The 71,354-nt window shown below is 43.6% G+C and overlaps 2 protein-coding genes across 2 annotated transcripts; both read left to right on the top strand.

The window, feature by feature from the left end:
• The first annotated feature begins 50,501 nt into the window (after positions 1-50,501).
• On the top strand, positions 50,502-53,676 carry RPL34 (ribosomal protein L34). Its single transcript, XM_084285765.1, has 5 exons — positions 50,502-50,539; positions 50,838-50,912; positions 51,014-51,113; positions 51,867-51,970; positions 53,550-53,676. Exons 2-5 carry the CDS (start codon positions 50,848-50,850, stop codon positions 53,632-53,634), a joined length of 354 nt encoding a protein of 117 aa, XP_084141891.1. The 5' UTR covers positions 50,502-50,539; positions 50,838-50,847; the 3' UTR covers positions 53,635-53,676.
• A 959-nt stretch (positions 53,677-54,635) lies between these two features.
• On the top strand, positions 54,636-58,834 carry OSTC (oligosaccharyltransferase complex non-catalytic subunit). Its single transcript, XM_084286385.1, has 4 exons — positions 54,636-54,777; positions 55,187-55,280; positions 56,636-56,833; positions 57,836-58,834. The coding sequence occupies exons 1-4, from the start codon at positions 54,639-54,641 to the stop codon at positions 57,852-57,854; spliced, it is 450 nt and encodes a 149-aa protein (XP_084142511.1). The 5' UTR covers positions 54,636-54,638; the 3' UTR covers positions 57,855-58,834.
• The last annotated feature ends 12,520 nt before the right edge of the window (positions 58,835-71,354 follow it).

Raw genomic sequence — 71,354 nt, 5'->3', positions numbered from 1 at the left:
GTATCCAAAAATCTGTTAAGTTTCAGAGTTGAGAAAGAGCAGAAGCAGTTACACTAGCTGTTAGTGAGGAGAGCAAAATCACCTCAAGCCTTGCCTAGATAAATCTTTAAAGCAATTTCCCATAAATGAATCAGTGAAGTCGGAATAGGATTTAGATCAGGGTTTCCTGGACACTTTATTAATATATATATATACATATATATTGGAGCTTTTGGTTATGCCAAGGAGCTTGGCAAGCTGTGAACTCCTTTAGAACTTTCTCATCTGATGTCAGTTCTGGGCCATCAGATATAATATCATACCTGCACTTCCACGCATGTTTCTTGGATAAGATGTATTAGGATAGCAAAAGTGTCAACAAGTTCTTTTGAGAATAACAGGATGGCGTCCTCATGCCATATGAGTAGGCGGCTCATTTTGTCATGTTAAACATGGATTGAACTTCTTGGACGATTTCTTCGCTGGTTATCTTCCTCTGTCTTCATTTGGAATCTCAGGGCAGCGTTGACTCGTCGATCTGCCTTGCTACCCAGTCAGTGTGAATGGACAAATGTAGGAAATATTCCAGCAGCAAAGGTAGCAATGAGGATGAAGTAGCACAGTCTGGACTCACATCTACAGTGGCAATTTGCTCAGTACTGGATGTTTTTACTGGCTTGCAGAAATGATAAGATTTAGTAAAATATTTCACTTCTGCATTCATATGGATATAACAAGGCGCATTATAAGATAGTCACAGAAGTGACTTGTGCCTATGCAAATCTCACGTGGACAACACGAGAGCTTATTAATGACATAAAATTACTGTGGGATTTGAGGAAAGGTTCATTTACAAACCAAAAGTTGATTAAGGGTTAGCAAAAAAAAGGAGTCACTTATTGGCTACTTCTTATGATGGAAAAAAGTTGTCAGTAGCCTCTGTTTTGGTTCAGTACTTGGACCAGTTTGATTCCAAATCTTCATCAGTGACAGAGCAAGGACTGAAATCTCTTAATTTTGGAATAAGATGTTCTGGGAAATCAGATGCTACACCAATAGCAAGCAGCATCCAAAGAACCTGGTAAAACTGAATGAACAAAAAGGTGGCAGATGAGCTTCAGCTTAGGTAAATGTGAGGTAATGTGTCTAGGAAAATGGGGTCTTAACCAGCACTACTGTGTGCTGAACTCTGAAATGGAAGTTATCACTCAAAAAGGAAATCCTGAGCTCATCACTAGTGATTCCTTGAAATTCTTTGTTCATGTGCTGAAGAAGACAAAAAGCCAACAAAATGGTGGACATCAGCCCACCATCAGCCCACCATGACTGAAGATGTTGTGTTGTCCATATGTAAAACTGGTGCATCCTCAACCTGACAGCTAGGCACAGCTCTGGTCTCTGCATCTGAAGAAACATACAGCAGAGTTAGAGAATGCCCAGAAGAGGGTAAATAAAATGATCAGGGCAAGAGAGCTGTTGTAATACAAGGAGAGATTAAAAATGCTGAGACTCTTCAGTTTGGAAACAAAAAGACTAAAAGGGAACATAAATGCAGTATGTATCACATGAAGGTGATAAATAAACTGAATAATGAACTGGTATTCAGCAAAAGCTGTAATTCTAGAACTAGGAGGCGCCTTCTATAAGCAGTAGGAGATCATTTAAAACACATAACATAATCCTTGATAAGGCAAGTAATTACCTTTTGGCCTTTCTGACCCAGAATGTTTTGGAGGCAGACAGTGTCAGCAGGTTCAAAAAGTGATTAGACAAATTCACAGACAAGAGGTTTGTAAACAGATATTAAAAGGAACAGGCAAGGACAGCACTAAGACAACTGCAGTTCCTGGAGGGGTAAGAAGGAAAGGGACCCCAGAAAGTGGTTAGCGTTACCTGTTCTCCCTAAATAACATCACCTATGTCCTTATCAATGATCAGCCATTTGTATGATTGGGTAAGGTCTAATTTCATGAGAAGTTTTCCTTCAGCAGTAACACTGCACTGCATGGTTGATTTTCAGCAAGTACTGATATGAGGTATGCTCAGGATTGGTACCAGTGCACTTATGATCACCACATGTTGCATGACACCATTTGGCTTTTATCCTGGTACGACTGATGGAGCATGTTTGTTGTGAGGCCTGCTCTGGGGCTTCTTTGCCAGTGAGATTCTTGAGTTCTTTGACAATGTTTGGCTGAAGGGGAAGAGATGTTATTTATTGACTAGCTCAGACAAGATATCCCAGTGGAACAATGCTAGTCCTCCTTGCTAAAGTCCCCATTTTCAGAAAGTGCTTCAGGGATTTGATGGTCTTTCTCAGGAGGCTCTTGCTGGAGGAATTTGCCTTTGAACAGAGCAATAGTGAAAGCTTTTTCATTGTATGTCACTGCTGTGGACATCCCTCCTCATCTTCTTGTTGAAGAAAATTGGAATGATTGCTGCCCTTGACTCAGCAGACTTCTGTGTTTCCCTAGGTTCTTTTTCTTTCCAGAAATGATTCTCACTGTCCTGGAATGAGTGTCTTGCTAAATAAAGACTATCACAGATGTCCTTCCCAGCCTGAGCAGAGAGTTGGGTGATCGGTCTTGGCTGATGATACGGATGTGGCTGTGTTCCCAAAGTTCCGGCAAGATCCTCAGTGACAACCATCATGACAAAGTATGCTCATGGAGGTTTCCAAAATATGAATTTCCTTTATATGCGTTTGCCCTCATTCAGTGCAAAAGACCTTTCCTTGGGTGACTCCAAAGTGAGTTCTCCTCAGGAAGGAGATGCACAAAAGGGTCACCTTTCCATCTCCAGAGGAGGCAAATTCTCAGCAAGCTGCTGAAGTTGCATTGTTCAGATATGTGGTGCAGTCCAACAGTCAACACAGGTGACAACAACCTTGTTAGCTTGCTCAATTTGCTTGTAAAATTAAATTTTGTGGACAATGACTAATGGTGTAGTAGACAAGAAATGTGCCTTAAGCAAGCCTACAATTTCACTATTTCTGAATGTGAGGCAAATAGGAAATATGATCCATGCTATGATGACAAATTTCTTAGTCCCACAGAAATACAAAGGGCATAGTCTGCTTCTGATTGGGACAGTCTATCTAGTTGGCTTCAAGATAATCTAAAAGTTATGCATAATCCCACGATAAGGCTTGAATTCCTCAGCCAGTCCCAGAGTTGTCATCTCATCATGCAGGAGGCTATGTTCCTTTGTATCCTGCAGCAGCAGAGGTTTTATTGCAAGTGTTTGCTGGTTGAACACTCTCCTCACCTCTCAGTGGCTCGAGAAGTCTTGCTGCTTTTCTGTATTTGCCAGCAGGATCCAGTGCTGATTAGCAGAAACTTGATGGCACATTGTGGAAAAGATTGCACGGACTTGAAGCAGCAAGCAAATATAAGTTCTCTGTTGTCATTACAATGAATGACAACAGTGGTCAAATGGCTCTCCTGCATTGCACTGGCTGGTTGGAGAAAGAGGGGAAGGAACAGGAAACAATATGATTTTTTTTTTTTTCCTTTGGAATAAACAAGAAAAATGGCAACTCAGACAGATAGGGATTAATGCCACACAAAGCTTAGGTGCTCTTATGATGCATACAAAGCATATATCTTCACCTGAGGGGACTGTGCACCAAAGAATTGATCATTGTTTCTTTGAAACTAGAGCAATTCAAGTGTGAGCCTGCTTGAAATGCCTGTTGGAAACCTCTTTCTGAGTAGAAACATTTAGAGATAATTTGTCACATCGATCTTTGCCAACAAGAGCCAAAGGCTAGGAGGATAGATTTTAACCTCTCACCTTCCGAAGGGAGACCTGAAGGAGAGGAGAGACCTTCCATGTTCAGCATTTCCATGAACGAATAATGGACCTACTGTGGACTTCTCTCACTTTCTTTCAGCCACAAAACTGGGATGGAGTAAAAGCAGGAAAACCTCTGTATGGAAATGTGAGATGAAGTGGATCGGTCCTTGCCTGGCACAGGACGACTCTCCAGCAAACTTGTGACCACCAATCTAGTTAACAGTGAAAGAAGATCCATTAACAGAAGAAAAAGCTAGTGTGAAAACACAGCTGGAGTGCAGCATCTCCTGGGTATATATTTCTTCAGGAAAAACATAGGACTGACTTGCTGTCTAGACTGTCTAACCATCTCTCCATATTGATAAGTAGAAAAAAAAAATAGTGTGGGCAATGACAGAGGAAATAGGAGCAGAAAAATCACACATTATTTATGCAGAAAGAATAGGCCCTCAAAGCTAGCAAACAGGCTAATTGTTTAATGTAATGGAAAATTGTGGGAGAAAATACTTATTGAGGTAAATTGCCACTGGGAGAAAAAAATTAGAAGTTTCTTTACTTAAGTGCCTTGCAAATCTGGCTGATGCTGACACACTGCTTCGGAGTTGAATTTGAAGATATCAATTTATCTTGACCTGAAAGAGGAGTCACCAGACAATACCTAAAGCACCTGAAGAGAAGTCTTGGGGAAGCTTGCCCACATTAGTTTTGGGTAGTGCGGTTTTACTTCTTTTTACAACAGGATGTGAAAGCCCGTTCTAGCCTGCAACTGACGGCTGTCAGGTGCTCTCCTCCCAAATACCCACAAAGCCGTTTCTTAAGTTTTTGTCCCTGATGCATTTCCCAAGCGGTAGGATGAAGCTGTGATTAGGTGGGGTAAAAGTTTCTGTTTCCCACACTCCTATGAGTTCTTTTTTTTAAAGGAAAACATGTCATAAAAGTTCTCAGCAGCTCACTATAATGATTTTTAGCCAGCGTCTAGTGGTGTTTGTTTATTCTAAGTGGTATTATTTTCATCGGCTTAAAGGATGTAGTAACACCCCTTGAAATTATTAGGGGATCTCAGCATCTACCTTGATTAGCTCTTGGCAGGTAGGACTACCCATTGTCACCCCCCTCAACCATACTCCTCATAAGCAGCACAATATTTAATCATTAAAGCCACAAGAAATATCTCACATTACTCAAATAAGACGGTACTTTCCATTTTAGTTTACCTCAGGCAAATTAAATAGGCCCCCTTGAAACGGTGACAAGAAGAGTTATAGGAGCTTAGCACCAGACACCAATTACGATTTGAGAACTAAATGCCATAATTAACAAGACATATACTTTAATCTAAAGCAACTCAAATATGTGGCTGGATAAAGAAAAAAGGTAAGGGTAAACTCTGTAATTATAATAAATCGGTGTGCTGAGGAAGCGTGTACCTTTGAGGGATATTCTTTTATTTTGCAATTAACTTTCAAGTGTTTTGCTAAATACCACCCCACTCCACACACAAACATGCAAAATCTTCCTTGTACTTTCATTTTTCCCCAGCCCTCTGAATAAACATTTCCACGGACACTTTCCCTTCCGTGTGTGGATGGTAGGTGTGCCAAGAGATGCGCATAACTGTTATCTCACCACCTGTGGACTGTTCACAAATACTCCAAAATGGCCCAATTCTGCCTTCAGGAAAGGCAGCGGTGACAGTATATGGAGCAGAGCCAGAGTAGCAGTGCTGTACTTTTGAAAATCTCATCGCAAACTTCTATAACGTAAAGAAAGCTTCAAAAAATAACATTTCTCAAAAATATATAAACGATGTGTTTGCATACTTGGCTTTACATTGCAATTTAACAATAAAACCACACTCCTGTTTTTGCATGAATATATTTCAGCGACAACCTAATGCATTCTTTCAAGAGCCTTATTTATACAAACTTATCTTTTTACCGTATTTTTTGCCATCTTCAATAGACTTTTAGGATGCATTAATAATAAACCATCTTGATTTTCTCTGTGTTCTGGCTAACAAAGATAAGTCAGAATTCCTTTTCTTTTTAAGGGAGAGCACTACCCTCTTCTAATTTAGAAAATTATGTGCCAGAACCAGACAAATGAAAAGGAAAGGAGAAGGGACTGTTAAAAGTGGATCTTTGTGAGTGTAAGTATATAATGTGTCAAGGTTAAAGTATTCCTCTAATCCCAGAGTCAGGAAGGAAAGCTGCAGCTAATAAAGTCCATCCATGCAGTTTTATTCACTTGCATGCACTTTACTAGAGGAAGAGGTACAGTCTGGAGACCAATTACAAATCACTCGTCTGATTCTTTTAATCCCTTTACTTCCATATCTGATCAGAAATAAAGATTTATTTATGCCTATGTCTAAGGAAAAAAAAATAATCCTAAATTTATGTGCAATGCATTGCTTTCTGTTATTGATAGGCAACCTTGTATTTTATTTTGGAGCTTTTCCGTTCCTCTGGCTACCAGCTTCTTGTGGATACGCATGGGTCTAGACTGGTGTTTGGTTCCCAGAACTGCAGGCAGGCTGCAAATGTTAACTCAGGAGTGCATTATCTTATCTTAGGTTTAGCGTTGTTTTTCAGTGGTTTGTTACGCTTTTGAAAAATCACGGCCACAAAGCTCAGTCTTATTAGAGAGCCCTTGGGTTAGGTTGCCCCTTGGCAATCCCCTCTGCAACCAGTGCCTGGAAACTGAAAGAGAAGCATATGTATAGCAGCAGGTAGGCCTGGTCCCTTAGTGTTGTCTGCTTATTCAAATATGTTTCTGTTTTTAAATTACTGTAGTATTTCTAAAAATGTGTTTCTAACAATGTTTTCTAAAAATGTGTGAGGTGTTGTACAACTGCACCCACAGTTTCAGTGACAGGCAATCAGAGACAGCACAAAGGATTTGCATTAAGGTATTACTTTGGTTTTTATTACTTTTCTTACTCTAAAATAAAAATACTTCAGAGTAGTAGTGGGAAGGAATGCGGGATTTCTACCACCTTATGTAGGATTTTTCCACCTTAGATGGGCCAGGTGCCTAGAGATGGTATGTGGCAATGGTGTGGGGGCAAGACAAGGGGGCTCCCTCTGCTCATCTATGGGCAGCTCAGCTATTGCTGGCCATCAGCGAGCAGTGAATGCTTCAGAAGCCCAAAGTAATCCCTGTTCATTTTCTCAACACCATGCCAAAGGACAAAGAAGGTTAAGAACAGAATAACCACAACCACAGGGAGTTTGAGTGCCAAAACCTGCAAAAGCCTCAGTGTACACGTTTGTGTTTGGACATAGATACAGACTTGGTAGAGAAGCTCCTGTCTTAATTTTAAAAAGATGGAGCTTTTAACTGATCCTCTCACAGTATCGATAAGGGTATAGAATAACACTCTTCGTTTCATAAATTTGCTCTCTGCCTTTCGTTGATGCTTTGTGTGATCTCTCCAAACACGTTTTGTCCTTCCCGAACCTAATTAATAGCCCGTATCATCTTCTCAGTAGCGCAGCGTGAGTGAACATGACAGTTACTCCTGGCATTCAGTGTGGTAGGACATGTACTTCGTGCTCTTAATCATTACACTCCAGATGCAAGAAATGCTCCACATCAATGAAGTGAGCTTTGGCTTAAGTCTGCTGTGCAGGTGCTAACTCGGCAAGCTCTTTCTGCTCCTTATCGCTCGTTCCCTCCCTGTTGTTCTTTCACTCGAAGGCTGTGTGTCTAATGCTGCTACCCAGCCATGAGAATAAAGTGGGTGCCTGCGAGACAAGCGCTGCAGTCTGACTGTTGCGCTACGGGTGATAAGATAGAAGCTAAGATTGCATAACTCTGCCAGCAAAGAAGTCTAGCTGTGAGTGCGATACCCTGAGCAAAGCTCACAGGGTTTGATCCTGTCCTCAGATAGGCAGAGCCCCAGCGATGGGGAGTACCTTATCAGATCAACCACCTGATTTTACAAGATGTGCAGAATGCTGTGCCCTTAAGCTAAGGCAGATGCTGAGTGCTGGATACGCAGTGCACTTTCATTCAATCGTAGAGTAATTTCTCAATACCCTGCACTGTCACTTAGATACACGGCCTCGTCCTACAGTGACTCACCGTAGTGCTACACCAGTCTCCATCACTGGCTGGGCTCTGCTGAGAACCCTCCCCCAAGAATTACCCAAAATATTGTGAATTACTACCAAAAAGGCAGGGTGGTTCTCTTTGGATGGCCAAGAAGAAACCCAGAGTGCAAGGAGGCTCCTACCCACTTGTAGTCCTGCCTAGTGGTCAGCTTTCTGCTCTGGCCTCATGTATTTAGCATGACATGCTTCACGTGGCCAGGAACAGAGAATAAATGAGTATTTAATTGATTTATGTATGGAAATAATGAGATGCACTGAATGCCTCTTAAAGCTCTTGCAGCATGGTTTGCCCAAATGTCTAGAGAATCACCTTCTGCTGCTATTTATCTGCTTTTATTTATTATTATTATTTTTTCCATTTCTCTCTGCATTATCATATTAACCATTCTCGGTCCACTTCTTGAAGCGTTTACAGAAGGTGGTAGAGTTGGACCTCCTGGTCACTCCTTCAGCTCTAGGCCATCTGTTGACAAAAGTTTCCAGGAACCCAAGCCACTTCTGAAGGTGGGGTGAGGATCTAAAGCTATTTAGATGCCTTTACTCCCTGTCAAGTAACCAGGCAACCAGGTCTGAGCTGTCCAGACCAGTTTGAACCTGGGGCAGTGATTCTCTGCAAATTTTTATGTGTAACTGCATCCTCGCTGTTTCTGCCTTTGCTCTTAAGCATCTGGGTTTCTTCTCCATGCTGGACCATGTCAAGGTCCTTTCCTCCCCCCTCTGATCCCTTATGGGAGACCTTGGGAAAGGGCATTAGGTGTGCTCATGTGATTTTTGTCTGCATTGCAGAGGTTGGGATTTTAAAGCAGTGAAACTAAAAGAGTCTCCAAGTTGCAGTTTTTGGAACATGGTTTAGCTGTATAAATCATTATCTACACTTAATTTTTATTTATTTTTCGGTCTTGTCAGTATTTCCAGCATGTTTTTGAGTTTGGCATCATTTCTTTCCTTTGCATGCATGAAATACTTGCCCATATCTCTTCATGTATCTGTATTTATACACATGCTACAAATAAAGGCAGATTTGAGGGCAAACACTGTAAAATATTGCCTGAGGATTTAAGCTGAGTTTGTAATATGTTGCTTGAAGGCTCTGGACAATATTGCTTGAACAAAGGAGCCCTTTTAATCCACAAAGGTTTGTTTACTGTAACGACTCTCAAACCCAATCAATATTTGTTTTATTAACCTGTTGGGTGGATTCAGTTTAAAGTCTTGCTGTAGTTTGTTTGAAGTGGTTTGTACTTGGAAGCTCTGTGAGAGGTAAACAATGCTGAGAGTCACAGCAACAGTGGCCTATTGTATTGAGCTATTCCCTTTTGTGCACAGACTGTTGACCACTTGTGTTGTTTTGGAGGCTATCAGCATATGCTTCTTTCCTGACACAACCTCAAGCGTTCAAAAATCCCAAAGGTTAGTAAATATTTATCAAGAGACGCTTTAAAAATATTTTTCTCGCAAGTGTTTGCTGGCTCTGCTGAGCGGTTTTCTTCCCTTTTAATACTGCAGTACAGATGCCCAAGGAGGTGAACAATATCATTGTTAAAGAACTTCAAGAGCAATGCAGCTGTGACTAATTATATTAAATCATATGATGACGTACCATTTCTGACATACGCAGCTTCTCTTTATTGTAAATTAATCACCCTAAGAATCTATTTTCATTAGCTAGAACATTAGTGTTTTGTCTCTTTATGTTTTGCATTATTTAGAATCATCATGGGTTGAGTTGTTTATTTACGTAATTAGCTCCATATGCCTTAACTGCATTCAGCATATGTTTGCAAGTACGAGGGACTCGTGTCCCTTTAAGGAGCTGTGCCGGCCCTGAAGGCAAGCCTGGGAGATCTTCTGTGGGCATTTCCATGAGCCTACAGTATTCACCACCTTTACGGGCGATGTGGCAGCCACTTGGGACTTAAAACACGCCCTTCCTCTTTAATCGGGAGGAAAAGAGAAAATATCTGGGCCAGAGATGGCCAGGGATAGCAATGCTCCCCAGTGGAAGGGTACGTGGGGAGCACCCGACTGTTCTGCATAACCCTGGTATTGTCTCAGTTGAAAGAGAGCAGCCTTCTCAAAAGCTGAATGTGGCCTCAATTCGTTATGATTTTGAGGCATCTGTAGTCCTGCCAGACTTTCATCCTCAAAAATTTTGAGCTACCCTCCAACATAATGTGAGCTTGATGGCAAGATCATGAGATTTAAAAAAATAAAAAATAAATCAGTTCTGGATTCTTTTATTTGCCCTTTGATGTTCAAGCCCTTGGTAGTTCCCATTTCCAAGCTTTTGTCTGAGAATAAGAACACTAGAAACTTCGCTTTAGACGGGAGCGGAGAGTAATCCAGAATTACACGATCCCCGGGACCTATGGCTTTGACCTTCCCCTGCATCCCAGCTTTGAATATCGCAGCATTTGAAATCCCAGTTTGCGGCCACCCTTTGCTCGGCTCCGTCAGGGCTGCTGTGGGTATGGCTCGTAAAGCAGCCGTCCCGCTCCTCTGATCCTCCATCTGCTCCTCAGCTGATCGGCGAGGGGATGGAGCCGACGTGCTCCGAGCCGGGGCAGGGACGCGCGGAGCGGGGGAATAAAGCAGCAGCGGGTTTGCAGCTCAGCAGGAAGGCAAACTGCAGACCTGCACGCAGAGAACGTGTGAAGGGGACATATTGGGAAGGAGGCAGACAAAGCTCGCAGAGAGGGAACAGGCAACCCACATGCAGTTAGGTGAAAAAGGGACCCGCTGTCTGTATTAACTTTCTTTCTGGAAGTGCCGCTAAAGCAGCTTTGCTCTGGTACTGGCATTTTCTACATCTTTATCAGAGTTGCCACGTGTGCCTGCGGAGTGAATGATAGTACCCGAGCGCTAGCAGCGCCTGAGCTATCAGAGGGAGTTTAGGCACTAAATGTAATTTGGGAGCACAGCTCCCCAGTGGATGCTTCACAACAGCGAGTGATGCTTAAAGGTGTGTGAGTCGGGGGGCATAAAAATTCCCCTGTAGATGCTGCTTCCCTCTGATTTTATATTCTGTTTTATGAAAATACTGACTGTGAGTGCCCCAGATCTGCACGATTCATGTCTGGTTGTCAGAAAAGCAGCTTGGTGCAGCCAGGAGAGCTGTGCTGGCGATATTGCTGGGCATCCCAACAGAGCGCTGCTCTGTTATTTACCAGTTTTACTCCCCAAGCCCTTAGGGATTAGGGCAGAACTACCACCCCTTTCCAAAGGATACCCAGGCTCAAGCAGATTAAAGACCTCGCTTCAGGTCGCATGCGGAGCCTGTACTTAACCTGACAAATGAGCGTAAACCTCCTGGGTCCTAATCCAGGCCCCTTTCCCCTAGGGCAAAGAAATCTCAACTGAGCTCCTGAACTGTGTGAGCGCTTTGGGCAGGGCTGGCACGCCCAGGCTGCAGCACTTGGCCCCTGGTGGCACGATGCTGGTCACAGCAGCTTGCCAGCTGCAGGCTGAGCTGAGCTCGCTGAGCAGCTGCCTTCTCATCTCACCTCGCAGTGAGAGCTGAGCGTCGTGCCCGCAGACGGGAGTTTTGCCACATGGCTCTAAAGAAGTTTTTCCACCCTGAACTTAGCTAACACAGGCACACCAGGCAGATTTACCCCATCTGTGGCTACCGCTGAAGATAGAAAGGTGTACATACATATCTTCTGCTCCACCTTCTACAACTCGTGCTTCATCCTTGAGCTCCCTTACCTGTTTTTCCTCTGCTCCCCAGGGTTTGCCTGCTCCCCAGCTGCAGTGGCTTTACAGGCTTGCCTGATACCCTGCTCCAACACCGGCAGAGAAGCACTCTGTGTATGAGATACGGTTCACATTGCGCAAGCAGGCCCACTCTAACAGCCTTAAGCAGTTTCTAATTGCCCTCAGCCTCTGCCCGTCCCAATATTTGCCACCCCAGTGGCTGCAATCAGGCATACCAAGGATGATCTATGGTACACACTGGCCAGAAGATGTCCTGGGCTGAGTATTGCTGTCAGTTGTGGGCCGTCCCACATCCACTCAGAGAGAGAACACCACGGTGGACTGTGGCATTAAATCCTCTCTGCAATTACACTGAATGCCATTCATTTTGGACAATGCGCAAGAGCAGTTTTTGTTATTCATTACCGAGTCCTCTGAGGGTTTGCCTTTTTTTTCCCCCTCTTTCTTCTGGTGATTGTTCTAAAACCCTTGAATCTTTAATTAGAATGAAAATTTGCTTTATTGCTCAAGAGTCTCAACAATATAGCAGTTTGGAAGAAATGCTCAGAGCCCAGACACAGCTCAGCGTGCTCCCTTCTGCACTCTCCTCATCCCACCACTCTCCCATGTGCTATGCATACGTGTCCCCTTTTCTTGCCCCCTGTAAATAAATTCAGTCCCAAGATTTCCACACAGAGAGATGCCATATAAAGCCCATTGAATGCCCGTCTACTTTCCTCATCTCTAGCTTGCTCCTTTTTCTTCTTAATTGCTCCATGTAGTCTCCCTGTCTCTCTTCCTACCCCTTCTCTCTCTGATGTCTCCCGCAGTGATGTCCTGACACTAAGGTCCTGACACTGTGGCTACCACTGAGGAAAAATCGCATAGCGCTTATTTCACAACATCTGGGTTGTTGGTTTGTTGGTGAATTCTTATTTATTTATTTTTCTTGCTGGAGCAGTAAGAAAAGCATCCCTTGAACGCTGACTTCTTTGGACTGTCAGAAGGAAACATGCTTCCAATGGCTTTGAGCTTCGTATCCTGAACCTCTGTGAAGCTCTACATAAATTAGTGATTTAACAAAATAATGATATTTCCTGAAAGCATATAAAATGCTTATAAAATGCTCTTTTTTTTCACAAACTTAATTCAGTAGTATCACTTCATCATCCAGACTTTAGAAGAGCTCTAAATCAGAGAGTGGCCCCGGAGCCTGTAGATCACTTAGCTGTTCTCCTGTGACACAAAAGGATTGCTCATTCATTAAATACTTTTATTCCCCTCTAGTAAAAAGGGACAGGAAAGGTTGAAACAAAGATGACTTTATTCCTGTTTTCTGATTTCTCAATATTATTTTTTTGTCCAGAGCTTAAATGGGAATAGCATTCCAAAAAAAAAAAAAAAGTGTGATTGAGTATAAACTCCTGTTTAAACAAGATACACTTCAGGCTGCCAAGAGGATTTTTACAGACCTAAATATAAGAATCTTAATTGAAAAGGAAAATTGATTAAATACCTTGATGCAGCCTTTTTTATGACTTATTTTTACAAGGGACTCTTCATGTGCGTGCATGATTTCCCAGTGTTACATAAATGACATGCTGTTTTGCACCTATAAATATTCGGGTTAGCTCACGCAGGGCATTGATTATGTGGGTGGCGCCTGGTCGAACAGTTGTTGTAAAAGGGCGAGTCGGATGCCTGGTTCATATATATATATGTATTAATGTGTAATCCATGTGTTTCAAAAGCTTCTTTATTGTTCAGCAGCCTGTATTTCATGCAACCGGGCTTTTGCCATCTCGGCATCCAGCGAAAAGATGGGCTGGCTCACGGTGTTTGCCCACCTTGGCTCGTGTTTGCCTCCTATATGAAAGGGATGCTGTTATCATCAGGCAGACATTCCTGAGGAAACACTTTCAGAGGCTCAGCCAGAGGAGGGGAATAGCGAGGGGAGAGGGAAAGGCATCGTCTCCGGGATGTCTCCATTTGCTCAGCCCCATCTAGCGGGGGATGCAGCCAGGGCTGGGGCACAGGGCCAGGGGGACCTGGAGTTTTCTTACCAAAAACACACGCATGATCCTCGTCGATCACGTTGCTTCCAGTGTGTGTAGGGACCTGCCCTACTGATCAAAGAAAGCTAGATAGCAGAGCTCATGGACACTTCATCTCTACTGTTACTGCTGTCCGGCATGAGCTGGGAAAACCACTTGGCTTATTTTCGCTTTGGCTTTCCCATCTGTGTAACACGTGCCATGGTTTAGCAAGGCTAATAGAAGGCATAAATAATCTCTAAATAAGGGCAAATGACCAAGAGATCCTGAACTCAGATTCTCTGATAAAGCTTTGCTACTTAACGTCTGAATTGCTCGCAGCTTTCGGTGCGGCTCTGCCGGGCTGCCCCAGCACAGCAAGCTGCAGGCGTGCGCGCATCCCAGGGCTGCCGGGCTGCCTGCTCCCTGGCCAGAGACTTTGTCTGGAGTTAAAAAATAACATTTGGTGGCTGGGAAGGGGCGATGAGGGGAGCAGATTGGGGCAGGATGCTGCTGTAGCAGAGCAGATAGGTCGTTTAAAGACGGGAGGGAGCTGCTCGGCTGGCTTGTGACAAGACAGGACAGAGGTGCTAGGAATATGCCCAGGGCTATGACTCCAGAAGCAGAGGTGCTTCAAAGCAGCAACTATCTCAAAGCTGAAGTAGGATTTCCCCCTACAGTAACTGAAGGGCAGTAATACCTGAAATTCTTTGTAGAATAAAACCTAGCTGACAGATTTACACTGGAGCTGCTTTAGCGTTTCTTGTGCTGGGCAGGAGCCCAAACTGCCCTGTAGACTCCAGAGGGGCTTGAGCACGGCTTTGTGCCCAGCATCCCCATGCAGGGGTGCATGAAATTGTCACACCAACGTGAAGGTGCTGCTTTCAGAGGAAAATCCTAGTCACGCACAGTGTGTTTATGTAAGTGAGAGCTCAGAGACCTTCTGGTGAGCAGCAGTAGAAAAGTCTTCTAAATGCAAGCAACGTTTGCTAATCAACTAGGGTGCTGAATTTCTACTTGTAGCAGAAAAACCTTCCCAGCGAACCACGTCAGTCAGTTAATAACATGATGTCTTCTAATAGCCAGGTAATCACTGGGTCCTGGGTTAAGTATAGGCCCTCAGGATACGACTATAGCCTTGTAAAAATGCACCGCCTTAAGCTGCAATTCTGTTTTTCCAGTCCTGCATCTCCTAAGAAAGAAACAATTCAGCATTTTCTTCCAAGTCTCATAAAACTAATTTTTTTTTCAGCTTCTATTATTATTCACACACGCACACACACACACACACACAAAAAAAAAAATAAAGAAAGAAAAGACAGGCTTGTGCTAGCATCAGGTAGTACCCTGTGAGATGCACACCTGAGTTGATATTTTGGAGGGCACCAGACAGACGTGAGAATTTAATACTGTTTGATCTTAGTTTCATCTCTGGATTGGATTTGAAATAGTTCTCAAATTTGTGCACTGGTTTAACAGGGTACTCCAGCAGGCAATACCTTCTTGAGCAGAGTCTTGTGTTTGCTTACAGAGTCAGGTAAACAACACTAATATTTCAATAGATGATGGAGGCAACAATCCCTCTGATTTCATTGAGGTTTCTGATATGTTTAGGGACCTTGCCCGATTCAGGCCCCCAGCCGTTATCCGTTACAACGTGATCTGTTATTTCTTTGTAAATTCAGCAGTAGTTCTGGGAGCTGTAAGTTGTCATCCAGAATTTCTACCAAATCACATCTATCCTGGATTACTGATCTGTGTTTTTGCAGATCTGGCTGAGGGTGAAATTTGAATCTGAGCAGCTGCCAAACAGGGCATCTGTCAAGAAATTTACATACTGTTATATTTCTGTAGTTCTGCACTCTATGTAAATAATATTTGCCTCCTGGCATCTTCCGCACAGAACTGATTTCCTCCCTGTGGTTTCTTGCCAGAATCTTGGCCATTTCAATAATTGAGACTCACACTGAGACCTCAGAAATGTTAATATCCACAAGCGCTGAAATCACAGAATACAGCATGATTTTGACTATTCTTAAAAATGTACGAAGAATCAAGCGTGCCATATCTAGAGAAACATCATGCTTCCTTGCCCCACTGCTGCACCCCTTTGTAGGGCAACAGATGGAAATGGGAATCTGTCCAGGTCGTGTGGCTGGTGTCTGTGCTCTGGGGACAGGTGGAGCTCCTCGGCCAGTACAACTCTTCCAGCTCCCTTTCACCCAGCACCAAAACGAGGGGATCAGGGGATGCCTCACAGCGGTGACAAGGTAGGCTCATCACCAGTTTCACCAATCCATACACAATGCTAAATATCCTATAACCCACAGCCAGCTAGTATAACGCTCCCCTAGCTTCGTTCAGGAAATAGCAGCAACCTGAGAGTCAGGAATTTATAACCAGCTCCCTAAGGGTCTCTTTAATCTCGATCCAGGAGAGAATGCGTCTCCAGCCTTTATCAGCAGAATCTTCCCAGGCAGAGTCTGATCCTTGTCTCTGTGAATGCTGTATCAACGAAATCATATGTACATCTAGCCTGCTAAGTAAAACAGGGCCAGGGAGCAAGCTGGACCACAGATTGTCTTTACAGCCTAATTATTAGCACACTCCTGACACGAGCCAAGGAAAAGTGTACACGAGGACTGTTCCCAACTGTAAGTATGGGGAACACTGCACCATTTGGTTCCTTCCAGCTTCTGCGGTTTGCTTACCTCCATGCACACGACCGTCCTCCCAGGCTTTGCACCCTCAGGGGGCCCCCTCATGCCTACCCCAGGGCATGCAACACATAACCTCAGCATCTTGCTATGAAATCTGGTAAGCTGCAACACATTACTGCACACACTTTGAACTGAAATAAACACATGAAAAATAGTAATTATGTATTAGACTGCAGGGCATCTGTGGAGCCTACGAAAGACCCAGGCAAGTGCTACGCAGAGTGGTTAGGCTGTAAAAAGGTTCCTGGCCCTGTTTTATTAGCTTTATAGGCAAAGATGCTGGCATTAAAAATGGTGTTACTATGTTTAGCGTGCTACAGACTAAGTCGAAATTCAATGAACTGTGTAATCCGTAAAAAAAATCAACCCATCACCATGCCCCAAACCAAGAAGGGGTTGTGCAGTATCTGTTGCTCTCTTTAGCACACTACTTCATATTCTTTCCCATGTTGGCTACCCTGGTTAGGGCACATTCTCTTTTAAAAGGAGGAAATTTTATGGCTTAAATGCATATATTAAACACATTTTATCTCTCTATCTTGATGAACTATGTTTTCTAATGAACACATGGCATGTCCCCATTAATTGACACTCATTGAAGGGGAATCCAGTCCTCATATTTCTGAAGCTGAACTGAAAGGCATTCATAATTCATTCTCATTATCAATTTAGCTTTGCAGGGGAAAAAAAATGTAAGAGATAGGAACTTTGTTTTTTTTCATGCCTCTTGGGGAAAGTCACTGTTTATATGTGATATGCAACGAGATACAGTGAGTAAGTGTTTAGACAGTGAAGATATACTGAATACCTAGATGGACTTGAACTGGGTTTAATTGTAGCACTACAAAACCAAACCTATCCCCCTGGCTCTTAGTGAGGCTGCTTTAGTTTTACAGGGGGACTATTTTTTATTTTTAGTTTTAGTTTTAGTTAATATTTTTTTTCAGGGCTGTTAAAGCACAGACTGTAGGGTGATGAAACCCACCTTCCCTATGTCCTGTCATGTCTTAGCAACATCTCTCTGAAAGGGACGATTCACTCACTTAAAATACTCTTCTAAAAATGAAGTCGTGGGTAGCCTTTTTGAATGAGGGGCTGAAGGAATAAACACTTTGAGGTCTGTGATTTTCAAGGCACGATTTGCAGCCAGCAGAGGGAAGAGCCCTGTGCCCAGGTCCTGGGGAAGTCCCACCGGAGCAGGAACATCGTGGGCCACGGCTCCTTTCTGTGCGTCGAGCCTCCACAGGGTCAGTCAGCAGCTGACCTGCGCAGGATCTGCGTCATTTGCAGAGCGTCTACAGGGGACTGACAGCAGAAAGATTTTTATGGTGGCCTCCTTCCCTCCCACTTGGAAACCATCCGGAGCTGCTGAGCTCTGGGGGGTGGCAGATGCTGTGGCTCTTTGCGTGACTTCCAAGAGAGCGTGAGTCTCGCTGGGGTTCCCTGGATGAGGGCTGAGAAGCGTGCTCTCCTGCCAGTTACACGGCTATATAATATATTTTTTCTTTTTTTCCAGCGGTTGTTTGTGGTAGGTTCACATAAAGCAGCGAACAACTGGCCCTCGTTATTTTTGTACAAAATCTCTGCTTGATCAGATCACGCCAGCAGAATTGCTCCAGTCTTCTCTTCCTGTTAATTGGTCTATTGCTTCATAAGGGAGTTTATTTTCCTCCACAGTTCCACTGTATTTTCTATGTATCTTTTAGAGCAAAAAGAAATCAATTCTTTGAACAAGTTGCTTCTTTCAAGAGCTCTTTCCTTGTTTAAGTGGGCTCCAGTGTATTAAGAACTGAGCTGGATGCAGCTAAGTTAACAACATTTCCAAACATATTCCTTGGGTATTTCTCCACATTAGCTGGGTTTAGGGAGTTGCCATGGAGGTGTATTTGCCTCCAGATGAGTCAGAATTATTTAAAGACGTCTGTCTGGATCAGAAGGTTTTATTCCAAATTATAAAAGGTGTGCAAGCCTTCATCTTTAAGCAGCCCCTGCCCCTGCAGCTCCCTTCCCGTGGCCCTGCTGCCACTTTGTTCTCAGAGCACTTTTCCCTTTCAGGTCTTCTGCTCTGCTGTCTTTGTAGGGCTGTCTTCTCTATTTCCTGCCACTGCAAGGCAAAGAGACTTTTGACAAAAGACCTAACACCAACCTTTGGAATCAAGGCAAATCTTCCCTTCCCTTGGCTCTGCTAGGTATTTTATCGCCCGCTCCCTGCCGGCTGCCCTCCAGGGGAGTTAAAAGTACGTCTCCAGGTTTCTCCCTTCCAACTCATCAGAAAATACGAATGACTGGGACTTCTCCCCTCTGCGCTTTTGGCCTGGCCAAGGTCTATACGGCCTAATTCTCCAGGCCTGGATGGAATAAAGAAATATTAAGGGAAGAGCGAGGGAAAAGGGACGTGCTGAGAGGCCTCTTTCGTCTCCCTGCTTCCTGAGGGCCATGAACTGGAACGCCTTGGAAATTTTTCAGTAGCTTGTTGACAGCAGAAGGCAGTGCTCAGGCCTGACGCCGATGGAGCCCCGTGCTGCCGTGGGCCTGCAGCTGCAGCAGCCCTCATTTGTCTGAGGTGGGCCTCCCCCAGCCTACATGAATATTACATCTCCCTGGGCATCAAGCTGTTTAGTGCACGATCGTTTACCTAATTTCTTTTGATTTTTTTCCCCCCCCTCAGCCTCTGCACTCATGCTATCAGAAAAGATCCTCTCGGTTACCCCTTTAAGCACACCCACATTTGTTCATCTCTGGGCCATGTAGCATAATTGCTAATGTCTGCAGAGATGCACATACAGGTATGAAGACCAAAATAGTAAACAGACGTCAAGCATAATTATGATATACATGTCCTCATCTGTACAGAAAAAAATAGAACTTCAAAAATATTTTGGTTGTGGTCTTAATCCAAATTCACTTCACCAGCCTCAGGTTTTTGCAGAGCCACTTATCTCTAATTCTGCATTACCTCAAAACAGGGATTTCCCATGTTACTTTTAGAATGCCAGGAGCACTCGTCAAATGGAAATAGGTCTGATACAGCCTTATGGAGCAGCATGGCCTGGAATTGCTTGCTTTTGGCTGTGGGCAACCTTGCTTTGCCTTTGTGAGAAAGTCTAAAGGAAGGCAAAATTGCTGAGAGTGTTAGTCTGTAGGTACAGCAAGGTGAATCCTGTGGTACTGAAGGCACAGGGGGAGCAGACTCTCAGCCGATGTAACTATTCCTGAGGTTTTTCAGCAAGTATTTGTTAAATGATTCTCATTTCCTGAATGCACAGTGTTTCAGATTGCAGACGACACGGTACGGACAGAAGTGTTACCTGACCAGATTGGACGGATACTCAGTTCTATGTCATGAGTGTAGATTTTGACATAGTATTTCTACTGGTTAATTACTTCACAATAAAAGGCTAAACACAATTTTTAGTTTTCATTCTCAGCAAACTGATGGGGTAAGGTTTGGTAGGAACAAAGGAGGAAAGCTGCTAAGTTTTCCTCAGAGATTTTTCTAGGCATGCGCATCTTGTACACCTTCTACACTATCTGTTGTCAGCGATGCATGCTTCTTTTCTGACATAATCATGATGTAAAAATCAGTACTAAGTAGGTTCTTACCTCTTTTTTTTAGTCTCACTGATCCGTACTGTGGGGGACTCTCACTGTTCATGCAGAGTCAGACATACTAGTACACAGCAGATCAGAAAATTAGTGACAAACCGATGTACCATCAATGTGCAGAGCTGGGACTGAAATACTTCTAGATGTGTGATACTTTTTGACCATGCAAAAATATTGTAAAATTGAAAGGAATTGAGTGACAAAAATGTCACAAAAGAAATCGAGGAAGAAAACACATCAACATGATAGGCCTGTAATTATTTCAGTTTGCAGGAAAGTAAACTAAATAGTTAATCGTCCACCAAATAGGTAATGGTCCACCAAATGTCTTCCTTCCTTGGGAGCAAAGCACTCACTGTGCCACCATTTGCAGTTTCCTCAAACGTGATCTCACACCAGTGTACGAGTTCAAAGTGCTAATAAGGAGAGAGGCAGATGAGGCATTCATCTTTCACCGTATCCCATGAGGTTTGCAGCATTTGGTCTTGTGACACTTGCAGCCTGTATGGTCTTGGGGGCTGGGATCCTCTGCTTGTTTGGGAACGTGGCTGCCCCATTTGGCCTTCCCCAGCAGCATGCGATGGCCGGGCAGCTTGTACAGATCCTGGCGATTATCACGCAGCACAGGTCTCCTCTAGCAGAGCTGTCCATGAAGATTCAGAGTGCCAGAACCTGAGGTGTTTGCCACCACAATGCTCCTTCTGTTGGTGTCCTCCAGAAATTGCTTCCTGCATATGCCAAGTATTGCCCATATTCTCCTGGAAACTGTAAGCTTGGAGAATACTAAACAGGGAAAATTTAGTAACTGCCTCCACAGATAAACACAGATTTACCACTTCCCTAGATTTGCATTCAAAAATCATCCTTAAACGATACCTGTACTGCTTTCAGTTTATGATTTTCACTCTGCTTGGTGCTGCAGCTAACTATATCAATATATTGTCTTTTAGATTACTGTTTGTTATATAGGAAAAGTATAGAAACTTCTGAGCTGAAAATGTTCAGAAGAGAAACAGACTAGCTGAAGACCTCACTTCCACCCAGAAAGGCTATGTCACCAAAATCATTGTGAAATTGAAGGGAATTAGCTTTTCAGTTTGCTTATGCTCTTCACATTAGATATTGTAGAGGGATTTAAGCTGCAAAAGTTCAGGAACTTACCTGAGTTCTCCAATTTAGGAAACTTGGCTCCCTCTGTAGTCAGTGAAGAGAAAGAGAGAATAATCTCCAGATAGGAATCCCAGCCCTATCAAAAGAGATGAAAACTGGAGCAAAATTTTTTCCATAGACAGTTAGAGGTCTTGTGGCATAAATAAGCATTAGAGGTTTTCCAGTTTGCTAATGCTTTCATTTATCTTTTTCTCACTCATTGAAAAAAAACTTTACAAAACTACTCAGGAACCAGAGAAACTTGCATGCAGGATTTTTCACGTATTCTAAGTTGAGTTTATATATAAAGCTTTCTGCTTCTTCTAAGCATTTGGATTAATTATTCTTACTTTTAGAGGAGTCTACGCTGATCTCCGAAACAGCCTTATATCTAGTGTTACAGCCAATTAATGCAAAAACCTCACAAAGTCAGATCATCCGTTCTATTTTATCTATATAAATGGGATTTCTCATAACGGTTTCACACACAGTTCTTCAGCTTTTTCCACCTCTTCTGCTTATTTGGCATATAAATATCAGCCTGTTTACAGTATGTACAGACAAAATTTTGAATATTGATGAGGTTTTCCTCAGATTTAAATGTAAAGGGCTTTGTGCTACATGAAAGCCTGCTTTTCCTCTCTTTTTCTAACATGTTTCTTTACACTGATGTTAAATGACTTTTTTGTTAAGTGGTGAATGTGACCAAAAGGTTTGAGACCCTATAAATCAAGCAAGCACGCTTTTAAGTTTTTGTCTACCTTTTGCAATACGAGTTAGGGAAAAGTATCATATTATCTTCCATGACAATGTAGATACATCTGGTAGGACTGGAAATATGTAATGAAAAGGTGTAACACCTTGTCTGCCTCGTGCTGGGGCCAAGCACAAGTCTTCTCAGTTTGCACTTACGTTAGTGGGGCATGGGAATTACTCGCCCCCTGAGTAATTGTCTTGGCTCTTAGGAGGTTCTTCCTTCCTTTCTGAGATACATGCTCGTGCACACACATAAGCAAACATTTTTTTTTTTTTTAACTATTAGGATTTCTTTTGAGATTAGAATATAGTTTGGCACTCTTGAATTTTCATATTTACAATAACGATGAAAAAATATACATATAAAGCTGTATTTTTATAAAAATGATCTGTTCTTATCCAGAGATTTTTTTATTTGTTTGTTGGTTTGTTGCCTTTACTTTCAAGTTTGACTTTATTTCAGGATGTTCATTGCAGAACAGATTACAAAATTAAATGGACCCAGTCCTGCCATTTTTATCATATTTTTCTCTGTAATATTATTGACTTCAGCATAGCTATTTGATAGTATGGTTAAAAAAAGTGAAGGTGGCATATCCTTCTTTCACCAGATGTATTGTCAAAGTCACATCTTAAAACTATTGCTTTTTGCTAAATTAAATTAGCATTGTTGATTTACAAATTTTTGGCAAAGTCCAAACAAATCTCCCATTGATCTTATTAGAAATTTTACCCCGCTTTATGATTTTAAGGTAATTATTCATGAGAAAGAACACAACATTAGTAAAATAGTTTTACTGCCTAGTGTTTTTGGAAGGTTTGTTTTAATGGAGTTCATAATTTACAAACTAAAAGTTTATAAATTTCTACAAACTGACTGAGAATAAAGAAGGAGCATCAAGAGCTAATATCAGTGTTGACAGGGACAAAACCAGAAACCCAGCAGCAAATACTCTGTCAGCCTGTTTGAGCCAGAGATTTGAAACTTTCTCCGGCGTATGGGTAATATCACATTCCCCCCTCCTCTGTCCCCACCCTCCTGCTGAGATCAAAAGACAATACTCCTGCCTCTTTGTAAGCACTGTGCCATCTGTACAGCTCCATTTGTAGAAGCAAAGTCCAGCTCGTCCTCTGTTTCCTCACTTAGATGTATGATACAGACTGTACTGCTGGAGATCTAATGTGGTAGAAGTTTTCTTATGTATGAGGCTAAAATAATGGAAACTGGCCCTTTGTGCTCAGTCTTAGTGGAAACAGCTTCCCCCAAAGGCGAGAATCAAGATCACAGTTAGTGTTTTGAGGCAAAATATGAGCAACACATACTTTTGTATTATTATATTTTTTAATGCCACAACTAGCCACCAAAAATGGTATTTAATTGATATTGATGTCCAATTTACTACGCTGAGGAAAGGTAAGGTGTTTGGGAAGCTACAAGCAATGTCCTTCAGATGGTCTGAAGACTCTCCACCAAACATCCAAACACACAGTTGAAACTCCAGCTGACTGGAGGCCCAGCTGTCGCTGGTGGCTGGGATACCACAGCTTATTTTTGTGTGGCACGAAAATGCCAAGCTTCCCTTGTGAAGTTCCAGGCCCATCAGTAGTGCTGGCAGAGGGGCGAGGATGCCTCCCTTAGTCCTATGGGACAAATCAGCTGGAGGAAGAGTTTTGAAAATGAAATACACATTTTAATCGAGAACTGGGTTAGAAACATATTCAGAGATGGCCAAAAGCCAGAATTGCACATTTGTATTCTATTGGTTTTAGAGAAAATACCTGCAAGTAAAAATAATGATTATTCAAACAAGATAAAGAACCTAAAAGCAGTTATAAGAGATGGGAAACAAACAAACAAAAAACTAGGAAGTTAAGAGCAATTGGTATAAGCTAAAAGAAGTTTAAGAAACACAGAGCAAAAGAGATTATTTCTAGAAGAAAAAAAAGTATGTCTTGAAGGAATAATCCAGGAATTATGTAGTCTCTTTGGAATCAAACGAATGTGAATATATTGAAAGCGTTGCTAATAATGTAGAAAAGATGAGAATGCTCAGAAAATATTTCACTTTCATGTCGGGAGTATCCAGACAATATTTCACTTCGGTGGTGGGAAGATCCAGGTGATGTCAACAGCTGAGGGTGAAACACTTCTCATTCCAACAGCAGCTCAGGAGAATTTAGCATTAAGCAGGGAACCTGATGTGGACGTTTTCAATCTGTGGTCTCATCATCCTGCTCTGTTGGTGGGTCCAGGGCATCTCTCCGTGCTTTCATCTGCCATGGGTTGGCATTTGTTTATCCACGATCCCTTCCTGGTGTTGTTGTTCGGGCTCTCAGAGCACTTGCCATGGCTCTGCATGCTCTCAGATCAGCCATTCTCTTTACCTCAGCGGTTTCTTGTCTTTTAGTCGTCTGGATAGATCGATGCTGTTTCAGACTCCAAGTTCTGTTTTGCCCTTTGCTGCTTCTCATATGAAAGCTGAAAACCTTGAAAACTCCCAATGCTGCGTTTCTTCTTGTGAACTCAATATCATGCCACAGGTCTTGTATCTGCTTGAATTACTGGGAAAAACATTTCCAACCCTCAGAAAGCATCCCAAAAGTATGGATGCCAATAAAGCCAAGGCATCCAGACCACGGCAGTGTGATTCTGTCTGAGAGCTCGCTGTGCAGCCCCCAGGCTGGCTATGGCAGAGCGAGTTCTGTTCACTACCACTACATATCAGAAACGTGTGGCCTTTCACACACCGAAGAGACAGACCACAAATTGTCGGGAAATGCCTCTGGCCAGCAACAGCACCAGCTCCTGGGGGGTCAGGAGATGGGCTGTGGGGAAGTGCCATCCACCCGCAGAGCCTTGAAGAGCTCCAAGAGCCAGGCTGTCTGCCCCGGGTCAGCCATCCGGAGTCAGATCCCAAGCTCTGCCAGCCCAAGGACGCTTCCCAGCTGCAGAGGTGTGAATGGGGAGAGGATCAGTGCATGCCTGCACTTCAGATGAGCTGTCCATATGTCCTCATCCTACACAATTGTGTGTGCAGGTGGCCATGTAAGTAGATGCGCTTTCCATGCGCACAGGAAAACTGCCCTGAGGTCTCCACAGCGGACGTGAGAAAAAATGATCCAAGCTGTGGAATTTTGTTTTATTTCTCTGCTTCACACCTGTCTGAAGCCGGAGATGCTGGAGCCACTGTGGAGCAACTGACTTCTTGGTCAGAAGCTGGTGCTGTACAACAATGCTTTGTATAAAGCTTGCATGGCCTCTTGCTGAGTACCTGCAATGAAAATCTCAGAGAGGCCTCACCTTTACAGGCTGCTGTTGGACGCACAGAGCAACAACTGGTTAAGGGAGCGAGATGAGCAAGCAGTCACCTAAAATACGCTGCTCTGGCACATGAAACGTGTCCTTGTTTACCTATGTAGAGCTAGAGGTGTTCACGTAGCTGAGCGGTAAGATGATTTATTAAAGAGTACAGCCCCTGCTGACTGTGCGGTGGCAAGAGGCAGTGTGCCGTGCTGCAGCGCTCCCCCAGGGGCATGCAGAGGGCCACATCATGCAGGACCCAGAGTCCTAGCCCATATTTTTAGCTCATGGTCCTCTCTGTGACCAACTCTTTCTCGATTTTCCATGTTTTACCCTGGTTTAGCTCCACTGACATCACCAGGGTCCTCTGTGTTTGCCCAGAGGAAGGCTGAACGGGATCCAGTCTGTCCTTCCCAAAAAGCAGGGCAGGGAGACAGCAAGTGTACTAAAGCTCTGGCTGTTTCTCCACCTCTGTATGTTTCCTAAGAGAGATGGAAACAAAGTCATACATGTGTGGAGGTGAATTATGAAGCTGAAAAAAAAAAAGAAAAAAAAAAGAAAAGGAAAGAAAACAAAGTCGTGGAGGGAAGGGAAGAAGGTAGCAGGTGGTGGCTTTATTAACAGCAGCCCATGAAATCCTACTATCTTTCAGGATACATCTAGATGTATATTACAACCAGAAAACAAGTTGCTCTGCTCTAGGCTGATCTAGTTGCTGTGAAAGACGGTCTTTGTTAGATTTATCTCAGGGAATGGCATCACCTGGCCCTGGGCAGGGCTCAGTAGGACTGTCCCAATACACCATGCAAGCTGTTCTGAGGGGCAGAGGGGCATTTGTGGGAGCACAAGCCATCTACCTCTGTGCTGCTAGTCCTACCGACTGCTCTGTGTGCATGTGAATCCTTCAGACGAGTAACAGCTGAAAGGGCTCGGTTCTCTTCCCATTAAAAATAAATGGCAAAAATTGTATTGATTTCAGTGCAGAGGGATTGGACTCTTAGCCTCCAAGAGGATATTTAATTTATTCTGTTACTAGCTTCTTAATGGGATACAGCTATACTATGCTGCACACGGAGCTGCATATGATCCAGCTCCCTCGGGCTGCTTGGACAATATGCTCTCCACTTCAGAGACTAGTACATAAATACAATTCATATGCTCTGTCTTTAGTCATGCCACAGTTTTGTCAACCACATCACATTTTTCTGCCTCAGGCTGCGGTGTGTGCTGTTAACACATGTCTCCGGACTCAGGTCAGTGAGCGCAGGGACAGCTTAGCATTGCTTCTGTTTTCCTGAGACTTTCCTGTCTTTTCTTGTCATGCAATTAACTCGCCTCATTCCTCTTGTAGCTTTTTTTTTTTTTTTTTTTGGCTACTATACCACGTATATAGTCACTCCACCTTTTATCTCAAGTATGTACCAAGAAGAGAAATAGTGCACTCTGTCAAGGCCTCGTCTACCGTGCTGAATTCTGCTCAGCAATCTGCTGAAGATTTAACCCATGATCATCGGTCTCCTTGGCTTGGTATTATGACCCTGAATTGAAGTGTAAGAGGAAAATCAAGAAGGGAAAAATCCTTTTCTATTAGAAGATCCTATAGTTAAATTTGATGTAAATATGATGTAATTTGTACAATTCTTGCTATTTTTTTTTTCAAGTAGAGCTAACAAATGTTTAAATTTCGGAAAGTAATTAGTGCTCTGAATATCTGAGAACTACTGACTTTCTTTCTCAAATTGCCACCAAATCTTCTCATCTTTCTTAAATTACCATATTCTTCCAGAAGATTTTAAACCCCTGCTTCCTTAGAATAGTTAGAAATTCATCATTTGTTGAAGGTTTGATTAAAATTTGAGCCCTTCAAAAATCAATTTTTTGAAAATGGGGGGAGGCCGGGATACCCCATCAATATGTCCTTGGTGATTACCGAACACCCAACACACAGCAGCTGGGGGGGCTGGGTGGTGAATCGGGGTAGCGGGGGCTTTGCTCTTCCCTATCTTCATGGTAAGGTTGCTCCCAGGATGCCAGCATTATTCTGAGATTTCCTTCCCTCTCTCTTTGGACTGATCTCCCCATAGCTTAATGTATACAGCAGTGAAATAGATGAAAGCTGACCAAGGGCACGCAGAAGGCAGTACATCTGTAACTGAAAATCCCTTTTCCTCCGTTCTTGTTGACTGACCCCACCCCTTAGAAAGGCTTTTGTCTAAGAAAAGCAAAATCAACATAAAACTATGTAGATTCATGACTTGCTTTGTCTCCAGCAGTAGTATTAGCCGAATGAACAAAGGGACTGCTCAGCTTCCTGTACTTTCTGGATTCAAAATGGAGAGTGCTTTGCAATAACAGTGACTTCTTTCATCTTAGAAACACTCCTTCACAGAGAAAGCAGAGCTAAATACAAATCACAACGATGGATGTCTCTTTCTCGTTTCTTTTGTAAGAATTTAGTGGCATCGCTTGTTCCTAATGCATGAGCGTTCATTGCCATCATTGTAAATCTTTTAAATCAAAAGAAAATGAGAAATGTTAATGGACGAAGGAAGAAAGGGCTTATCACTGAAAAGTTTGCTTCTTCACTACGCATCAAATCAAAATCTAAGTGACAAATCTGCCTTCAAAACACGGTTGCAGCTAAAAGGAGCTGCAGGCACACACTCACAGCCACATTCTGGCTTCCAAATGCAGCCTGTGCTGTACCTCGCTGATCAAGGTGCCCACCTGGATCCCTCTCTATTATTCCATAGCGTTTCTGCCTGGGACAGGGGAGTCAAACTGGCTCCGTTTGTCTGTGAGGTTCATAAAGGATGATGAGACTACTGCTGGGACTTTGTGCTGAGCCTCTAGGAACGTGCTCTTGGCAGGGAGGGAACGGGTGTCCGACACCGCTGCAAGCAGCTACTCCTAATCCCATCCCGGGCTTTTCTGCAGTTCCCAGCCTAGTCTGGAGGGCTGGCTGGGGAGATCTCTGTCCTGTTTTCGTTCTGAACAGATAGCTCAGCATAAAGTGTAAGCCCCTCTTTCTCCTCTAGGCACTATGTGGTCTGGTTGTAGCCATGCAATGCCGCATCCCACTCCCAGGGGACAGCTGATGGTACTGGAGCTGTTACTTCATACTCTGAAGGCTTCAGCGTTGGACATGGCACACACAGACTTGCAAGAAACAAAGGGAGAAAATGCCACAAAATACTGTGGAATAAACAAGGTCTGGTTTGCAGAGGCTGACTAGAGACAGCTCGGCACAGGCACTTCCTAAAGTCACAAATTTACTTCGCTGCCTCCCTGCCTGCTTCCTGGAGGACCAAAGTGTTTTCATGGAGTCCAGATGTAAAAAGACAATAGGTCACTCTAATTAAAAACCCAAAGCAAAAGCATATCACAGCTGCTAAGTTGTGTAAACACCAAAAGTTAGGTTTCCAACGTCAAAAGTGTATCATTTAGGTGTCTTAATTATTGAGGTCCTCATGTAAACTAGACATCATGTGTGAGAAAGATAAAAGGGGTTATTTTGCTCTTGGTAGAGATGTTTGCATTGGCATTTTTTATTGACGAGATATCCCTGGTGGGAGCACTGCATTCTTGGTTTGGTCTCAGTAATACAATAGTCATAAAACACAGGAAAAAAGAGTACCTCGAGATACTGTAAACATTACATAGGATGTGGTGTTTGGGGTAAAGCAGCTGAGTGGGGTAGAAGTCTCAATGCTACTCCTGAAAGGAGAGCACTCGCTCATTTGAGATGCCCTGCTGAATCAGTGGAGGTTTTTTTTGCATCAACAGCTGCTCCCTGACATGTGCAAAGCTTGCAGATTTTGGCCAGTTGGTACCAACCAAGCATCGATAAAAGAAAGACCTAGGTATAATTGTTAATATATCCCATGTGCACCCTTTCTCGTATCTTTATTTATGCATAATTGAAAGGAAACTCGTCGAGAAAGAGAGACCGACGTGTCACATCATGACATGACTGTGGTGTTGCATTTTGTGGGCCACGTTCAATGCAAGCCTCGAGTGATCTGTTCCAATAATACAGATAACAGCTAGCAGGATGATTCACCCATCAAGCAATAACGAGCAGCCATTGCATCACCTTCTGTTGTTTATTGTACCCTGAGGCTTTTCAGAATACAGTTGCCTTGATAAAAAGATAAAAGAGGAGAACATAAAACTTGGGTGAAAGAAAAGTCTTATTAAACTGAATCTACTTCTTGTCTCCTCTTTCTCTGTTCCCTTTAAAGTTATTATTAATAGGGCCAGGCTGTTTGATAGTGAGCAGGCATTTGTGTGAGAACCATTATTGGTGGAGCAACACCTCTGAATGACTGCTCAGTTCAATGAATAAATGAGGCACGAAGAATGTAGGATAGTTTAGAGTGAAATCCAGCCCAGGAGTGAGAGACAGCTACATTATGGGTCAAATTCTGAAGACTTTCTTCCATCTACTTGGATTTTCCAGAGGTCAGTAAGAACACTGCCAGCGTAAGAGGGCTGAGTAAAACTTGAGTGATCCCCTAGGCTTTGAAGCTATAATAATGTTTATGTCTCAAGCTCCTCTTAGAGTTCATAATGAGCATTAATTAAATATACCTCAGGGCTCCCTATGCAAGAGCAAAATACTCTTACTCCCATTAAAGAGATAGAGGAAACCAGTCGTTGTACGGGAGCAGTTCCTCAAACAGGATTTGGAGCTTTCCCCGGCTCTCGGTACTATTTCAAAAGACCTTGAGTTGCCAGCTGGCCACCCAGGGAAATGTTGATGAGATTTAGCAGTGACATTGAAGATGCTGATGCTGTGGATTGCTTTGCAGGGGTCCTAACCTCCCTGTGCCCTCAGACAGAGATGTTGCTGCTTGGAGGTCCAAGTGCCTATATTCTGTTTAGCTTTAAGAACACCAGGTAGAGCATGTAGAGTATTTGGTAGGTAGTCAGTGCAAGGAGATGCTGAAGGCAGGTTAATCTACGTGAGGTAGCATTAAGTGCTAACTTCCTAACAAATATCCCTGAATCATTAACCTCAGAGATCACAAATAGGAAGTCCCCTCTAGTCAACACAGAAATACGTTTAAGTAATTCAACAAATACATTGTTCTGAGTGCAAAACAAGGTGCCAGATTTTACTCTGGGGTGCAGTGTCAAGCCTTCACATCTCAGGCTTCACAGTGAAAGTGCTGAAAAATGCATTGTTGCGGAGTGCCCCGCTTGATGGGTCATTGTGACCCAGAGCATGCAAAGAAATGATGCAGTTTATTATCCATGCGCTTGCACTGAAATCCTGACAGAGGCAAAACTCACCAGTTGCCATCATAGTGCCATTTGCCTGGGTAAGTTCTTCTGATCCAATGATATTTCATTTGCTTATCCACTGTTTCAGAAGCAGCATCCACAGGAACGCTGATGTTGATGAAAATGTGGGGGATGGGAGGTTGGGGGACAGACTTACTGTACAATGACAAGTGATCATGATTGATACTTTCTTTTGCTGCTGCTGAGCAGACTCTGCATGTGACCAGAAGCTGCCCATGAGCAGAACTTCTGCTACCTGTGTGTGACATGATGGCACTAGCAGTGCTCTCTCTAAGCTCTCTGTCTGAGTTTCAGGCGACCACCAGCACTGATCTCAGTGAGGGGTGCAGGAAGGAGGCAGTAATCGCAGGCTCTTCAAAAGAACAAGACAGAAAAAGCATGATGTTATTTTCCAGAACAGGCTCACCATGGGCTGTCAGTCCTGGATTACCAGGCAAGTGTTTACACACAGACAGGTCCCCCAGCATCATGTGTCTTTGAGACCGATGGGAGGAGGAAATTTCAAGCAAATCATCAGCACTTCGTGTGCACGTTCCCTGCATCCTACCACATAGCTCATAAGAGCGTACACTCATAAGAATTTCATGCTAATATTCTCATTCCTTTATTTGTATTCCTTCCAAAAGCTTGCAGGGAGAAATTGCTCTCCCATTTTCCCCAGATTAAATCCAATTTATGGCATTCCTGCTTTGCTGAAATACCTATGGAGTCTCCATCTGTGGTACACTTGAAAGCAGAGTTTGGTTCATAATTCATGAGATGCTCACTTTAGTTTTTACATCCACATTATGCCATAAAATCTCACATTTTCACTTTGTCAGCTGCCTAAAGTAAGGGAAAAGTTATAAACTTTTGCCCCGCGTCTAATACAGGACTTTCCTTGCAGCACAGTGACCGGCAGGAGGAAACTAGCCAGACAGTCTGAGTGACGACCTGGGGGGGTGATAGAAGCCCCTCTGGGACAATGCTTTTTCCTGCTTCTGGAAGTCCCTCCTATTTCCACATTGGCTTCTGCATCCGGTACTTTACCAGGATTCTCTTTCACATCAAAGCATCTCTCCCCGGGCTACACATGTAGGGGCACAGCCTTAGTTTCTATGGGAAATAGTTTTATCCCAAAGGAAAGGGAAAGAAATGTTTGGTTTAAATATGCTTAACACTCCCCCTTCTGTATAAGGCGCTCTGTTGTTGCACTTTCTCTATTCCCTTGGGATATCAACGTGCTCTTTACCATACTCGAGATTATTTTCTTAGTTGAGGTGTTTAAAAGGGGCTGTGGGGGAATTTTACTCTCATCCACATTGGTTAAACAAACATTAGGCTGACAGCCTGCTAAATTAATTGGACCAAATTCTCTTTTTTTTTTTTTTTTTTTTTTGCTGGCCTTACCCTTAGGATGAGTTGGTCCCAGGTCTACCATTTAAGAGAATTCCATCACGCAGACAATGAGGAGTTTCTGCTTCTCTCCTAAAGTTATTAGAAACACAGACAGAGCCAATGTATGGCTGATGGAAGTGTTGCTTAGCTTACTGAACAGTTGGGGAATCCATGAATTCGCATGGAAGTTGAAGCCAAGGAGTCTGAGTATTCAATAAGAGCTCTAACCAGCTGTGAGGATGAGCAGCAGACTATATTTTGCTGAGTATTTTGTGCAACCTCGTGATAGCATTATCATGGCTTAAGGGCACTGATGTGTTGAGGTTTGTAGGGACCAGCTGACGCTGGTGTATAAAACAGATGAACATTTCAGTGTACAAACCCATTTTCAAGATTAATGAGAAGAGGAGAGAGTGTTCCTGGTTTGACTGTGCATGTGGGGCCACTCAAAACTACACTGGTGCTTGCTGGCTGCCATGACTGATATCGAGAAGGAAACTCCCACTGCCTTCCTTGATGGGGAATTAAACCAAGCCTGGGCACCCCAACCACATAGACTTCTTCTTAGTCCAAATGCTTATAGAACATATATAATTTGGTAGCCCAATTATTCACTTTTTGAAGTCTCCTGAATTTGTTTGTTATTCCACTGTTGATGCCATTAGTTCCTCCCCCATTTCCCTCAGTTGGCATTGAATCTCTTTGGGTTGGTTGCTCATGCCTTCAGGGTCACTGGGTTTCTTTCTGCACCAGACTCTTTGATTCTGCCTATATTTGGGGGCTGGCTGGTCTTTTGATTATTTGAAATGCTTTGAATGCTGACTTTAATTACACTAACTTGTAATAGGCTCTTCTACAAGAGTTGCTAGCTGCAGCACCCCGATTGCCTCAACAGTCATGCTGCTACACAGAGACAGTGTGAAGGAATGTACGTCAACATTTTACAAGGACAACAGCCACTGAAGTGCAATATTGACATGTCACCTTCAGGAATGCTAGATTTTGTTGTGTTTTGCTTGATTTCTTTCGTATATTTATTGCTATTAACAAAAGCTAAAATGCTTATTTATAAGTAAAATGCTTACCACGGAAAAATGTTGAATCTGGAAACAGATCTCTAGCATCTCAGCCAGAAGTGTGACATTTTTCTTGGGGACAGATTGTCAGCCATGACCAAGAATGGCCCAGCAGAATTGAGTATGTATACAAATTGGAGACTGTCCAGAAGAAAGCAACAGGAATGATAAAAGGTTTATAAAACATGAGTGATGAGGAAATGTTGAAGGAACCAAGTTTGTTTAGTCTAGAGAAAAAGGACTATGGGGAAAAAGTATGAGTTTTTCAATATGTAAACAGCTGCTTTAAAGAGGACTGTCATCATTTGTACTCCATGGCCACTGCGAGGAGGACAAAAATAAATCAATGCAATCTGCGGCAAAGACATTTTAAGTTATACTTTGAGCTATGATTTTCCCCCCTCCCCCCTTTTTTTTTTCTTTTCTTTTTTTTTTTTCTTCTTCTTTTTTTTTCTTTTTTTTTTTTCTTTTTTTTTTTTTCTTCTTTTTTTTTTTTTTTTTCTTTTCTATGGATGTTTTGCTGCTGTTGGAATTGTTTCCCGGTCTTCCTCTTGCAGTACTTGGAGGAGCCCCACTCAGCTTTTCTGAGTAGTTTGGTAGAAATCCCCAACCCTCAATCAAACCCAATTCCGGTCTTTCCAGCACTGAAAACGGCTCGTGGTGTCATGATGGAATGACAGTCGCACATTTCAAAAGCCATCACGGTAGGCCAATTGTTCTGGGCCCTCACTGCCACCTTGAGGAAGTTTTCAATGCACGTTCATCTCACGCCATGGTATCGGGCTCCTCAGTGCGTGCCAAGAGCCGTTGCATGGTCTGATTTGCAGTTCCCTTGGCGGCAGCAGAAAGAGGAAGGTTTTGGCTGTGCCTGTATAACAGCAGTTGTGCTCGAGCCGGGAAAAGGTGCCTTCTGGCACAGGGAGGTGGTGGGTCAAAGACAAAGTGGGAAAAAAAATGAATCTTTGAGTAAGGTTTTTAAAAGCATGTGAAGATTGCAAGGCTAATACGTTTGGGCAATAAGGGAGGTAGAAAGCAAGCCCTCAGAAAATGTCCTTCCATTATGTTTTTGCCTTACAAGCACTTTCCAGGGAATTCAGATTTATTTATATTTAATTGCTGGTGTATTTATTATTACCAATATTGATTTCAGTCGAGAAGGACAGACACAAAGCTAGCAAGTATGAGACATTGTGTGCAAAACCTGAAGTACTCCCCGGTTCGTTGCCATGCCAAGCTGGTAAGAGCCAATGTCACATGTGGCATCAGGGGACACTTTAGTGCCAGGCTGCCCGGGAGGACAAGAGTCCTGGAGGCAGAAGTGCCTTCAGAAGAGGAAGCATACCCGGGCAGCCCCGAGCAGGCCATGGGGGAGGTAGTAGACTTCTGAGATTAAATCCTATCTGTGTCTTAATAGAGACAACTCCTCTCTACAGTATCTTTCAGCATCCTGTTAATTAAAAAGAAGATTGGGATAAATTTACAAAAATAAATAAATTAAAGAGAAAGCAACTTCTGCCAAAAAATGAACTTTCATGTTCAGTTTCTGCTTGAAACTAACTTCCCAGGAGCCAACTTTCTTGGGGAATAGCCTGTTATCAGATAAAGGAAGGACTGAACAAGAAAGATATTACTTTGTTATGCAAGCCACCCCCTTTTATCAAGACTTTCTTCCCCAGCTTTTAATGCTCACTGACTTACTTCTGATCTCTTGGCATCTTTGTATTTTCCCACCTGTCTGTCAACCTCCTCTGAGGGTATTTTCCTTCTTGAAGCTAAACTTCGCAACACAACTAAAAGAAAGCAAACAGAAATGGCTTCAATCATTCTCATTGCTTAAAAATTCATAATCGTTTCTATAGCCAAAGGCAGAAAAGCTAATTATTTACTGTCCCAACCAGTCTTATCACCTCCCGGGAAAATGTGCTATTGAGCTGGCTGCGCTGATACATCTGCAGAAGGCGGCTCTCATCGCTGGGACCCAAGTGTGCTAGCATCACCAGCGGGAGTTCTTCAGCTTTGAACAGAGCTGCTGCAGTAGGTTAGCCATAAGGCACAGGAGCTCAGCCACCGGGGAGTGGGAAGACAGCGATGTCTTACTTCTCTCCCTAGTGAACCTTCTGGCCATCATGACACTGCCATTTACAGAAGAGCGAGCTATTTAGGGGAGGGTTGGGATTATTATGTTTTTAAGTGCAGCCCATGTAAGCTTGACACATAGGATTTTATGCAAGAGAAGGACCAGAAGAATTCTGACTGATACAGGCAGATACCTGTCCAGAAATCTTTACTAAGTGGTGGTTTGTTTGCTTGTTTGATTTTAAGGAAAAATGCCCATCTGCGGTGACTGTTGTGAGTTTGGGGATTAGGACTCATTCTCGTCCTACCCCATCTTCTGTTGCTGGCTGATCCCACTGGAAACTCTTCTGTATGGACATCCTGTTCCTTATCCCTGTGAACCAACTTTTTCCTTCACCTTCTTATCTATCTTCCAAGGGCCTTTCGTTATCTGCCTCTGAACTGAGGTGAGACCCAGCATTTGTGACTTCTGCAAAACGTGTTCTGGACCAAAAAAGACCTTCCCCTTAAAGCCTCAAATTCTTTGAACTCCCCCATCCAAATTCACAACAGACTTTTCCTCCTGGTCCTTTTCTTTGAGCAGATTTTGCTTTTGTTGTCAACTTGAGTAGACTTGCTGCATTTCACAGCCTATATTAGCGAGATAAGCTTGGATACACAGCCTATACTGAGGTAGCAATGTGGGCCAGTAGAGGAGCTGTTTGCTATTCTGTATGAGAACAAGAAGAAGCAGAAAACTACAATATGTACCTCGTTCCTATAGCTGCCATCTCCTAAGGCAGCAGGAGCATTTTAGTAGTTGTATTCAAACATATATTTTGCTTATACATTTTGCTCATAGGAGTGTTGTACTGTGCACAATACCTAACAATTCTGAGAAATAAGGCTTTACCATGACCAACATTCAGGGATGAATCAAAATCGAACAGAAATCGGGTTTAAGCAAGATAAAGAGCAGAAAGAAGTTTTACTTTGTATGGATGAATGAAGTATTGGTGGTTTCTAGCAGGGTTTAATTGCTACAGATGATTAAAAAACCTAAAGACCTAGTTCTGTCATGGTGGCTGACTGTGAGGTGGGGATCTAAGTGAAGATGGTGTGGGCGGCTTCATGGCAGAACTGAGAGGAGCAGCAGATCAGGGACAGGGGCACCTGCAATGGGGAAATGAAGCTGTGGGAGCAAGCTGGGAGGCGAAGGAGAGGACACTGAGATGCCAAACATATCCATGCCTGGCAGGTAGAAGAATGTAGACTTGTGTCATATGTTACAAGCGTGTTTACAGCCTGTCATTGCTTCCCCTGTGGGATGCTATCTCTGTAATACGTGAGTTGTGCTTTTGTGATACGCATCGTAAAGCAGCCAAGCGTGTACACAGGCCTGGCCTCATCCCCAAGAGCATAACTTGTGTCAATGGCCCTCCTGCAGTTTCAAGCAACAGGTAGGGTCTCCAGCATGGTATTTAGCTCCGGATCTAGGCTTCAATACATTCAGCTGGCTGCTCACAGGTTTGCTCTGCCTTGTCCTTTCCCATCCTGGCTGTGCCCCAACCCCTTGACGTCCCGGCTCTTCCCTCAGCCAGCTCTGGCTTCCTTTCCCAGCCTTGTCTCAACTCCTTGCTCCCTCTCCCTGCCTGTAGCACAGCAGTCATCCTGCCTCGCCAAAGGCTAGCCCTGCCAAAACTCCCATGTGCTTGCGAGGGGCAGCACGGCCTCTTCCCAGTGCCCAGCTGGAGTACTTGGCTTTTCCTCCGTGTTAATGCCAGCAGAGCGCACGAGCTTCACGTGAAACCTCTAGATAGCTGAAGTCAGCTGTGGTTTTTGGCAGAATGCTTACACTGGCACACACATGGCAAAGTTTCTACCTGTTCATCTGTTTTCACTGAGAAAATTTAGTGCTTTTTCCCAGGGCTGCTAATAAACAATGAAAGCCCTCCAGTGATATTGAGGTAGACTCCACTGCAAGTAGCAGCAGTGAAGAAGTAATGCCAAGACCTTTCCCTTGTGAAGGCAGGGGACTAGTGGCTTTCCCCTTCCAAGAAAACCTTCATGTCCCCTCTTCCCAAGCTTTCACTCTCCCACCCAGCACAATTTGGCGTTGCGTTGACTGAGTGAGTGGTACAGAAGGATGCTGACATGCGGGTGTTGGCAGTGTGTGTCCCAGATGGCCAACGCTCTTTCTTCCTCCTTTTACAAGATAAAAGGGTACATTTTGAAGCCTGCTAAAATAATATTAAAGAATTGGTCTGAGCACAACAAAGTGAGTAGATCAACAGTTACATTATCATCCTCTACTGCCCTCTATTGAGGATGGATCCATCTGCAGAAGAAAATCTGAACTGCAGTTATTCCCAACAGAATATTCATCTGATTCCCAACACAATTCATCTGATTTACCCCATGGAAATCATAACCTTTTTAGCCCATATGTGCAGTTCAGAAAGCGTTTTCATTTGCCAAGCTTGACAGTGTGCTTTTTGACATATTTACTTTATCCATTATTTGCAGGTTGTGCAGATGAAGGCAAAATTGCCCTGGATTAAACATTCAATCCCCCGAAAACACTTAGGGAAAACCTGTTATATTAATAACCCAATTAATAACCAACCTTTTACAACAGCCCAGAATACGTCTGGGACAGGGTGATGTCATGTGGAACCTGCCCAGCGCATATAACATGGCAAAGGCCCTTTGCATTCAGCCCTCACCTAATCATCTCACATTTCAGTGGATGAAAGAGCAATTAGTCGTACTAGTCATGCCTGGGAACTGGAATGACAATGCACTTATCTCATAAAAAAGAACTCGGAGGAAAATCTGCCTCTTGACTTTAAAAACATTCTCTGGCAATGTGATTCCTTGGCAACGTCATTCCTCCTTTGGCGATATCTGTGGAAAAACATAGAGAAATGCCACAAGTCATAGTGATGCTAAGAGAAAAAAAAAAATATATAGAAGAGATGACCATACCCTGTATTTTTTCTACCATTTATCATCTGAAGATCTCTGAAGGCTTTCTAAGTAATTATTTGCAAAGTAATTTTTTGCAAAGTAATTATTTGCAGGCAATTATCTCAAAAATCACAACGGACAATCAAAGTTTGTTTTTATTTTATAGACAGGAAAATTTGAGGGGAAAAAAAAAAAAAAAAAAAAGACGTCTAAAATGTTTAAACCTAAGGTGTATGAAACTAGGATTGTCCAGGCTCCCCTTGTCCTTTCAGAATAAAATTTTTGACATTCAAAGGTGTGTAGCACTTTAATCTCAACAGGAACAGCAGGGGATTCACACCGGTAAACTGCATGACCACACAGTTTTTTAAATGACAGTTTCCTGCTGTAACATCATCTTCAGCATGGAGTTTAAGGATGAAAAAATGATGTGTTCTGGTGAAAGCTGTGAGGATTTGGAAGTGAATTTGCAAGAAAACGCCGCCTATTCTGGGTGCTGATTCCAAATGAGAGAGAAGGAGCGATTTTCTGGTCCTTCCTCATATCCCTGTGACTTTGCTGGGTGCCCACTGCTGTTTCTAAGTTCTCTCCTCCCTGTGACAGCTGAACTGTGAGAGGCTTCCTCTGCAAAAGTTAATTTTCAATCCCTTGGATGTAAAATTAGGTCATTTTTACAAAAGTAGGATCTTCGTCAGTATCTTCTGCATCATGATCTCCACGAAATGCCAGGTTTACATTCCAGCAGCACTCACCCGTCGGTTCAAATCGGAGCTCCCAGAATGGGGAGCTGGGGTTTTAAAAAAGACACCCTGCGATTAGAGCTCTTATGGCATTTCATGAAAGCAGTAACCTGCCCTTTGCCAAGAAAGGATCCTCTCCCACAGACCGTCAGTGTGGTTTCCATCTGCGCATTAACTGGGAACTGCTTGGGGTAAAAATAAAAAAGGTATTCTATGTTTCAAATTACAGCTGCTCCAGTACCCTGGAAAGGTGCAGGGAGCTCTCTTCCCACAGTCCAGCCCTGCAGGGAGAAACCACAAGCTGGCTGCAGCCCCTGAGCAATGAAAATCTATGAAAATCTGGGGCATTTGGGTGGTATCACCTGTACCGAGGTGGAGCCTCAGACCAAGGAGCAGTGTGCATGGGTCGTTCTGGGTGGCAAAGAGCTCCTGGTGGGTGCACTCATGCTTTGGGTCTTCGGCAGAGAAATGAGAGCAATCGGCTGGCTTTCTCTCCACAACAAATAAGTAATACACAAGGAGAAAGTGCTGTCACTGTGAGTCCAATAGTTGGCAGGTTAATTTTAATTCCTTGAAAATGCAAATTTTACGGAAGGGAGAGCAGAGCCAAGTGCTATGTAGCAGTTTTCCATTGCTACAGGGACTTCGCTGCAGTACAGCTAAAGCCCCATCCTCTGTTTCAGCAGGGCTGAAAGCCTGTTAGTGCTCTGAAATGATGAAAGCAAATGAAATTGAATAGCAAACAAAAAAAGTTCCGACTTGATCAGTGATGATGAGAGAACTCCAACTGGGTCCTCTTGGGAGCAATGATCAAGAATTAAAGTCTTGATTTTTTTTTAAGCTAACAAATGAAGCTTCTTTATTCTACTTAAATGGGATAAGAAAAGCCCTATTAAAGGGAGCTAACAGTGGTACTAATCTGCAAGCCACATCCCTGTTGGCCCCAGAAGAAAAAAAAAAAAAAGGAAAAAAAAAGAAAGGATTCTAAAAGTGTTTAACAAAACCCACACAAAATGAGAGAGAACTGAAGGCCATGCAACTTTGAGCAGTACGAAGGGTCTGTTTTCATACACAAGGGGAGGCAGGAGCACGGGGAGTAGCTCACATCCCTCGTGCTCCAACCCCCGCAGTGTGGAGTCTGCAGGTTAACAGCTGAGGGGCTCTTGCCAGGTGGATTTGGGTGTTTTTTTCTGGTTTTGACTAAGGACTTGATCCCCCCATCACCCTGCCTTCCTGGGATTACTTGCATTTCTGGCGTGAACGATCTTAGCAGGTGGCAGTGTGGGGCAGCGTGCCCGTCCCTGGGCAAGCCTCAATATTGGCCCACTTTACCGCCACATTGGCAGCCTGCAATATATGCTCATCTCCATATAAATATTGCTCAGGCTCCGGGTTTGGCCAGTGCTGAGATTACTGCACCATCTGCAATCTGTGTGCTCTGAATCTCCGGCTGGCTGGCTGGCCGAGGGGATATTTCTGCAGTCCTGCTCCTTCTCCTCCTCCCGCGCACCCTCGCGGACTCGGCTGTAGCTGGCAGGGAGAGCGACAGCCGTGAAGATGTGTCAACACCTCCGGGTGCCAGCATCAGGAGGCAACCTGAATGCATGCCCGGGGCTCCTTAGGAATTAAGCAGTGGTTGCTAAACCTTGCGGCTGTTTCTGCACAGCCACGGTGAGCTGTGCTGGCTGGATTAGGGGCTGAGTAGTGCCGTGAGGACACCATCACAGCGCCTCGGGGACTAATCCCACAGCAAAGGAGAAGAGAGAGAGAGACAGCACAAGGGAGATGAGGCAAAAGATCTCTTGGTGTGTGTAGCACTAAGTTAGGAAGGAGTCACTGATACGAGAAGTCAGGACAAAATACCCTCTCCAGTCTAAGCTATAGTGGTGGAAAAACAAAACGTGCCCCAGGCTACCCAAAGCAATAGTTGTACCATAATTTTATATTGCTCCTTTCTCACATGGACCAAGCCCAGCTGTGAATCGCAACCAAGATACAATTTCCTCCTCATCTCAAATCAACATTTAAATGCTCGTGAACAGGAAGAGCTGGGAAGAAATACGAAGATTGGGGCTCTGAGCTTCTTTAGCCTCAAGAGGAGAAGGCTCAAGGGGAATCTTATCAATCTGTATAAATCTGGGTGAGGGGGAGTAAAGAACACAGAGACAGAAGTACAGGAAATACGGAAATACAGGAAATTCAATTAAAACATGATATGAAATTTATTGTGAGGGTGGTTAAACACTGGAACGGGTTGCTCGGAGAGGTTGTGCAGTCTCCATCCTTGGAGATCCTCAAAACCCAACTGGACATGGTTCTGGGCAGCCATCTCCAGCTGACCCTGCGTGGAGAAGGGGAGTTGGGCTGGATGACCTCCAGAAATCCCTTCCAGCCATTTTCCCCTTCTCACCCAAACTCCTCACGGACTCCAGCTGCCACCTCTTGAGGACATCAGCACGTTTCTCAAAACAATTCTCTCAAAAGACTGACAAGTGCTGAAGATGCATGCTTTTAGAGGAAACTCACAAATTCTCCAAGACTTCGGACTTTTAGGTAAAAATTTGCCCCTAAAAAAAAATAAATGAATAAAATAAATCAGGCTATAAAGTGCTTCCTGATTTGCTGTTAATGATTGCATCAAACGGAGCCGTGATGAATTCAAAGCCAAGATCAGACCCTTTGGGTAAGTCCCAGAACTTCTAGCTGCTACAAGCAAAAATTATTTTGACAGAAGCATGCCACAGAATAATCATATCACTTATCCAAGCTGTAAAGGGTCAGGGGATTGACAGGGATTTCAGTGAGAGCACAACAAGGTCCTCTGGGTTGGGCTGTATTTTGCAAAGAACCAAACCTGACTCCTAGTACTAGGAAGTATGCTCAAAGTACAGGGCTATATATTTTAAATAGAAGCTCCTTTTAATAACCTGGATTTAATGCATTTTACAATGTATTTATTATCTCACACTGTGATATTTTGTAACTTAGATTTTCAGCTAACGAGTAGCTCATCTAATGAAAATAATGATTTTTTCATGCTGTACTACATGGAAACGTAAAGTATTTCAATTAAACAAACCACCTCATTAGTGTGCCTTGATAATATAGTTGAGTTTTCTTTGATATGGTCAGAAATATCTAGCATGCTTTTGGGATGCAATCAAACTCTCCAATAAACTTGTTGCTGAAGACAGCTGCCTAGCACCATGTCTTTCTTGAGCAGTCAAATGACCTAGTTTAGAAGTGTTTGAAGCCATTTTACACTCTGGAAGAAGAACAAATTAACCATGTTTAACAAGTAGTTTTCAATTTGTGTTCCAGCGCTCTTCTGCACTTCAGCATCTCCGGTGCAGCAGCACGGCCTTATTTCATTCTTCCTCTTACATATAATACATACATAACCCTGCAGCTCTGGCAAGCACCTCTCACCTGCTGCACAGACCCTGGGAGGGGGTTTTGGCATCGCACCCAAGTGTATCTGAAGCTGCAGGGCTGGCTTTCTGAGGTCTGCTTTGCTCCCCTGTGCTCTGGGAACAACAAAAAGAAAATCAAGGCCATTGTTGCTTTTCACTTTGATTTCCTTGCCCTGTTCCCTTGAAAGGCTTGCTTGAATGAATACTGCAGAGGTAGTAGAGAGACCTGCTGCAGAAACACAATTTTTGGTATAGCCAAGAGTAACCTTAGCTACAGTTTTGTAGCAGAAGATTTCTGGGGCTGCAGCTTGTGTTTGCTTGGATGTGGGGTCAGACCTTTGGCTGTTATAAATCAGCGTAGCTCTGTTCAGGGAGCTGGGCTTTATCAGTAAGATCTGGGTTCACATTCCCATCATTTCTCTGAGAATGAACTTCCCTGTGTAATACCTTCTGTATAGGGCTAGTGTACATTCAAGTTACAGTGAGGTGCTGTAGCTCAGGCCCTCCCCTCGGAAAATTCGGTTTTGATCTGGCTCCCATCATGGGCAAAATGAGTTGCAGGAAAATCTCCATGATCATTGAAAGGAATTAGCGACTCCCCGGTCAGCTGCTGTGGACCATATGTCAAATGCAAGATAGCTCGGTCTTCTAGGTGTGCTCCTGTAAAGGAAAAGCAGATGCAAAGGCATTTCCTAGGTGCAGCTTTGGTTACCTTTGGTAACCTCTCACTCTAGTCCCTAGCCAGTTTTCTGAAATAGGACTTTGCTATGGCTCTGTATCATTTCTAAAGACACATTCACAAGCAAACAAACACACAAAAGAACTTCTCATGCACCAGACTTAGCTGATGAGCTGTAATAAATTTGGGAAATGATATGGTATCTCCCATCTGCATTTCTTTCCCCGTCAGCAGGAAAACTAGACTGGACCATGTAGCTTTTGTTTGTAATCAAGTTAATTTTTGATGCCTTCTCTTCCCAGCTCAAAGCTTTTCCCTGTCACAAAGCAGTATTTACACCCCAACCACAAGCTCCTATCCACCTACACCTGCCTGTTACAAACTCCTAAGTTCTAAGCTTAATATCAGTTGGCAGTGTCCCTTTAATCAAAATTTAATGCTTGTCTTCAGTCTCCTCAAAGCACATAAAGTCTAGAGGCTTTAAAAGGGAAGGGATCATTAGTGCTGCAGTCTGCTGCTGCTTTCCAGCGAGTGGCAAGTTGACCACGAGGTGTTACACAAACGTAGGTATTGTGCTGCTCTGCTCAATGCGCTGCTTCAGGATCAACCCCTGAGACCTTTGCTCATTTTGTTGCTTACGGGGAAAAGGGTGCAGAATGATCTAAAATCTCCCTGAGAGCAAGACACAGCCAACACATTTCTTCACAAGTGGCAGTGCTGTACAGACAGGTACTAAAATTCACATCTGAGTGTGTCAGAAACGCTGCACTCGGCTGTCTGAACTTCTGTCACAGGCATAGCAGCTAAGAGGGAAATCAGCCAGCTGGTCTGGAATGTTCAGAAGAGCTCAGCTCCCATTCAGTCATTCTGCTTTCTGGACCTGTGGAAAGCCTGGCTTGGAGCTTGGAAGCTGAGCACTTGGAAATCTGCCTGGGAGCTGCTCTGGAAATTTGGCCTCAAACCTGCGAACATGCCGCTCAGCATCCCACGTAAGAAGCAGCCCGTCTGATCCCAGGCATAAGCCAAGTTCACCACAGCTTCATGAAAAAAATAACACCTTCTGGGCTTTTGCCATGCACAGCAAAGTACAATGTTGCAGAAATATTTTGTAGGCTGCTTTCTGTACGCTAGATAACCTGCTGCTCTGCAGGCACAGCTACCAAGCATCGATCCAGGCACTTCTTTTAGCCCAGCCTCACATTTTGTGTTGCTACCAAGCAGTGAAACATGCTTTATGTTTTAATATGCCCTGCTGTTTCTCCTCAACCCACTTCCTTCCAAATTCCTTTCAACCATGAAGATCTTGTGCTGTATGGCATTATTCCCTCGTTGCAAAACTTCATAAATACAGATCTATAAGGTGCCCATAGACCGTAGTTGTTTCTGGTAACTGCCTGTAAAAGGGCATCCAGCCATAGGCAGATATTTTAACGTGCCCCTGATTTCTACGGTACAATTTCGGCTGTACCCAGCTAAGAACATCCGCAGCCTCAGGCACACATATGGTCTCTCTCTTTCTCCCCATCACTCCCTTTTGCAGTTGCAGTGTGCAGCGACGTGCTCGGCTTTCACCTTGAGAGGGTTTGGTTCAAATCTGATTTAAATTGTACGCAAAATTGAGTTGCAGGAGATCATTCTAATCATGGAAAGAATCCGCCTAATTTTTAGCGTGGTCATTGCCATTTACAGTCCAGAGGGATTCTGTTGCCTTCCTTCTTCTGGAAGGAGGTATTTATGGATAAGTAGGGTATGGAGCAATGGGGAGAAGGCAGTAGATGACTTCTTTCGCAGGCTTAGTGCCGTAACATTCATATGCCTGACTGAGGGGGGAAGGGAGGATGCTTTCTTCTTTCTTCATGTGATGAAAATAAAAAGTGATCAGGATAGATTTTTGTTATCCTCTGGGCTTTAGAAGCTTAAATGCAAAATGCATGACTTATTACATCTAGCCAACTCTTAGGGGTAAATATGCAGTATGGGGAATTAGTTGTTGTTAATTGGACTTATGAGCTGAATTCCCAGGGTGCTGCACTGAAAGCATACCCCTTTTGTTTTAATATTGAAACAGGGAGAAGCCAGTTCTGTGATGGATTCATTCCAATATACAACAGCAGAGCAAGCTAAACCATCTTCATCCAAATACTTAGTTACGTTTGTTGAATGTAAATATTTTAGAGCTAATTCCTACACGTTCTGTAGAAACTATTAGAGTTTTGATGGACTGTTTTAAAACTGCGGCAGTTCTTCAAGTAGCATGAAGTGTCCAATGGTCCTGTACCATGTGAAGATATGACTCACTGGTTCTTAATTCAACACTTAAATAAATAAAACTTTATTATTATTATTATTTTAAATTTGGGAGGCACAGTTCTACCATCAGTGAATTGAACTCTTCAGGATTGCATGGCAGTGAGAGTAGTTTCAGTGATACAATATTATTACAAACAGAAAAGGCTGATTCGAAAGGTATATTTTGGGCTGTTTTATCAATAACCAAAGAAAAGCAGTTTTTGATTCAGGCTTTTGTTCTAGGAGCTAGTCCAGACTGCAGACACTGAAAAAAAAAAAAAAAAAAAAAAAAAGATCAAGTAGCAATCCCTGGAGCAGAGGCCACAGGTCACACATCTCCCTTAACACCCTGGTTTAGCTGATCCTCCTTGCATGGTTAATTGCCACTGGTATAATCCAAAGGGTTACAGAAAAACCCAGGCTAGCCTTGCACGGTCCTGTCAGTGAAACATCTCAAAGAAAGGTTCCCAGTGTCTGAAGTGCTCAGAAAAACAACCTAGGGAGATGTTCAAATGAATTATAAGCCCTTTAGAGAACCTAAGCAGCAAAACCTTCCTGTACATCTTCATCTATCTTTCAATGACAAACACAGATATGTATTTTAAAGATATGATGATGCATGACTGACTTGTTATTCTTTACTTCTCCCCTCACCCCAGTACTGTCAACATTTGCAATGATAGCGAGTCCTTCCGATTTTAAGAAACAAAGCAAAATGTCCAAAATGCCAAATCCTTTTGGCGCTTAACCCAGTAATTCTCACTCAGTGGTTTGGTCCCAGTGAATTCAGAGGAGCTTTGTTGTTCATTGGACTAGAAGTGGGGTCTAGCCTACATCTTCCTCACACACTCATGGGGTCTATTTCAATTTATGGCAGACAGTTTTGAGTCATTTCTTGGGGTAAACGGCGCTGTGAAATGTAGCAGCTACTCCTTGTATTTGGTATTTACAACTTTCCTGATACTTTTGCAAGGAAAAAATGATGTGCTAATTCTCTCAACAAAAGCCTTGAGATTTTCTGAGGGAGTAACATAAATTACTGTCATTTTAAAGTGGGGAAAATTGGTCTTAGGCCCTTTAGGGCTAACACTTAGGTAACCAGTTTATGTGTTTGGGAGGTTTTGAAGAGGTGCAAGATGACACTAGAGTCCAGACACCCAAGATGAAGGTAACCAGAGTCAGTGTTCACATGGCTGATTACACCGCCAATTAAGTGGTTTATTTGTGACCACCAAAGCAGAGATGTGCTCATCTTGAGCAACCTGGGAGCCACTTCCAGCAGGAATCTTTCTGGAGATGTGAGCTGCCTGTAGCACTGTACGCATCGCTGGGAAAAGACTGCCTGTGTGCCCTGGATGCCTGGATGGCCAGAAGGCTTAGACGTGAGCAGCAGACAGGATTGAGCTTGCGTTTGACACCGGGGATGAAGTGCAGCCTGGAAGAGCTCCACAGAGCTCCTTTATTTTACCACTGCTCCGTACGATTGATGGGTGGACCAGCATAAAACTGCTGCACCAGAAGGATCTACAGGGGAAATGTCATAGGCCAGGGATTGCTATCTCGTCTCAGGGACTAGATGAGGTGCACCTACGAAAAGCCACCACAGAGAACCCATGTCTCAGCCACGCTCTCTGCCCAAAGGCTCGGTGCCGTGCTCCCTCTTAAACAGCTTCTGCAGGGGGAGGGGGAACGAGCCCAAAGCCTATTTAATTAGGCTTTGTGTGGGAAGGACGAGCTCCATCCCCAGTGAAATGGAGGATTACACGTCTCCTCCAGATGGCGAAGAGAAAGTAAGCAGGTGTGAGCACGGGGCCTACCTGTATTGGTTTTAATCAGCAACTTTAAGCAAACTCGGTGTTCTCATCAGAAAAGGGGAAAAATAAACAGCTGAGCACTGTGATTCATTTACACTTCAAATATGCTTTGAGTTGGTTATTCCTCAATTAATCAAATAGCTGGTGTATCCCTAAAGTAGTGTAAAGTGACACGCTGTGTGAAATCAATTTTCCCTTCCAAAATCATTAAATTCAGTAGCCTGTGACTACATCCCTGCTAATTCTAGTACCGGTCCTTTCATCCTCCATTAACTTTGGCACGCCTAACAGGCTGTCAAAAATAATTTCCCAGAACGTAAATAATTCAGAAATTAAAAATTAATAAATAATAACAGAGAGCTACTGGGAGATAGACTGGGTCAATTAGTCAGCTCTGCATTCTGTTTCTTCGCAGCAGGGGGGCAGCCACATTCGTTACTGGAATCTTTCCTCCGATTCCTAGGTCTGATTTACGGCTCTTCATTACTGGATCCAGTCAGACACAATTACCTCCATCACTATCTCAGTTCCTAACTTCAAAGAAACACACATTTTCTTGTCTGCTTTTTTTCTCCTTGCAGCAGCCTCAGCTTGACGTCCCTGGAATTTCTTCCACGCGGACTAATTAATAAGACTTTGACTTATCATATTCACTTCTCTTCTTTGATGTCCTACCTTAGTCAATCATCCTATTTAATTAGAATTTCAATGATAACTTTACTTATCTCGTGGCTAGATGTAAATTAAAATAACGGGATTTTAATTCTCTTTCTTACGGGGTTATGACATTTCTGACAGAAAAAGTTTCAACCCAAATACGATGTTATGTACTTCCTATGCTAGGAGTGCATTCCACTAAATTGTTTTTCCCTTTGCTACAAAATAATTTTGCTTGTTTAACAAGCTCCACTGAAATGGAAATGAACTACAGTCTCTTGTAATGTAATTTGCACAGGTCCGTGTTGTGAAAGGTTACATTGATGTAAATGAATATAATCAAATTGTGACACGTGCCACGTAGTTAACAAGGAAAAGGAACGTGATTTTTAGGGAAAGAAAAAGGCTCCAGAGAGACAACGGATGCGGGACCACTTCCTCTTTGTGCCCTTCCAGCCGGTTCCTTGTATGTTTGCAAGGTTTCTTGCTCTCTTTTCCCATTTAAGGACCTAATCCTGCTGTTTGTATCTGAGCAGCACACGAGGTTAGATTTTGATTTAAGTGAGGCATTCCTGAAAGACATACCTACTGCTGTTCATAGACATGTACTATGGCTGAGACTTCACAGGAGCAGTACCTCTCTCAGCCACCACTATTTTTCTCTCTCTTTGGTACCCAGCATGTGCTTGCACACCGGCTTGCTTTCCTTCCCATATCTTTTAGAAGTTGCCAGTCTAGGTCAGTATGACATAGACTAGACACAGACAGGACAGAAGTGAATAAAAGTGAAAACACTTATGTTTTAGTTGAAGCTTATGTGCCTGCACACCCCCTAGGACTGCAGAGGCTACTGCAGTGTAGGGACCCACGGGGAGAGGCTGGTGGAGCAGCCGAGTCCTAGGGGGGCTTGGGAGATCCCTGGAAGTGAGGCAGGAGGGCTGGGAAAGTGCAGGACGAGGCTTTCCAGGGGTCCAGCCAGGCTCATCAAGCCTTACCCATTTTGGCACTAGTGCTTTTACTGGAATGGACTTTTCCAGGAATGTGAGAGAATGGCTGTGTATATCGGTAGGGATTTTCAGAAGAAAGACAGGTAAGGAGAGGACTGTGTGAAAAAGAAAGTAAGAATGGTCGACAGATCAAGAAATGGTCTTAAATCATGAACAAAGCAATCTTCTGGTACTAGAAACAGAACACGGTGACAGCTGGCTGGCCCATGCAAAATGCCACACATGGCTCATCTGCCACCAGAGGTGGTTATCTTTCTAGTCAACTATGGCTAGACAAAAAAGAGGTTTACAGTTTTGTGCTGACTATAAGCAAATACACCCTGGAAACCAACCTCAAGTCTTAAGGCAAAAGACCACGTCCTCAGGCCCTATGCTTCCACTGATATCCTAGCAGGGAAAAAATGCTCTTTATCGGCTGCCACTGATGCTTTTCCAAGTTGGCAGGTTGTGCATTTGCTACTCCATCCCCTTTGTTGTATTCATGGAAAGAAGGAAGTGCAGGAAGGGTCAGTGAGATGTGTTGGACGTGGAAAAAACCTACTCCCCAAAGAAACGGTTCAGTCCTATGGAGAGGTAGGAATAGCAGAGAACATGAGACTCACTTGTCTACCACTAATCCATTCAAAACAGGCTTAGTGAGCTCTTGCTTCAAATATTATCCCTACAGTAGACCACACTAAACCAGTTGTCATAAAGCTAACATTTCTAGATGTTCTCGCAAGCCACGTGCCTGACAGCTCTGTTCTTACAAAATAAAGTGAGAATGTTTGAAAAACTAGGCCAGAGCATCAGCAGCAGTGAGCCACTGGATTTAACTGGCAGCTCCTAAAATCCACACCAGTGAGTTTAGGGCCCAAACTGGGCAAGCTCAAAAAATACCGATATTGTTGTTTGGAAATAAAATAGTAACCTGTTGTGCTTGCAACAGCTAAACTAAACTGTTCCATCATAATTTAATAGTGTTGTTATTTTAACAATTGGATTCTGTTACACTTTTATATTTAGGCACGATTATTTAATCTCATTTAATTGGCTTTCTTATTCCCCTCAGGGTCTGGGGCCTAGAAAGTTCATATTAAATACTCTAATTGCTCTGAAATTTTCTTGTTGCCTGAAATACACTCTTATTTTAAGTATACCCTAAAATCTAGTTCACAGACATTTTCTCCTCTCTCATGAATTAGAAAAAGCCCGATGTCCATAATTTGCACTTGAAAAGAGTCAATAATTAACCAAAATAATAATTACAGATGGAAAACAAGGAGGACACCGCACAATGAACTGGCAGTCACAAATCCGTAAATAAGGCCAGGAGTGCACATCAAAGGTTTCCAAGTGCACGCTGCTGCCTGGAAGCAGAGCAGAGGCAGCTATCGGGGTGTCCATAGCCCACATATTTTAGGTGTGGGTCCCTGATGGGGTACGAGCCTGTGGGGTGCACCTGGAGGAGACCCCGATAGCTGCCTGGTTTGCTTGGCTGGCACAGTGGTGGTGCCTGTGGTCTCTGAACAGGAAAGTGGCTGGGTGTGGGCACTGCTGCGTGTCAGACACCACTTTGGGGCAAAAAGAGGGAAAAATGTGAGTCCTGCCCTGTGGTGCCTGGGGATGGTGGTGGGGGAGGGGGGTATGGGTTGTACTGGGAGCAGGGCCCTATACGTGCGAGGTTTGTGTGTGAGCACCGCTCCCAAAGCCGTGTTACAGAGGAAAGATGCTGATGCTTTGAAAAAAACAAACAAACAAACAAACATTTAATAAATAAATTGATAAATGGATAGATAGACGGATGGATGGATGGATGGACGGAAGGATGATCCTGCTCGCCCTACAACATGGCGCCGCCCTCTCCGTACAACATGGCGGCGCCCAGCCAGGCAGCCCCCTCCACCTCCGTACAACATGGCGGCCTGGTGGAGAGCACTTCCGGTGCGAAACAGCGCCGCTATTTCAACCCCGCCGCTTCCGCTTCCGCCTCCTCTTCCGGCTCGGGCGGCGCCAGGTATGGCGGCGGGGCCTCCGCGGCCTCCCTCCCTCCGCCGCCGCCATCCGCCGCCATCTGAGGCGCGGCGGCGCCCGGGGGGGGTCCTGGGTGTCGGGGTCGGGGTCTGGGGGTCGCAGTCGGTGCCCGGGGGTCGGTGCCGGTGCCCGGGGGTGGGTGGCGCAGCGCTCGCCGGGCCCTCAGGGAGGGGAGGCCTCAGGCCTGAAGCCGCGCAGGGTGAGGCCTCGCCTCAGCCTCAGCCCTCGTCACGTCAGTTTGAGGCAGAACTCTCAAACCCCATCTGTTTTTCCTTAATTAGGGTGTGAAAAATGGTGCAGCGCCTGACCTACCGCCGTAGGTTGTCCTACAACACAGCTTCCAACAAGACCAGGCTGTAAGTAAGGCCTAGCTGCTAAGGAAATTCTCCTTTAAGAAAAAAAAAAATCTTAAATCTTGATCCTTTCCTTAACAGACTGCTTTTTCTGCTGTGTTTAGGTCCCGAACGCCCGGGAACAGGATTGTTTACCTGTACACCAAGAAAGTAGGGAAGGCACCAAAGTCAGCATGCGGTGTATGCCCAGGAAGACTTCGCGGTGTAAGTCTTGGGGTTTCCAGCATGAGATCTTGACAGCTTTTACTGTTTTAAATGCAAACAACTTTATCAAGGAAGATGCCTGTTTCTTGATGGATTCAAGAACATCCTTCTTTAAAATATGGTCATCTGAATGTTGTAAAGCACAGCTGGTAAAACAAGCTTTGAGAGCTTAAGGAACAAGTGCTTTCTTTTTTAATGCTTGTAATTCTCACTGGTAGTATTTAAACTTGTTTTATAAGTTAACTTGTAATTGACTGAAATTTTTCAAGCCAGCCCTACATGAATCTGTAGTGGGTTTAAAAATCAGAATTGCACCTATTAGATAAAATTCCAAAAACATAAGTCAAGTTGACTATAATTTTTGGAAAAAATGAGTGACTTTTTCCTAACAGGCTGTTATTTTACAAAATGTATTCCTGGTTTAATGTTGTTTTCACCAGTGATCAGAGTGCTCAAGTCTTAGTGTCAGTCAGTTTCTACACTTGGGAAGATGATCCTTGTTAATAAGCAGATTTTAATTACGAGTATATTGGGAAACCTGTCTGGTGGAATGAGAAAGCTGAGTTCTGGAGTGCTGAGGATGGCTTGTATAACACCCTGTGGCTTCGGTCGCTTTTTGCGTGTAGAATAGTTAACTGGAGGTGTTGCTGCTCTTTAAAAACAAACCGTACAAGTGAATTTTCTCAGTGCGTCTGTTACCCAAAACTGGGGCCTGCTATCTTATGATACGCTTCTGATTTGTGCTTTCTGCAGGTCCGTGCTGTGCGCCCTAAAGTTCTCATGCGGCTGTCAAAAACGAAGAAGCACGTCAGCAGAGCCTATGGCGGTTCCATGTGTGCTAAGTGTGTCCGCGACAGGTGAGCTCCCAGTGGGATAACTTTGTTCTAGAGGTGACTTCATACGAGTCCTGCATCTTACCTTGTCTTCCTAGTGTAAACCAAAGTGCTACAGACTCTTTTCTGATCTCAGTGTAGAAAAATGGAGAGGGTAAACATGGGACATACTAGCAGTGAGGTGTGCAATTCTCCCCCAGGGTTTGAGCTGGTTAATTAATGTGTTCGGAACTCCTCTGTGGATAGTTTGTTCTGTGTGGTTTCAAACTGTACTGGTGTGTAGGTGCTAAACATTCTGTTCCTTCTGCAGTTTTGTGCTCTTCCCTCAAGAATAAAGGCTTTTCTCTTTTGCTTCCTGTTTCGGCTTGTGCAAAGATAGTAGTGAAAAATCAGCTTTGGACTTCTGTGTGTTTTGGGATTTAGTGGTACTAATTGTTAGCATATTAAGCATCTAATATGTAATTAAGCTTAAAGATGACCTTTGGTAGGTCTCCTTGAATTGAATTTTATTCTGTAACAGCTGCACATCTGTATAATTCCTTGAGAAGTGTGAGCACTGACATGTATTACAAAGAATGTGGCATCTTTGTGAATGGTCATCAAAGCAGATCTCCAGAGCCAGCAGTCCAGTGCCAGTTTTTCATCTGTAGTGCACATCTTTCCAGCATCTTGGTTTTTTTTTTTTTTTTTGGTTCTTTGATCCAAGCTAAATCACATCAAGTGGCACTGAAGACTGATTGTTACAGCTGCACATCTTGAGCAAAACCCTGTGTTAAAAGACATTTTTTCCTCGGTGTTTTCCCAAATATTCTGAGCTTGGTAGGTCATTTTTTTGTACATGAGTCTATCTTACTGCCTAAAACCAAACAAAAATAGAGTCAGCTCCTTCCCTGTAATTGGCAGGTCTCTCTCCTGTGTCTGAGCATTGCTGGTAGGCTTTGCATGCTCTAGAAACAGCCATAAATATCATGCATACGGGGCAGCATTGTCCTGTTTTGAAACAGGAGAGCTTTTATGGTATATGTGTGTGGATTGGCTCACTCATCAAACAGGCTGCTGATGTATGAGTGCTGTCGTGTATCTCTGTGTAGTGGCCCCTTATCTGATCAAGAAGTAATTGTATTTAGATACGATTAGACCTGCCAGAGTTTTTTTTTTGTTGATGCACAAAGTAAGCGGTAATCCTATGAGGGCGGCTCTTGTTCTGATAACTGAACCCATATACATTTTTCTGTAGTTGCAAGAAAGAATTGGTGTGAGCAGCTGGTCAGTTCCCTTATTTTAAGAACTGTAAAATTAATTTGCCAGTGAGGAGCTTTGCTTTTTACCTTAAGGTAGTCACTTTCCTACTGTTTAGCCACTGGGTTGATACTTTTATCTGCCTAAAAGCCCCTAACCCTAAATTTGCAAGCACATGAAGCACAAACCTCTACATTTATTGGTGCTACTGCCCCCATGTTGTGATGCTGGCAGGAACACAGACAGCTCCTTTATGTGGAGTACCACGAAGTACTGCAGGCAGCAAAACTAACTGCAACTTCCTTGTTCTTGTATACCTGCTTAATTGGACGCCTGTCCTCATGGTGGTGTTCTTCCTTTCCAGGATCAAGCGAGCTTTCCTTATCGAGGAGCAGAAGATTGTGGTGAAAGTGTTGAAGGCACAAGCACAGAGCCAAAAGTCCAAGTGAATCGATTTGTATTTTCTGCCCAATAAATGAGAGTTCCACTTTCCGGCTGTCCTGTCAGTCAGTCCATGCACTCGCGGAGGCTAGCGGGAGCTTCTCACAGCTTGTGAAGTGCAGAATGGGATTCTCAGAGCAGGTGCTTCACCAGCCACACCGCACACAGCCCCCTCTGGATTGGGGAGGGAGCTCCAGCTCCATTCCCTTGCCCTGCGAGGCGCCTCCTGGGTCAGCAGCTGCTGGCACGGTGCGAGCAGGGCTGCAGGGGTGGCAAACCTCTGCCTCCAAGAGCTGGGCGATCCAGGCTGCGGTGTTGTGAGTTGCACGGGGCTATTTTGGGTCTGTTGCTGATCACCGATGTGCCAGGAGCCCCGTGGGAGGTGGGAATTTGGGTTCCCTGCTTCGTGCTACAGGCGGCTGTAGCTACCTGGGGCCAACCCGAGCCTGTAGGCGCTGCCTCCTTGGCTCCATCCCGGATGTTTTACCCTCGAAGAGCCGCGTTTAGGTTCCTTCATGCCTCTTTATTCCCGCAACGCCCCTGGTGGGCGCAGGGGAGCGGCGCGGAGGGCAGGGCGCTAATTAATGAGCACCCCCCCCCCCCCCGGCTCATTCATTCATTCATTCATTCATACTCCCGCGCGCCGGCCCCGCCCACCGAAGGGGGGCGTGGCCTCCCATTCACAACCACCCACCTGGGGGCGGGGCCTCCCGTGGCCCCGCCCCCGAGCTCCCCCCTCCGTTACCCAGCACCGACACGTCGCCGCTGGCGGGTCCTGGCAGGGGCGTAAAATGTGCGGCTACCCCCCAGGGGAGCGCTGTGCTTCCGGCTGCAGAAAAAAAATTCTAATTATTTTCAATGATTTCTCAAAGTTTTGGGTGATTTCGCTTTAATCTTCAAAGTGATTTTTTTTAAAATTCTCGTCTGTTTATTTTTCCCCTGCCAGGATGCCGCCGCCGGCCGCCTTTTCCGCGGCGCCGCGCTGGGCGCCGCCATTTTGGGTGCCGGCGGCATGGAGGCGCTGTTCCGGCTGCCCTTCGCCGTGCTCGAGTGCCCCAACATCAAGCTCAAGCGGCCGGGATGGGTGCACATGCCCTCGGCCATGACGGTGTACGCGCTCGTGGTGGTCTCCTACTTCCTCATCACCGGAGGTGCGGCGCCTAAACCCCCTAAAATCCCCCCAAACCCTCCTAAACCTCCCCAAAACACCCTAAAATCCCCCCTAAAACCTCCTAAAGCCCCTCAAACCCCTCCTAAACCTCCCCAAAACGCCCTAAAATCCCCCCTAAACCTCCCCAAAACACCCTAAACCCCCCCCTAAAACCTCCTAAAGCCCCCCAAACCCCTCCTAAACCCCCCCAAAACACCCTAAAGTCCTCCCAAAACCCCCTAAAGTCCGCCTCAAACCCCCTTAAAATCCCCCAAAACCCCCCTAAAATTTCCCCAGTCCCCCTCTCCTGGCCTCTCTGGGCGCCTCGCCGCCGTTCCCGTGGCGTTTTGCCCATTCTTCCCCAATTTCTGGCGATTTGACCCTATTTCCGTGCCTCCTTTCCCCCACAGGGATCATCTACGACGTGATCGTGGAGCCGCCCAGCGTGGGGTCGATGACGGACGAGCACGGGCACCAGCGGCCGGTGGCCTTCCTGGCCTACAGGTAGGGCAGGGGCAGGGACAGGGGTCCGTGCCCCTCCTGGGGACTGCAGGACCCACCCCGTGCCTGCCCTGGGTCTACAAATTAAAAATTAAAAACACCTGGAATCAAGGGGAGCAGATAACCAAGCCCTTCCCAAGCTCTTGGGGCTGGATACTTTGGGGAGAAGCGAGCTTTGAGCTGGCGGTGCTTTGCTCTATTGCAGCCCCTGTGCTGTTAAAGTTGAGGTTGGTGATGGGTGTGGGTGTATTTGGCTGTGTTTTGTAGGATGTTTCACAGCAATGTAAGTAGTGTTGGGGAAAATTTAAGGTCTGGCCTTTCAGCTTCTTGTGTAATTGGGACTCCTGTAGCTGAGGGTTACAAGTACACAATGGTGCCTTCTCTGGGTCTGTTTGTGTCTGCTGCTGAAGATGAGCTGCAGACTGCTCAGTCAAGAATTGCTCTAAGTACTAAATTTATAGTTGTAACTTCTTGATTTGGTTTTGTGTCTGTATGTTTAAACACGAGAACATGGATTTTTTTCTTATAAAATACCAAAAACCTTCTGTAAGCCCTCAGAAGGTACGTACCAATGTATGTATAAATTTATACACACCTCACCGATAAACTTGGACTTGGACTGGACGTGGTTCGTGACTCAGGCAGGGTGGGGCTGCCGCAGGGTGCGTGGAGCACTGCTGCGGGGAGCTGGGTAGCAATTAGGTACAATTCAGTGAAGGTAGCATGAAAGAAGATGGAATTGGCTGTTTTCTGAGCTCTCTGAGAGCTCACAGTCTGTGTACAGGACCGGTGAGTGAGGAGCCAACCATGCTGCAGGCAAGAAACACTCCTGCTGTGTGCTGGAAGCTGCAGAGGTGCTTCATGAGGTGACACAGTGCTTGGAGGGGGATTTGTACCAGGATGAGAATTTGGGCACTGCTGCATCAGCGTCAGGGTGGAAATAAGATTCAGAAAACGCAGTGGCCCGAGGGTCACAGTTCCACATCTTGAGTCATCTGTGACAACTGGTGCTACGTTTGGGGGTAGATCTGTCTGAAAACTGATGAGTTCGTATCGTATCCATTAATATACCGTGTTGCATATAAAACCACTGGTATGCTCGTCTGGTCACCTTGCAGGCTGTCAGTCCAGGAGATAAATTACAATTTAAATTACAATTTAATGTAACTGCATAACATAAGTTCCTAACATAAAGTAAATTTGGAAGGTCAGCCATCAAAGTTAATCATTTTGTGTATTTGTGCAGCTAAAGAAGGTTGAGTAGCTGAATTTTGAAATGTAAATAGTTTTCTTTGAATAACCTCTAACTCTTTCTTCTTCCCTTTCTTCCCCCACCCCTTTGTTTGTTGGTCCTGTAGAGTAAATGGACAATATATTATGGAAGGGCTTGCATCTAGCTTCCTCTTCACGATGGGTGGTTTAGGATTCATAATTCTGGATCGATCCAATGCGCCAAATATCCCCAAGCTGAACAGGTTTCTCCTGCTCTTCATCGGATTTGTCAGCGTGCTTTTGAGCTTCTTCATGGCCAGAGTTTTCATGAGGATGAAATTACCGTAAGTGACCTAAAACTCTTTCTGCTTTTCTTCGTTTTTATGATTTGCGTGTGCCTGTATTAAATTTAAGAGTAACAGAAAATAAAACCAGGTATGCTGAACATCTGCAGCTTGGCTATGAGTTACTTTTCTTCAGTGCTCTTGTGGAACAAGCTATCTTGAATGAAGCTTTTGGAGCTGACTGCTCTAAGGTTGTGCTGTGGTTCAGAACGATGACAGATCTGTTAAGTCAGACGATACGATTTGTGATTCTGAGTCGTAATACGTTTTAAGGTAGGCTGATTATGTGCTGGATAGGTGAAAGTAATTTCAAGGCAGGGCTTTGGAGAAAAAGGATGTATCGAGGAACTTCCAGGAAGACAAATGAGTCATTTATACCAGCAATATATGGCAAAGGTCATAACTAGAAGAGCCGATGGCAGGAGTTACGGGCGTTTAGAAACATCCAAAGGTGTCCTAAAGTAAGGATGATGTGTCTTTTATTTTGTCGTTGCTGGAAGACTCAACATAACACTGAAGCATACAACGTGTGTGACATTTCAATACACCTAACTCACAAAGTAGGAAAAATAACACAGCTTTGAGGCTCTGTTATAACTAAACACGGGATTTTCAATTTGCGTTTCTTCTTTCTTGCTCCATCTGTTTCATCTAGAACAGCTGAAGCCAGCAGTTTGGAGGTACCGACAGTTAATTTCTGGAGTAGCTCTTTGGGGTGTTGACTTAGCTATGTCAGTCATTGCTCCTTTCTCAAATGTTTGTTTAACCTTTGCAGTGCAGTAGAAGTGTTGTTTCATAATGCACCAGGGATTCCCTGGCAGTAGGCAGCTGGGTAGGGACTTATTCTATGTTTTCTTGTTTCATTCATGTATGTCTTAACGGTTCTCTTTCTTAAATTCTTTAAAGACAAAAGGCTTCAGGGAAGTTTCTGTAAGTCTCTTCTTTTTTGAGGAGGTGCTGCCTGTTTGCTAACTTTTTTCCTGATTTAATTTTATTCTGCAGGGGCTACTTGATGGGTTAGTACCTCTTGCAACGTGTGAAAGCCCAAGCTGAATTTACTCCTCTTCATGAAGTGTTTAAGAAGCAGCAAGAAACAAATTCCATTGTCACTATCAACAGGAAAGAGACCTAAACGTGAGAAGCAAGTGAGGAAGGCGTGCTCTCTCTGCAAACAAACTTTTAATACCAATGGCTGATTTATAGTTTTAAAACGGTGTTTTATCATTGCTGTTCTAGAGCTTCTGCAAAGAGAAAGTTACCTATATTTTTTTTTAATCTGACTTGGTGTGAAATAGAGAACCTGTCTGTAGCTGTACCCTGAAATGAGAATTAGCCATTGGTTTGACAGTTCGTTATTGCAAGGTTTGTCCCCTCTTCCCTGTGCAGGAGGGTTACATGTGTCAATTGGAGAAGAAACACCTGAAACATTTCTTTCCAAGTTATCATTAGAAAGTAAATAAGTTTGGATACTTTACAGTCCGAATTAATGTGTCTGAAATGCTTTCAGAGACACCTTTTGCCTTCTTACTAATGGCTCTATATGAGCAAATCCGTATGTGCACCGGGAGAGGCAAACTGTATGAATGTGCATTTGTTTTTGAAAAAATGTACGAACAGAGCCAAATAAAACTTATTTTCTACAAATCTGAATTTCATGCATTTTCTGAAGCTTTTTCTTGAGTATGCATGGCCTACTCTGCATCCATGGTTTGAGATGCCTTACTATACAATGACGCATTTCTGCTTAGTTTTTCACTGTTGGGTAATGATTTCTTTTAATACCAGGGACAAGAGACCTCATGTTTTCTGTGAACTTATACTGTATCTAAATGATATGCTATTATCAGTAATCAAGTGAGCTGTTGCTTTGTTGTTTGAGAGACATGGCTCCAACTTTTTTTTGGTCGTCATTTAAAAGATGGAATATTACCATTGTACTTCATTAAAATGTATTGTGTTCTGAAGGTGGAAAAGATCCTTCTAAATCTCCATAAATGTCTTGTCTGCAAGCCACATGTGTTTGAAGCACTATTTTTGTCTGTATAATAATTGTCAGTGAGATGCTTCTGCATCTTTTATTCCATTAATTGTAAGTATTATTTTTCATATACTAATCAAAGAGCTAGTTGTTAATCATCTGTCTCCAGGATATGTCACTTCCAGTCCCTCATTCTTACATTCAATGTGACTTCTGCATTTATTCATTTTACATCTTTTTCTTTAAAATTTAAGGTATATTAAGCTGTTCTGTTAGGCTCAGAACTGTGCTATTTCCTGTCTTTTCAAAGTGGTTATCTTGTGGTCGTTCTGGTTTTGGTGAGAGATGCTTACTTGCAAGGGTGAGTACTGATATTATGTGAGTAAATAATGGGGTACCTGGGTCAATTTCAGTGTATCTGAGGAAAGTCAAAACAGAAAGGCACCTCACAGTGTAACTGTACTGAGCGCCTTCTGACTCAGTATGTGTCCCACTACTGTTCAATGTCAAGTCTCCAGGTTTGCAGCTGATTCTAAATGAGCATTCTCTTAAGCAGTAGTTTTAATGACACAGATGAATGTCTGTGGTCTATGTGAGGGTGCCCTGCCCGCACAACCTTAATGGTCACCCGTGGAAAAATTTCTAGCTGTCACTGTCACATCAGCTGCACAGAGAGGAATGGCTGTGCCATACCGTGTGTGACGGGGGTCCCAGTACCGGGTAAAGCAAGGCTGGTATTTTCTGAGTGCCTGCTGTTCTCTACAGCCAACAGCAGGTGGCATCTCCTGCGCCAAAGACAGAAAGAAAAGTTCAGTGATACCCATCTGCGTTTGGTGCTCTCAGCCAGAGTGAACTGAACTCGTCTGGGGGGTGGGAAATTAAAAATAAAGCTGAAGCACTGTGATAAAGGTAAAGCAGAGCTTGTAGGAACGTATCTCTCCATGATTAAAAACAGAAGTTTGGCTTAAGTCCAAATGTAACAGAAAAGTCAGACTGAGGTCTTGATTTTCTGTCTCTCCTGCTGGAGAAAATACTGAATCCACGGCTCTTCCAGAAGGTTCAGAGTAATCTAGGAGTGCTGACGCCTGGTCAATACAGTTAAGAAGAATATATATAACCTGTGTAGCTTTTGAAAGTTAACACGTGAACCCTAAATAATTTAAGTGATCTTATACTTAATTGAGTTAAGCCAAAAAATTCATCTAAATAAAAAAAGCCAGACGATTTGGCTTCCTTTTTTTCCCCCAGTACATTTTCCAGACTCCTGCAGATCGTGTAACAGTAGCATGTTTGGAAGACCTGGGCCACTGAAATGATTTTTGTCAGCAGGGTGACATTTCATCTGTTTTGAGGAGATGCTGATAACTACCTCTGCTGGCAAAGCTGTGTGGCGTTTGGATACGTCCAGATATGATTTTAAAAAAAATGTATAATTGCTAATTAAAACCTAAAATACTTTTTTAGGTCAAGTTTAGTTATCAGTGTGAAGTAGTACACAGTGATGTCTGAAAGGAAACTGACATCTTTATTAGACTGATGTGGAATATTTTAATTTGCAGCATTCTAATTCTGAACCTGTTGTGTTTAAAGGGACCTGCCTTAGGCAGCTGAAGGTACCTCAGTTAACTCCTTACAAAGCTGGATGCTCGTTTAGAAAATAGTGCTCAGTAAGGTTACTATAATACACCCAAGCCTAGTTCCAGTTGCATATTTTATATACATATTTTCTTAACATACTAATTAGGAAGCACTAGGTATTAGGTTACTTAGAAGTTACAGTCCTTGCAACTGAGATGATTGTGAATTGCTGCTGCTGCTCCCAGTAAAGGCAGTAAATGTGGGTGTAAGGAAGACAGCAAATCTCAATTTTCTGACATGCTTGGAAATGCTGTATACAATAGAGACTTTTTTTCCTGCAGCATTGCAATGGCTGTGAAAACATGACTTGCTATCACCCATTTGTGAATATAGTTGTATTCTGCCTTTGGTGTGACAGTTCCTTCATCAAAAGTGTTGCTGCGATACCTCTGGCCTCCTATTACAACTCCTAGTTGCTGCTTCTCAATTTTACAGTTGCTCCAGTATGTTTTTCTTCCAGAACATGCTTAAAGAGGGTTGAAACCACTGCAAGAACTGAAGTGGAAGAATTGTAAGAATCTCAGAAGAAGGCCATTTGATAACCCTTTACAGTCACACTGAGGCATGTCAGCCATACAGACTGAAGAGTCAAAATCTGGATTTCAGTGACAGGAAAATGCACGACTCACGCATCGAACTCTTCTTCAAGGGTGGCGTTTCGTGAGAAGCAGCTACTAGAATCATGAGAGTTTCTGCATGATTGGCTTTCTCCAGTGACAACTGATTGTGCTGTGTTTTTGTGTTGTGGTTTGACATGGATACCCGTCTGCTGAGGGCTGTGCTGAGAGCATAAGCTCGTTTTAGAGCAACAGCTGTGGCACTGTAATGGGAGGCAAGCACGCCTGACTTGTGCCGTGTTTTAACTGGTGGCATGGATGCGAGGCGCAGCATCCTGATAGCTGCTCTCTTGAACCTATAAAGCAGCTTGCCGAGCTCCAGTGTAACGATATCAGCTTAATTCCTGATGTTCTTTGGGTGTAAGATGAAGTTTCACTTCATCACGTAGCTATCCCATGTGGGTTCTGTGAATGTCAAAGCTCTTAGGCTGTTACACCTGCAGGCTGCAAGAGATAGTATTTAGCTGTAAGGAAATCGGGTTAATTTGGTATTGTCTGCTGGCTTATGCATGCAAAAAGACCAACATTTGTAATTTCCTCCTCTTTTTGTAACAGTTTTCATTACAAAGCTCAGTGTTGAGGTGGGGACTGGGATCCCTTTGTTGGCGGTGGCGATTGTATGTGCTTAGCTGCAAATCGGGAAAGAAAAATTTTGCAAGGATTCAGGCAGGCTGGCATATTCTAGGGTAAAACTTGAAGGTTAAACTTATTTCTATGTTATTTAGTAAACAGATTGAAACAATTTCATAACTTTTAACTGTTCCTGACAGCTCCTGGATGATAGCTAATACCTTCTCCGTAGTCATCGTCTGTCTTTCCACATATGGAGGGTGTGAGGGATGCAGCATAATAAACCAGTAAACCTCACTTCAGTCTGAAGAAAAAGCTTTGGAGGGTGAGGGGTGTATCTCAAGCACCTGGAAGAAAATGGCAAAAAGATCAGTAGCCAACTTGGATTTTTAGAGAATAAGTCATATGAAGAATAAGCCATACATGAGAGTTATGGGCACTGTGGAGAGAAGAAAAGCAGATGTTTTTGGGGCTGTAGCTTTTGATGCTGTCTTGCATGTTATGGAAACTTGGCCTAGCTGAAACAACTGTAAGCTGAATGCAGAAAACGTTTTCAGAGAGTGTTCACTGATCAGTTGATATCCTGTTGTCAGAGTGGAAAGAGATATTATTTTTATTTTTTTGAGGTCTGTCCTTTGGCTAGTTGCATTCAACACCCAGTGACCTGAACGGAATAGGGAGCACTTACTAAATCTGCCCAAGTCATAAAACTTAGAGACTGCTGAAGGGCGGAGTAAGGATGTGCAGTGATCCTGACAAATCAGAAAGAGCTCCCTAAAAAAAAATAAAAATAAAATAAATGTAGGCTGGTTTATTCTTTCTGGGAACAAGTGCAAGGTAGCACCAGCAGAATAAGTGACAAAATGCAGATTCCTCAGCGTGGGTCCTGGGGTTCTCCTGGACCACGAGCTGAACAGGAGCTTTTGGGGAGCCATAGCACATCCTGCTGAGAAACACTCAGAAGTTTTAACTACAAACTACACAAGGCATGAAAGTTAGTGTAGAAAGGAAAGGAGTCATTGGTTCTGCTTGTCAGTAGTACTTGAGGCTTAAATAACAGCAAGGAGGAGTTGGGTTACTATTAGGAAAATATTTTGAGGGTAAAATAGTTGACTCCTTGACTAGATTGGCTAGGGTGGTGTTGGTATTTCTGCCGTGTGAGGCTTTGAGAACAGGCTAGAAAAATGCCTGCTAAAATTTGCAGATAAGGCTGACCATGCCTTGGGGTGAATGATTTTTCTGAGGTGTCTTCCTGCAGCTGCCCATTTTTATTATTCCCTAGGTGAGAGCAAAACCTCTGACCTTCCAAACGCTGACACTGTCTTTAAAAACAATTACGGAAAGGTCTTTGTAGATGACTAAATCTGTCCTTTGAGTACATCCCTGCAGGGCATTCATAAGACAGAATCCTGCTGGTCTCTCAGTCTGAAAAAAAAACGAGTGGCTTTGTGACCTAGACATGGCAGCAGAAAGCAGTTTCATTAACTGCCTACTGCCAGGCCAGAATTCAATGAATCAGTTGTTGGTGTAAGGAAAATAAAAATGTACAGGGAAATGTTTAATGCCTTTTCCTTTCCCGGTTGATGCCTGTGTTAGTCTGCCACCAAAATTATGCTGCTGTTATACTAAATGGCTGTCGGGGTAGCTACCATACTAGAGCAGGATGGGGGGTGTCTGTGGTATTTCTAGGAGGTGTTTTGCTGCTTCTCAGTGCATCTGTCTGCTCTGAGCTGGAGCCCAGAAACTTGTCAATGGCACTGTTGTCTCCAGATCCCTCCTTTCAGGAGCCTTGCTTCATCGATGGGTGGAATTTATCTTATTTCACGTTTTACCCCAGTGTATCTGTCCGTCCCTGCTACCGTTAGCCATGACACCAGCCCAGAACCACTGTGTTTCATCCCCTTTTGCCAGTCTACTCCTGGCCTGAGCTCTTATTTCTGGGGATTTATGCTATTGTCTTTCAGTAGCTGCTGTTTTTTTTTTTTATTTATAATTTTTTTTCCCCCTGTCATTCTATTCTTCCAAGTTTCAGGACACCACTGCTGGTTTTGATTGCTCTCTTTCTAACTGCTGCGGTATTTCTGCCTTTGAGGGATATTATTTATCAGTCTCCTCTGCTCTTCCATTTCCTCATTCCTCCTCATCTAGTACTTTCTCTTTTATCACACTGAAATCCATCACTTACTTCCACCAGCTGCTTGGCTGTCCATCGGCTGTGCTACTCCAGGCTTTCCTTCTTCTGTTCCTTCTACTCTGACTGCAGGTCCTCTAATTTTCCCTGCCGACCACTGTCTGAGCTCCTTCACCCTGCAGTGACTCCACACTTCATTAGCCCCTGCTATCCGTGGCAAGGCCCAGCCCCCTGGCTTCTCTCATCCTTTCAGCCTCTCTCATCCTCTGGTTGTTCCTTTGGCCGTTCCAGTTTTCTTTTAGCTGTCTCATGTCTTTTTCTTTATAGTCCTACACTCCACACCATCTGTTGTGCTGCTGCAAGCATGACTCACCCTGAAAACAATAAAAATCCTACTACATCCCCAGGCACTACACTAGGGAGCCGACGAAGGCACTCCTGTATCCAAAATCTACGTCAACAGCAGACAAGCCAAGATCCTCCTGGAATTCAGGTACATAATTTTTGTTTAAATCAGTAGAATTCAAGTGCCAAATATATCTGAGAACCCTGCCAAAGTTTCGTCACAACTCTGCGAAAAGGAGGCGATTGTTTCCTGTGGCTGCATTTAAAAACACCTCTGCAGGGATAACCTGAAAGTTCTTGGGTTTCTCAGCAAATAGCTTTTTTTTTTTTTTTTTTTTTTTTTTTAATACGTTTACCGTTACTGAGTGTTTTATGAGTGTAGACAACACACGGTCTGTACACAGTGGAATGGACCAAGGAAAGTCTGTCACAAGGACCAAGATTCATACACACGGTAGACAAGGCCATAAATATGAGAGCTCATAAAAACAGGGAACGGGAATGTTCCATCAGACCTTTTTTGTGGGTACAGAAGATGCACAATGCTTAAAACTACTGCCACTTAACAAAATGACTAACAAACTTAATTAAAATTAAACAATTTAAAATTAAACAAAATTTAAAATAAATCACCATTTAGTTTCCTAACCTAAGCAGGAATAGTTTTAGCTATATCAAGAGGTTTTTTCCTCTGATGTTCTAACAGGCAGCAAAAACACACGGTGACCTTAATTATTTTCTTGTCTCATCTAACAGCTGGTTAAAATGAAGGTGTACATCACTGAAGTCAATGGAGGCAGGCAAGTGCAAAAAGGGAAATTTTACTTACAGTATTACAAAATTTACAATATTTCAGCTGTATTCACAAGTAGCATTTAACTGCAGCTTCTGTATCAGGCAGTGACTGAACAAGCCCCGTTTTACTAACTTGGATGTTAATACAAGTTATTTCTTTTGTGCCACTACCTTTGAAAAACAAATGTCTTTTACTTAAACATTGTAAATAATTTCTGAATCTGACTACAAAGTTGTTTCTACCGGTAGTAGCTCCAGCATCCTTATTAGCTACTACTGTTAAGCTTTTTCAGTCTTGACACCTTTTACGTATCTGCAGTTTCAATTACTTGTTCAGGCTTTGGTTCACCACTGGATGGCAGTCCCTGCAATGCTATTCACTCTGGGAAGGAAAGTCTGATTTTAAAAGTACGGTACTGAAAGTACATGCTGCTTTGTACAGGAATATGAAATATTACAGTGGTGAGTACATTTAGAACCATTTTTTTTTTTCTTATTGCTAAAGTATGTGGAAGCCTTTTCTGTAGATTTCTTTCACTTAAATTCATTTTTACAATCCAAACTTTGGGATTGATGACGATAAAAATTTGCACTTCTGTTGCACTATACAGCCAAAGATTTCAAACCACTTTATACTGACTAGGTCAATAAAGAAGTCAGCATATTTGTATATATATACACATACATGCATATATATATACATATATGCTGACTTTATACATAGCTCATAAAGGGAAAAATGTGCAGTATTATAATGTAGAATGAATTACTCAAAATTACAGCCTTTAGGTAGATAAAGAATAAAGCCTCAGTCTTCTGATCCCAAATCCACTGTATGTCTGATGGTGGGGAATGAATTAAATGGCTATAAGGAACTGAATATTTAAATGGCTGAAATACAGTAACAGTAAAGATAAGCACAAATTAATATAGAAATTGTGACTGATGTCCATACATTAAAATCAGAAGTCAGAACACAGGTAGATAGCAGAGGTAGAGAAAGCTGTGTGGGCTTGACCAAGATTTCTGTGTGCATGGTTGTAAGTATGGTGAGCTTACTACCACAAGGTTTTGGAAAAGTTTGTGATAAAACCTGGAGCGTAACATGAAAAAATGTTGATGCAGTCCCCATAAAAATACTGCAATCTGTAGGTGCCTTTGCTTAAGCTAACAGGGATTTCACCTGACTGTATTTTAAGGCAATCAGATTCTCGTTTCATTTGAATAGAAATTTAAATTACAGCTTTATTACAAATAAATCCTGTAGATGTCTCCTCTGTAGGGAAAGGGAGATAAAATGGAAATAGGAGGAAGAACATGTGCTGCAGCACTTGTAGAAAAGACCCCTTTCAAAACCCTTTACAGATGCCTGCATCTGAGCATATCAAAGCATTAATGTCAGCCACACAGATTGCTGTTTTTAGGTGGGTGGGATGTTGAAACAGTAAAGTGGGTGGCTTAAAGCTATGTAGTAGCTCAATAGCAGAGATAGAAATACAATTTAGATCTAATTGCCAGTTTTGCATCCTACTGACCACTTCAGACACTCAATTCAGCATCAAGAATTCACTAGAGTTTTTACAATGTATATATTTTTTATTCTAGATATTTTCATATTTTCAGGGAAAAAAAAAAAAAAAAAAGGGCTTCTAAACTGCTTTTGTCAAAAGGCAGGATAAAAACGGGATAAAAACATTTTTGCAGCAACATTTTATTGAAACTTGAAGTGTATTATTGAAACTTGAAGCGTATTACTTTCCCTCCTGCTTACTGGTTTGTTGGCAAGTTCTGTCTCTTCTGTTCTTGAGATGATGTGTTTCACTGTGAGATCACTCCTGGTGTCTCCTTCACCGTCCTTTACATCTCATTTGTTATTGAAATGGCTACTTACTCCTAGCTCTCTCCAAATAGTTCATAGTGCTAAAAACTTCCTCTCTTGATCAAATTTCAAACAAGCCCCCTAAATTCCTTTTTTTTTTTTTTTTTATTTCTACTCGTTAGCCCTTTGCTTGTGCTCTATAACCATCTGCTGAAATATTATTCTTTTCAAAGCACACCCTCCTGAAGGTCATCTCCGTAGTGTCTCCAAACCTAGAGGACCAAAGTCCAGCTCTAACTCTCAGATTGGGCCAGCGGTGCCTCCATCTCCTTGTGTTACCTATCTGTAGCTCGGTGTTGTGTCTTGCCCAGGTATAATGTGTGTGCTCCTTGGGGTCAAGAAGCCTTTGTTTCTGCCGCACGGTGTCCGTGTAAAGGACTCCTCAGCACTTCAGCAACATGCATAATAGATTCCACATTAATTAAATTTTATCCCGGGAAACCCTACCGCCAGATTCCCGATCAACTGTGCTGTTTATCTCAGTCAGCTTCAGGTTTCAGATTACTTTCTAAAGCCGCCTTTGAAAAATCTTCCGGAGTTTTCTGTGCCTGGCTTTCCTTTCACCCTCCTCCCCATCCTCCTGCCTGCTGGGACGTGCCGGTGCCCTCATTACAGCAGCCCAGTTCCCTGCCTTTCCAAGGCCTCCATCCAAACCCCCCAGCCTCTGACTTTCTCCATGTTTATTCTGAGCTTTTCTCTGCCTGGGAACATGCCACCACACACCCTCTGCTCCTGCCCAATCCCTCCCCGTGCTGACGCAACGTGTTTTTCGGTCTGCCACGCGTCCCAGGATAACCTCTCCCCGTGTCTGGGTGCCCTCACGTCGGTGAGCGAGGGTCGGGCAGGCCGCTGTGGTGACACCCAGGCACAGGGCAAGAGTCTGCAGGACTTCTTTCTCATTGTGCTTTCCCTTTGTTCCCCATGGTGCTTTCTGCCGACACCACGCACAGAGCCAAATTCTGCCCAGAGGAAGGCAGACAGCAGCCCAGCGAGGCAGCAGGCCAAGATCCTGTCCCAACAGAAGCACCGAGGACAAGGGGAAACTACGAGGATTTAATGATTTCGCACTTAACTGCAAGGGGAGCAGGGTGTTCGGTTATTGTCCATGATTCACTGGCTGAGGAAAAAAGATCCCTAAAGAAGAAATATACCACAGAGTGATGAAGAGCAGGCACTTATTAAGGATTAATTTCGGATACATGTGTTCAAGCTGCAAAGCTTTGTTCCTATCTGAGGTACAAGTGCATTTATGATGTGAATGTACCTGAGGGCTTTGTTTTTGCCCACTGTATGTGGCCCAGCTGTGCCTGGCACACAGAAATAGGGCAGAGTTGCCCAAGGTTTGGAGATTTGGGTTACAGCTTCTCCTCTTGTATGGTGGATGTTCATAGACCTCTCTGGTGCACACAGCGGTGTATAGTAGAGTATTTGTGATCTGCAGTTCAGGTGATGATCTGTAAGGTGCTGAGTTGCCCTAATAAGTTCAGAACAAATGATATCCTCCCAGAAAGTCGCCTCTTGATTGGATTCAGAAGTGGAACTGCACTTTGAATAACTCAGTTGGTTGTGCAAAAACACGTGTGGCACTTCCAGGCTGGAAGAGCTCACAGTGTGTTGGGAAAGAAGGGAAGGGGAGGCTGGTGAGAGAGCTCTTCTGCTAGAGGGTGCTTCCCCTCCATCCCTCCAGCCTCAAATTTCAGGTGCACTTGCCTACCTGGTGGAACCGAAGCTTTTTGGTCAGCGCCACAAAGATCTGTTTCTGATATGTTTTAGGGAGCTGCTGGCATTGTAGTCACTTTGAGAAATATCTGCCCAATTTAATTCTTAACTCTTCTTGCAGTCAGAGGGGAGGGTCTCTCCTTTGCTGATCTCCTGTTGGAGCCTCATTGCCCTGCATTTTCTTAGATACTTTGCCCTCTAGGGACCCATGGAAAGGTTCCCTGGTGGGAACTGCTGCTGGGTGGACTTGGTATTTAAGCCTGTGCGTTGTTTTGGAGCCTGAGAACACAGACTTCTTTTAAAGTCAGACAGTCTAAGAAGTATAATTGTCCTACATTTATTTGATGACTATAATGATATATGGTTTTGACTCTTCTTATTAATAATACACTACTTCTTTGCTGATGAAAAGAAAGATGTGGGAAGTGTAATATCGTGTCCCAAGATCTTTCATGTGATTTTGATTCACCCAAAGTAAAACTCAGGAGTGACCACTGGGATAGCAGAGATTGGGGGTTATTTTGAGTAGCGTCCATATATACCATTGGTCCGTGTGCCTGTTGATACTGTAGGTAAAAAGGGTTAATTTGGTCCTAAAAGGGTTACAAATCTGCAGGAAGACAGATGCACTTAGCCCAATTAGTGAAATATGTAGTCAGTCATTTCAGACCCTAGACCACATTTTTCCCCTACCTCCAATAGAGGTATCACCACTTCCAGTATAGGACAAAAGCAGAACTATAGCTTCATGAGCGAAACATTTTGCTGACTGGCTGAATCAGTCTTATCTGCTGTAACTAACACAGAAGACCAGAGAATGATAAAACCCCAGGGGAAGGGCAGGAGGCGGCAGAGATATTTACCTTCTGCTCCTTAAAAATAAAGTTCTTTTCAGCAAGGAGAGTCAATAACTAGAGGTGATGCTTGAAGAGAAGTGCATCCTGTACTGCTGTGGAAGATACAAAAGGCTCTTGGGAGGGGGTTAGGCAGCTGAGATGGAGCCCCTCACTCGTGTTTCAGACCCCTGGAGCAGCAACGATAGGTATGTCTCGCATGGTGCAGCTAGGCAGCTGAGATGGAGCCCTGCACTTGTGTTTCAGACCCGTGGCGCAGCAATGATAGGTATGTCTCACATGGTGCAGAGCTGCCAGCTGCGGGCTGACCTGAATTTGGTTCTGCACGTGGCACAGGGCAGGGCCATGCAGGGGTACTGCTGGGGTTGTGCTCTCGGCTGCATTCGCTTCATGCTGTACAGGAGAAAATGTTTTCTTGCTGTTAGCTCAGGTGCTGACGTTTGTCATGGTGTGCTGCTTCAAGGTCTGAATATAAGGCACTTGGTAACACCTCAGTCTTTATTGCACTGTGCAGACCAGGCCTTCGTATTTCACTCATGAAATAAAGCAGGTGAGATTGAGAATGTCCTTTTGGAAATCTGGGTGGAAGGAAGGAGGAAGGTGGAGCTCTGGCCAGTGCATGTATGAATTGTGCAGGAAGCTTGGGAAATTGTGACTTTAGGCCTTGAGGGCCCTGATGGGGAAAGGACACTATTGCTGCAGTCTGAAGAATCTTTGCAGGCCAGATAAAATGTCCCCGTACAAAAAGTTTACCCAGACAGAAAATCCAAAATTTCAGTCCAATACAAAAAAAATGGTGACCATTCACAGAATGACCGTTGTCAGTGTTATATAAAATTTCCTCTTCTTCTTTTTTATTTTTTATTTACTTATGAGCTTCCGTTTGTTCTTGTTGTTACCTCCCTACCCTGCTTTGCGCTTGGCAAAAGATTTTAGATCCTTACGCAGATTTCCTCTGATGCCAATAACAATCAGCAATGTGTGCGAGTGAAATCCTAACCAAATGTGAGTTTTCCCAGCAACATCATTCATCTTGGGATTTACCTGAGAAATTCCTTCTTTCCTTCTTTTATATTACAACAAGATGAGGCATGTTCAGTTCCTTATAGTTAGTGGCATGACAGCAATGAGCCTTTAAAATGAGGACAGGGACTTTGCAGCCGAGCTCAGGAAACATTTAGTGCTCATAAGGGGCTCTGAGGCAGTGCTTGCGAGGGAAGCTGACAAGCAGGCAGATGAGCTGGGAGCTCTGGCAGAGCAGGTGGGGTGAGGAAATGTGGAGTTAGACATGGAGGGATAAATGGGAGGGAGGGAGGAAAGAAAGACAGTCATATCCTGGGATTTGTAGGTGGTGACAAGAAAACTATATTTGCTGTGGCAGTAGATAGTGAGCTGGTGGGACATCTGGCATCCCTACTTTTCAGCTCTATGGAAAATACTGCTAGGGCTTCAAAGTCATCTTCCCTTTTCAAAATGAAATTATCAAATAGCATGTTTTAGGGAGGATCGTTGTCTACGTTAATCCGCTGTGTGATCTTTGCCTTTTGCCCTTGGTTTGTTAATTCACTCAGCTGTTTTGTGCACACTTATCGGACATGTAAGAGCCAGGCCAGCATTTCTAGTCCTTATCAAGGGTGATACTTTGAGCTCTATGCATGGGTAAGAGGCTTGAGATTTGTACAATATATTAGCTACTGTTTTCTAAAGCATGAAAATCAGTGGAGCTTTATAACCCTGTTGTGAATAGGGAAAGATAGCCTTTTAACTGACAGAGACAGTACCTGCCGTGAAATATGCATTATGAAACCACGAGCACGATCCTTTATCACAGGACACTGTTGGGAAATGCATTAACTGTTAACCAGTGGTTAACTGGCAGGTCAGGCAGACAAACCAAGATTCAATGTAAAGGTCTGTTACTTCTGACAGCAATCCTGGCTGCTCAGCTGGAAGGCTAGCATAAATCAGCAAGGTCTTGTCAATGTGCTTCCTCTG

Source organism: Netta rufina, assembly GCF_964035555.1.
Source record: "Netta rufina genome assembly, chromosome: 4".
NCBI classification, from domain to species: Eukaryota; Metazoa; Chordata; class Aves; order Anseriformes; family Anatidae; genus Netta; species Netta rufina.
This window is presented reverse-complemented; position numbering and strand designations above follow the sequence as displayed.

Bases quoted from the DNA above. Each gene is read 5' to 3' on its own strand.
- RPL34 (XM_084285765.1), top strand. From the start codon at position 50,848: ATGGTGCAGCGCCTGACCTACCGCCGTAGGTTGTCCTACAACACAGCT. The intron at 51,114-51,866 runs GTAAGTCTTGGG...TGCTTTCTGCAG, and splicing joins GCCCAGGAAGACTTCGCGGT to GTCCGTGCTGTGCGCCCTAA. The intron at 51,971-53,549 runs GTGAGCTCCCAG...CTTCCTTTCCAG, and splicing joins GCTAAGTGTGTCCGCGACAG to GATCAAGCGAGCTTTCCTTA.
- OSTC (XM_084286385.1), top strand. From the start codon at position 54,639: ATGGAGGCGCTGTTCCGGCTGCCCTTCGCCGTGCTCGAGTGCCCCAAC. The intron at 54,778-55,186 runs GTGCGGCGCCTA...TTTCCCCCACAG, and splicing joins CTACTTCCTCATCACCGGAG to GGATCATCTACGACGTGATC. The intron at 55,281-56,635 runs GTAGGGCAGGGG...TTGGTCCTGTAG, and splicing joins GTGGCCTTCCTGGCCTACAG to AGTAAATGGACAATATATTA.